We start from the raw sequence: 72,089 nt of genomic DNA, 5'->3' as shown, positions 1-72,089 counted from the left end.
CATGGCCTGGGAGAGCTGGTGGGGTTGCCTGACATATGCTGCTGAGAGGCCACTCGGCATTCCATGCAACCTCCCATTGCTCCCTCAAGTGCTATTCATTAATTTGAAGTGAATTATGAATGGTGGTTTCATGCTACACTTGCACATGTGCTTAGAAGTGCACCTCATAACCTTTAACACCCACTCAGCGTCTGTGACTGCTTGGGATCCTAGAGCGCTGGCTCCAAGAAAATTTGTAGTTTCCCATCAGGCCCCCGTCTCACTAGTATTGAATACTTCTGGGGTGGGCTCTCTGTTCATTTGAGTGACAAGTTTATTTGGGTCTAGCACCACTGAGGAAGAACCAGGATCACTTGTGGGCTTTACCTCAACTGCTCTGCAAAGTAGAGATGCATCTGAAGTGAGGTGGTGGTGACAGTAACCAACAGCTGCCCTCCATGGATAAAGACACCAGCACAGCGACCCCGGTGTAACGTTCCTGCTGGGGTTCACAGAGACACTGGATCAGCATATGTGAACAAATCCAATATTGCTATCAGAGCACTGAAGGTACAATAGTAGGTGCCCACAACTTGTGGACTGACTACTGGGTCAACATTCTAGATAGAAAGCAAATCACTTGATTACACTGAGCATTGTCTACTTCCCCATAGCTGATTAAGATATTCCTTTATCATTGTCCCCCTAAGTCGTGTAGTATTGGGTATAGATCACAGTACTTTTTTTTATCTGAGGAAAGATATCTGAGAAAAAGCAAAGTCTTGATAATCAATTAATTAAGAGCTATATTGTGTGCTCCTGATATCTGAGTCCCTAAACCCACACCCCCTCCCTGAGTAAACTTTGGACTACATGACCTGCTACCTTAAGATTCAAGTGCTAAAGGGTTGTACTTGGTGCTAGGTTTTCATGGCTTATATAATATGATGGCCCATGACACCAGTGGTAAATTCACTCAACCACCATGACTGGGTCCAGTAACCCATGTGTGCCCTAAGGCCCTGAAATAATTCTCATTTGAATGTATCTTTACCATGTTAAAATCAGATTTAACTTTGCACACTAAATATTTTCACATTTTTTATTAAAAGAAATTTGAGCACGAGAAGTAAATAGATGCACATAAATACTGAGCTCCACAACAAATGTTCTGAACCTTGCCTCCTGAGTTGAGGATATATTTTTTCTACACAAGGTTTACAAAGAAAATACTATGCCTCTATCCCCAGGGTCATCAAGAGGACTTTCATTGACCCCTGTAACCAGCTAAAAAGTGGGACATGATTCTCTATTCAACTGTTGAACACCACAGGTACTGCTGCGTCTAGAAAGAAATGTAGATTTTCCTAGTTTATGACGGAAAGTCTTAATTTTATTAAAGACACGGAGGTGAGTATTATGCGTTTCTTCTCTTGCTTTATTTAAACAGCAGCAGTCAAGAAGAAGAACTACAAATCCCATGAAGCTAGAACAGACAGCCAATGGGATTAAAAAAGTAGTATACTAATATGACATCCAATAGGAACGACCCCATACCATTATGACGTCACTTGACTGCAAGCAGCCCTCTTTTCTTGCGAATAGTCAGTCATTGAAAAATAATGGTAATATAGAACAAAGGATAAACAATGCCATGAGAAAAGCAAAAACGTCGGAACAAAAGTCAAGTATCCTGTAAAGGTAGGGATGTGTCCCGAAATCCGAGGAATACGATTCCAGACTTGAATTGAGTGGTAGATGAACGTGATGCCAGGAAGTCCAATCAGGATGCTGGTTGCGAAGCTGCAGCAGGCGCTGGAAAGAAGGGAGGGAGAGAAACCAAGTTAATCCAGAGGCGGGATAATACTCGCCTCCGTGTCTTTAATAAAATTAAGACTTTCCGTCATAAACTAGGAAAATCTACATTTTATGACAAGACCGGAGGCTCCTATTATGCGAGTTTAAAGCATATTAATTACATTGAACGACACATTATCAACAGGCTTACAATAAAAAACTCGAAAGGTATTATCATTGGACCAGTCTGCAGACTTGAGAATATCCTCCAAACGAGAACCTGCCCAGAAGGCTTTGGAAGCCATAGCCCCTCTGGCAGAGTGAGCTCCAAATCTGGAAATATCTGTGCCTGCTAAAGACATGATCCATCTAACCCACCGTGCTAGGGTGGCTGATGAAACCGGGTTATGAGGTTTCCTGAAAGAAATAAGAAGTTGGGAAGAGGATGTTCTCAACTCTGCAGTTCTTTGTTCATAAACTTTAAGACATTGGCCTACACATAACTTTGGATGTTGAGGGAAATAAGGATAGAAAACTGATGATAAGTTGGTCTTGGTACGTCGAACAACCGAGAACAACACCCCCGAAGGAGTAAATTGACGGTTGGAGACGTCCAATGCTTTGACATCCAATAGGCGTTTGATAGAGACTAAACATAATAACATTGTAAGTTTGGCAGATAACATTTTTAGTGATAAAATCGAGTTGTCTGGTAAAGAGTTCAAGTACTTTAGAACAACATTAACATCCCATAAGTTATTGTATTTTGGTAGAGGAGGTTTGGAAAATTTTACTCCCTTTAGTAATCTGCATACCAACGGGTGTTCGCCGACCGGTTTTCCATTGACGTGTGTATGGTTAGAGGAAATTGCTGATCTGTAAAGGTTGATAGTACGGAAAGCTTTGCCTTTGCTGGCTTCTGCGGCCAGAAAATTGACTATAAATATTATATCTGTTGAAAAGGGATTAATGTGCCTTCCCAAACACCAGCTGTTCCATAGAGACCAGGCTGCCTTGTATGCTTTCTTGGTACCAGGGGCCCAGGAATTTGCAATGTATTGAGAAGCTTCTGACGAAATGAGAGGGAAAGTTTGGGAATTGCTGAGATCTTCCAAGCGGATAGAATAAGGAGATTGTCCGAAATGAGGGGTTGGGGACGATGAAGGGGGTCCAGGAGTAAATCTGGGAAGGGCTGGATTAGCAGGGGAAAATCCACTGAAAGTTCCAGTAAAATAGGGTACCATACCTGGGATTGCCAAAACGGAACTATGAGGACAAGAGAGGCCTGTTGACGTCTGGCTTGTGCTAAGACTCTGTTGATCATGATAAAAGGGGGAAAGGCGTAATTGAGCGCATGAGACCAATCTTGCAAAAAAGCATCTGAAGCTAAGGCTAATGGATCTGGGTGCCAGCTGTAAAATCGAGGAAGCTGTGTGTTGAGACGGGATGCAAAAAGGTCTATGGAGAGCGGACCCCATAAGGATTGAATCCTGTGGAAAACTGAAGGATGAAGTTTCCAATCGCTGGAATCTCGAAGATGACGAGAATGCCAGTCTGCCACTGAATTGAGGGCTCCTGGAAGATATTCTGCATGAACCGAAAGATGGTTTGTAAGGCAATACTCCCAAAAACTCTTGGCTAAATCCGCCAGAGGTTTGGACCTTGTACCTCCGAGATGATTTATGGACCTGACCGCGGATATATTGTCCATTCTGAGAAGGATTGCACAATGTACTTTGTTTTTTGCCAGACTTCTGATTGCAAAGGAGCCGGCAAGCATCTCTAAACAATTGATGTGCAATTTGGACTCCTCGATAGACCATGTACCTCCAGTCAAGAAGGGACCACAACGGGCCCCCCAGCCTAGATGGCTTGCATCGGATTCTAAAACAAGATCTGGGGCTGACGGAAAAATACTTTTCCCGTTCCAAGCATCTAAATGGTCTATCCACCACTGAAGCTCTGTGCGAGATTCGAGATCTAAGGGCACGAGGTCGGAATAAGAGAGCCCTTTCCTTAAGTGTTGGATCTTTAGTCTCTGGAGAGATCGGTAATGGAGTGGACCTGGAAATATCGCCTGGATGGAAGAGGAAAGCAGACCTACTATACGAGCTACAGTTCTGAGGGAGATGAGAGAAGTACGAAGAACCTGAAGAATTTCCGACTTTATGGATTTTATTTTCGTTGTAGGAAGAAGAAGAGTAGCGGAAATGGAATTGATCTGGAAGCCCAGAAATTCTAGGACTTGGGAGGGAGTTAAAAGAGATTTTTCTCTGTTTATTATGAAACCGAGGTCCTCTAAGAGAGAGCAAGTGATCTGCAAGTGGAGTAGCAGAGTTTGGGGAGACTGATTCATGATGAGGATATCGTCTAGGTAGATTAGGAGTCTTATACCCTGAGCCCTTAGATGAGCAACTACGGGCTTGAGAAGCTTGGTGAAACACCAAGGGGCAGACGATAGACCGAAGGGTAGAGAGGTAAAGTGATACATTTGATCTAACCATAGGAATTGCAGACATTTCCTGGAATCTGGATGAACCGGAAACACTAGGTAAGCATCCTGAAGGTCCAATCTGACCATCCAATCGTTTTGGAGAAGAATATCTCTGAGATGAAGAATTGTCTCCATTTTGAAATGTCGGTATACCACAAAGCGATTGAAATGTTTTAAGTTGATGACCGGACGCATCTTTTTGTTTTTCTTTTGAACTAGAAAAATTGGGCTGGTAAATCCCAAGGGATGAGGGTGTGTTACTGAAATCGCTTGTTTTTGTAAGAGAGAGCCGACCTCGGCAGATATCAGTTCGTTCATTTCTGCTGAGAAATGGGGAAGCGGGGGAAATTTTTTTTGCACCGGAGTAGAGTAAAGTTATATGCTGTAACCCTGTACAGTGTTTAGAACCCACACATCTGCTGTAATTGTTAACCAATTTGAAAGAAAATGGAAAATACGACCTCCTGTTGGAAGGAGAGTAACCTGGGGGCTTACCTGTAGGGTTGGAGGCTCTAGTATGTCTGAAGGACCTGGTTCGATAACCTCTGCCACGTTGGGGGTAGAATTGAGGTCTGAAGTCTTGTTGGTAGGAATTATAGTACGCTCTGGAGCCTTGATTGGTGAAACCACGGCCGGTAAAGCGGCCCCTGCCTCTACCGGCCCTGGCAAAAACCCGTTGATTAAACATCTTCCTCATGGATTGTTGGGCTTTGTCCAGTGAGGTAAAAGTGGCCACATATTTGCCGAGGTCCTTTATGAAGGAATCCCCGAACAGTTGTCCCTCAGTATGGATCTGAGGATGTACAGTCGCTAAATTAATTAATTTAGGGTCCAATTTGATCAGGAGGCCTTTGCGTCTTTCATGAATGAAAGCGGCATTAGCATTTCCGAAAAGACAAAGACAACGTTGAACCCACAGGGAAAGCTCTTCTGGGTCTAAAAAGGTACCCTCCAGTCTGGCCGTTTCCACCATGTCAAAGATTCTTGTTAAAGGGCCAATTATATCGAGGAGTTTGTCCTGGCAGGACGACCACGCTTTGTCTACCCCTTTTCGAGGGTCCTTGCCTTGCTTAGTAAAAAAGGTTAACATCTGCTGGTCAATGGCCGGGGTAGCAGTTGCCTTGTGTGGAAGCACAGGACGTGGACATTCTGATTTCAACTTGGCTCTAGTTTGTTGATCAAGGGGAGTGAATAACTTTTGAGCCACATAATCCCCCACATGTTCAGCTGGAAACCATTCTTTAGAGTTGGGACGTAAAATGTGGGAAGGATCAAACATAGGTAAGCCTTCTGCATCCAAGAGGGGGGGAACCGATGAAACTTTTGATTTCTTTGGAGGGGGGGGGGGGTAAAAAGAATCATCATGGTCTTTGTCAGAAGGGTAGTAGTCTGAATCCGCGTCTGGCATGTCCTCATCGGTATCTGGAGCAGAGGCCGTGGGGATAGAAGGGGGTATATTATGTTGTTTGGATTTCCTCTTAAAAGAGGGTCTGGAAGCCATATTATTATTCTCCTTGGCAGGAGCCATGGGAGGAACCGCGTCCTCTGACATGTGTGAGACAAGCTCACTCTCCTTTTGAGTCAAACCCGAGAGGTTGACAGGCAGGCGTTGACTGCATTCCCCCGCAGTCTGGGCCGAAGATTTAGACAATAAGTTAGCAAAATTTGATTCCAAATCTTTTGATAATTTTTGAATGGATGACTGCATTGCCTGCTTAACAGAAGTTTTAATAAAATTACGCAGATCATTCCTTATTTCCTCAACACTGGCAACACTGTGTTCCATTGGTGAGGAATTGGGTTCCATTATAAAGGAAAAATAGTGTAAAACTGAAAAGAAAAATCCTCTATGAAAACCCAGACAGGAAAATGTAAATAGTCAGGAAAGGGTTAAAACCCAGTCAACCGGGGGTTAATAAAACAAGCAAACCGGCTTGGAATAGCAAAAAACTTGTCCTCTTGAGGGCGGGGCCGAGGAAAGAATTGCACGGAGTCACTCGAAGCTGAGAGAGAAGCTGTGTGCGTCGGAAGAGTAGTCGGGTAAGAGCGGCAACAATAGGAGTATTCCTCGCGTCTGGGACAAAACCCGAGTAACGGTTATTTCCTCAGACGCGAGGAAGGCTCCCTTAGAATGTGGCGCGCGAGGCGCGCAGCGAAACGGTTATGCTTCGCGGCCCGGGAGCAACCGAAGTTGCACCCGGAGCCGGGAAGGAGACGCCAGCGCTTTAATAACGCGCTGTCATCAGTGCGGCAACATGCCGTCAACAAAGTATAATAACAGAACAGTAAAGCATCAAGAAATGTAAATAAACATGTAAACGATAAAGAAAGGTTATGAGAGAAAAATGGTTTCGAACTTATCTTGACTGCAGCAGCAAGAAAAGAGGGCTGCTTGCAGTCAAGTGACGTCATAATGGTATGGGGTCGTTCCTATTGGATGTCATATTAGTATACTACTTTTTTAATCCCATTGGCTGTCTGTTCTAGCTTCATGGGATTTGTAGTTCTTCTTCTTGACTGCTGCTGTTTAAAAAAAGCAAGAGAAGAAACGCATAATAGGAGCCTCCGGTCTTGTCATAAAATCAAGGATGTCTTCTTGTTGGTTTCCTTGTAGGTAAACACCAGCCCGTGTGCAATGCTTAACAAATGAATAAAACAAAATAGCCACAGAGTCCAGTGACTGAAAGGAAATGTAGTCTAAATTATCAACATTAGATGAGGCAGGCTGAATAACACAATAAGACAACAAGAGCACCTAAGATCAAGGCAGACAATTCAGGACTAAACGAGTGAAACAGTATCTATCCTATATCTGTGATGAGTGTGATAACCAGCAAAGTTGAGTAGCACCTTATGATAGTGAAAGAAAACTGAAGTAGTTAGAGACATATTTAAACTATGTGGACAAGGCAACCAGACCGACTAGAGAAAACAGAATATGAGCCGGTGTGCATGATGCCCACAGTGGTCCTGGAATGCCCGCTATTATCCTACCTAAATTTGTCGGGTTTAATCTAGTAGATTTCATAAGCCCCAATGGAAAACTGTAACCTTTGCAGAGAAAATGAAAACCGGCAGGTGTCCCTCACCCTCCGATGGAGTTATGCTTATCTGAAGAAAAATGCTGGAAGTCAGGCAAATCTGGAAATGCGTAACAGCACCCTAAAAGTTTGCAGGAGTTTGAATAAATTGAAACTTTTAACCATCAATGAGGTGAGCATGGTCTCAAACATTATGCTTGCCTTTGTGTGCACGTGCACACGCATTTTATAGCAAAATAATATTTACAATGAGTTATTCTCCTACACATAATTTAAGAATTATTGCCATGATTATTAACTCAGCAAGCAAAATGAATTAAAGGGTAAAGCCTAAATACACACCGTCATATTCCATCACACCCCCTAATCAATTAGTATAAACACCCTACATTTGTTCTAACTAGCTGATATACAGATCATTTTATTTTAGAATGTGTATTCTGAATCATGCACGGACCTGATTACCTTTACGCTATATGGAGATTTGTCTTTCAGCATCCCTTTAGCCACCAGTTCATCTGCTTCACCGCAATTACCAGTATCTTTTATACATGTTTTTGTTTACAAGGTAGTTTGGAGTGAGGAAGGGCCTGCTCGTTCTTGACTCCTGTTTGAGTTATATTGAATGATGAACAGTACTTTTAAATTTCGGGAAGCATGTGAAAGATGCAGTTATTGTATCTTTTAGTTCCTCTGATACAGGACTGAGCAAGACCATTTTATAGCGGCAAGCAGTAAAGCAGGCTGCTGCTGGGGGTGGAAAAATCCCTTCCCTGGCTTATCAACATGAGCTGCAGAAGAATATGTGACAATTGAGCACACAATTCTAAAAACTGAGAGGCCCACACTAGCGTTGAACAGGCCTGTCTTCGTACACTTCACCACCATCTGTGTTAATACCCATGTTGACATGCAGCAAGGCATGTGCCAAATGTACCAATAAATAAACATTGAATAAACGCTCCGCCACACTTGTGATCCACCGCAGTCCTGAAAGGCACATGAACTCTTGGCTGGAGTTCTGTACACCTCTTACCCACAACAAACTTGAAACCCTGGGGGTTCAGCACGAATACAGCTGGCTCCCTAAAACAAAAATACTTTTCTCTGAAGGTTCTCGATGTTCCTGACATTGGTGGAGGGGTAAGAAAGGATATGGTGACTATGAGGCCATCCCTGGCATATGCAAACGTGTCATAGGCTCAGCTAGTGAACATAGGGCAGTGGGTACCTGGGCATATGACATCTGTACCTGGGTATATGAGGATGCCTTTGAAATAGTCATACAATAATGTACTTGTGCCAGTAAGAATGTAACCTGGCATGTGAGGCTGTACCTGGGCATATGAGACATTAGGTGTTGAGAATGTCTTTGGGTCTGTGAGGCTGTCATAGGAGATTGCACCTGTGTACTTGAATCTCAGCATTGGCATTTAAAACTGCACTGGTGTGTGAGATTCTATGTGGGCATTTTATGCTGTGAGGTGGTATATGGGGCTGTCTCATGTCTGTGAGTCTACACTTGTCACACAATGGCGGTATTTGTGTAAATGAGTCTTTCCTGAGCATGTAAGGGAGTGTTTGGCCTGCATTCCCAGTACCACTTTACTGTGTGTCTTAGGCTGTGTCCCAGCATCGGAAGCCATGTCCTGGGGATATTATGGCTGTGCCTAAGCATGCTGGTGTATGGCGCTGCCCAGGACCTTGGTAATGTTTGCCGGGTTTGTAAAACAAGATTGAAGGTTGGAGCTTGTATGGTGCAAGTAATATAACCCGACATGCAGCAGCAAATATAGGCCCATATTTATACTTTTTTGAGCCGCATTTGCATCATTTTTTGATGCAAAAGCAGCACAAACCTACAAAATATAATTGTATTTTGTAGGTTTGCGCTGCTTTTGCTTAAAAAAATGACGCAAATGCGGCGCAAAAAAGTATGAATATGGGCCATAGTATTTATAGGCTGGATACACACAGTTGTCCTCTATGCTACAAGCCTGTATGTAGCGTATCTAGGCTGTACATTGATATGTGAAACTGCACTCAGCATATAGTAGCAGTCACTGCCTACAAATATTGTACCTGACATATGACATCTCTGCCCCGGCCGCTGTTGGAAACACCATTACCTATCTTTTTCTATTTTTACAAACAAACGTTATTGATTTTCAAAGGAATAAAGACAGTTACAATCTTTATTAATCACAGCCCCGCTGTCTTGCCCATTCCAATATACAGTAATGTAATCTGTTATCCATGGGTATATCCGGGGTGAGGCCGGGAGGGGGGGATTGGGGAAGCAGGGAGTTTCGGTCCAAAAACTACGCGTAATCCATGAAGTAATGGTGGCATTCTCGTAGCAGCACAGTGTAATGGGGGCTGTTACAATGGTGTCTTTGGTTGGCAGTCAGGTTATCCCCTGTCCAAGGAAGGACCCTCACTCTAGTCAGGATAAGTCACACACAATCCATATTATCCTGTGCCCACCCTCTGGTAGCTTGGCACTGAGCAGTCAGGCTTAACTTAGAAGGCAATGCATAACGTATTTGTGCAATAAATCATACAATAACACAGTATAAACACCATAAAAATACACCACACAGGTTTATAAAAATATAGAATGTTTATCTGAGTAGAGTAAGGTCAAAACAATTAAGATTTGATAAGTACAAGTTTAAATATCACTTTTGTAACGACAAATAGAGTCTTTAGTTCTTAAAAAGCAATGTGTCTCTTGAAAGCAAAAAGTACCTGGTTTGTGTCTAAATTATCCGCAAGGGACCGCAGAGGAGGAGATGCGTGGAAAACGGGGAGGTGTGCGTCAGTTTCTCTGGGCGCACACAAACGATGCGTCAATGCTTTTTCACGCAATAAGGGCTTTGCGTCGATTTCTGTCGCACAGACTTGGATACTCTTCGGGTTGCGGGGTTTTGGACACCCTGGGGACGTCCTAGGCATGCAAGGCGAAGTCACAGGAGCTGCGTCGATCTGGTGCGCGATGCAGGGAAATTTCTGTTGCACAGCAGGCGCTACGTCGATTCCACTCGGAGGAAGTCGGGCTGCGTCGTTCCGGCTTGGCTATGCGTTGACCCAGTGGGCCGTGTGTTCCGGCTTGGCGCTGCATTGATCTCCACCCGGGGAGCCTGGCTGCGCAGGGCAGGCTGTGCATCGATTTTCACCACACAAGTAGTTCTTTGCTGAGATTAAGTCTTTTTGGCCCTGAGAATTCAGAAAACAGGAGGCAAGCTCAATCCAAGCCCTTGGAGAGCACTTCTCAGCAGACCTAAAGGGCAACAAGGCAGAAGGGCAACAGCAAGGCAGCAGTCCTTTTCAGCAAAGCACTCAGGTGAGTCCTTTGGGCAGCCAGGCAGCTTCTCTTAGCAGGTTGCAGGTTCTGGTTCAGAGTTCCTTTCCCAGTAGGTATCTCGTCAAGAAGTGTTTGAGTTGGTAGGGTCAGAGGCCCTGTTTAAATATCTAAATGTGCCTTTGAAGTGGGACAGACTTCAAAGAGTGGCTTAGAAGTGCACAAGATCTCCTTGCAGTTCCATCCTGTCTGCCAGGGTCCAAGTATGGGGATTGGCAGTCCATTGTGTAAGGGCAGGCCACTGTCCTTTGACATGTAAGAACAGGCCCTCCACCCTCCCAGCCAGGAAGAACCATTTAGTATGCAGATGTGTGCAAGTGTGACTGAGCATCCTGTGTTTGGGGTTGTCTGAGTGAAATGCAAAAGGGAGCTGTCAACTAACCCAGCCAGACGTGGATTGTAAGGCACAGAAGGATTTTAGTGCAGAGAAATGCTCACTTTCTAAAAGTGGCATTTCTAAAATTGTAATATTAAATCCAACTTCACCAGTCAGCAGGATTTTGTATTACCATTCTGGCCATACTAAATGTGACCTTGTTACTCCTTTCAGATCAGAATCTACCACTCATACAGTATATGAGGGTAGCCCTAATGTTAGCCTATGAAAGGAACAGGCCTCACAGCAGTGTAAAACGATTTTAAGAGTTTTACACTACCAGGACATATAAACTACACAGGCTCATGTCCTGCCTTTTCCCTAGATAGCACCCTGTCCTATGGGTTGCTTAGTGGTGTCTTATATGTAGAAAAAAGGGAGTTTAAGGCTCAGCCAGTACTTTTAAATGCCAAGTCGAATTCGCAGGGAAACTGCACACACAGACCTTGCAGTGGCAGGCCTGAGACATGGTTAGGGGGCTACTTATGTGGGTGTCACAATCAGTGGTGCAGGCCCACTAATAGCATTTAATCTACAGTCCCTGGGCACATGTAGTGCACTTTTACTAGGGACTTATAAGTAGATTAAATAAGCCAATTGGGTATGCCAATTGGATATGAGACAATGTCACCATGTTTTAAGGGAGAGAACATCTGCACTATAGCACTGGTTAGCAGTGGTAAAGTGCACAGAGTCCTAAAACCAGCAAAAGAAGTGTCAAAAAGTGGAGGGAGGCAGGCAAAAAGTTGACATTGACCACCCTAAGGCTGTCAGGTCTTACAGGGGCACAGTTGGCGCCAGTAGCTATCATGATGGTGCCCTTGATAGGAGTGTGCAAAATTAATTTTGTATGTTTCACAAGTGATATTTGTTTTTTACAAAATGTAATAAAAGTAATATTATGGGTCTGTAAGTATGTCCAATACATTTGCCCACATGCCCTCTTCAGTCATCCTGAGTTCATCTGAAGCAGCAAGGTGGGGACTGCCACACAATCCAGCTCCTTCTTCCAGGCAGCAGGACATGTACAAGCAGACTTTGGACTCCATGAGACTCACAAGGAGCTTAAAGATATTGACCCAGGAGGTGAGCTATACTGTTGCACTCTAGTGCTTGTCTCAAATGGGGTCATATTTGACGGGTGTTGAGCTTGTGACGCCCAGGCCTCCATGCTGCCCGTGGAGCTGAGATCCAGCAACATACTCGAGGCATCCCTCTGTTCCATTAGCCTGGTGAGGACTCCAATGCTTCTCCAGGGGATCAATGTCTAACAGGACGCCAGATAGAGCTCTAGCAAGCCTACATGCATGACCGATGCAAGATGCTCAGGCCCTTACACCAGCCCTCCATAACCAGGGCTCCATAAGCTCACATGGACTCCCTTACGTTTTTGGTGCATTATACGTGGATGACTCCAAATAGCATTCTGCAAGTCCATATGAGTGTCTGGTGCACGGATCCACCCTCAGCTCATGGTCTCCCCTCCATACCCAGGACAAAGTTCCACAAGTTTGGACTCACACTATCATCCAAGATGCCAAGCTCAGAGGCGACAGACGTTAGCGCTCCAGGATGCTAGTGTCAAGACCAGCACAGGACCTTCAAGCTTGTTCTCTAGGGGCTGACCCAATAACAATCCTCTGAACCCAGGACAAAGTTTAACAAAGGTGGTGAGGACTTAAGTGCTTCTCCAGACTTCTCCGGGATATCAAGCTCTAACATGAACCCATTTAGAGCTCTGACAGTCCTGCATTCGTGACCAGAGCATGATCATGCATGTTCTTCAGGCATTAACCTCAAGTGTCCTTCCAGAACTGAATGTTGCTCCATACCCAGCTTCATGCTGAGGGCGGATTTCTACAACCCTGTCAATGGCTCCCATACTCCACCTCTCTATCAGACTTGTACAAGGCCGCAGTAAGAGCTCTATGAGGCCTGTGTGCATGACCTTGCAAGGTACACTGGCCGTGGCTTAAGGCATCCCACCGGGCAGAGTTCCACAAGCATGTTGAGTGTTTTCATGCACCTCCTGGGCGTCTAACCCGGACAATACCCAATTAGAGCTGGCATGTATGACTTGGGCAATGCTCTTGGGCCTATTCTAAAGGGACTGACAGGAGGCATTCCTTTATACTGAATACCAAATTCAGTAAGCCTTAAACAAGATGCGATGGACACAAACCAGGTCAGTACTCCCTATTAAAATTAGGCCAGACCCCTGGGCAGCTTTGAACTCACACCTGCCCTGGTGACAATGCATTAGTGAAAGGTGTAGCTTCTGTTTGAAGCAGCCACTCTGCCTTTCATAATGCAGGCATCACCCAACCTTTCCTTACGAGGGTGGACAGAGAGCCCCCTGCAGGCAAGTGCAGGGAGTGACTGCACCAGCCTGCAGAGGGATGTCTGGGCTGGTCAATGGGACTCCTGCATCTCATTTCAGAGATACCCTCTGGGGGGTCCTAAGACTGAGTACAGCCGTTTGTGGCGCACAGGCATTGCACCTCCTAAAAGCTTTTTTTCCTCTGCACCCACGTCTATCATTCAGCACAAATGCAAAGGGTTTCCTTCATTTGCATGAAGCCGCATCGCTATGCAAATGAACAAACTCCTCCTTAGTGTAAAGCTAGTACTATGTGTGCACTTGTGCTATATATATTACAGGCGGGGGTGCAAGCATCTGTGCTCCCTTCTGTAATACCAAAGTGCACGGCGGCACAGAGAGAGTGGGCACACACACTTGTTACAAAACAAGGGCACTTTGTGTAATACAGTCCAACTTTGAGCATGCCCGAGGATATAGGCTCCAGGCATCATTCTGAGATGTCCTTCTGTACTCGGGACAGAGGTAAGCAGCTGAGATGGTGACTCCTCTCCTCTTCCAATGTGTCAAGCTTGTACAAGAGCCCAGTTCTAGTTCTGTGCTTAGGAAGGGCAGCCTGATTTCTAGAGACCATTTTGTGGAAGGTCTCCATTCCCAGAACAGAGGTCAGAGTTTCTCAAACCCAGTGAGAATGTTCATGCTTCTCGTAGGTATCTACCTCTGACAAGGACCTAACTAGGACTCTATAAGTGCTCCTTGCATTACCAGTAAAATGTCCTCTTGACTTTTCAGGGGAGAGTTTTCCCTGGAATCTGTCCAGTCTCCGCCTTCTTGTGTGGAGATTGAGCGGTGGCAACGTACGATCTCCCTTCTGAAGTCTGTGATGCATATCAAGACAACTTATGCCTGCCATTGGAAAGAAATTGTGGCATGGTGTTCAGAAAACAATGTTGATCCCTTTTCTGTCCCTCCTTTTCAATATCTGCTTTTTGTGCACTGTTTTGCCCAGCAGGGCTCTGCTCTGGACACTCTCATGGGCTACCTTTCTGCTATCTCTGCAAGTTTTGCGGTTGCCTAATCAGCCCTCCCTCTTCATGTCCCCTATTGTACATAGGTTTCTAAAAGGTCTTGTCCATCTTTTTCCTCCTTCCCCATTTATCATGCCTCAGTGGGACTTTAATCTTGTTTTGACATGTTTTTATATTGGGTTGTATTGATTTTCATCATTACTTCAAACATACATACCGTTGTTAGATCTCCCCCTCCCTCTCTCCGCTCCCTCAGTACATTCCTTATTACGTCAGTGATGCATAAGCGATTTCCACTGGGTTAGTTTCCTGTTACACTCATTATTGTTGCTGGTGGTTATTGTGTGTGTTCCAGGGTTGTTTTCAACCCCTACATATCTCTCCCCGTCGCATCTATAGGTTCCTTATGAATAGCTTACGTGACCAGTGCTGCTTTCCATCCAGCCCATATTTTTGCATACTTCTCTCATTGCCTCTGCTGTGATATACCTCTTTTTCCAGTATTCGGCAATTGTCCATGCCCTACCAACATTTTTGTCTTCCTAGAGGTGTCCCCGATATCCCTCTAGGTTACCATATACCCTAGATTGATCAATAATTTGTGGTATTGTGTGTGGTCAGTGTGTCCCCGTATTTCCAATAGTGCAGTCTCTGGACGCAGGTCCAGGGGAACCCCTGTGGCCTCCTCTAATGTCTGTCCCACCTTCTTCCAAAAGGATTCAATCTTGGGCCAAGTCCATATTGTATGAAAGAATGTGCATTCTAACCCACACCCTCACAAGCAGTCCGCGCTAGTCACCTTTCGCAGCTTACTAAGTAGTGTGCGGATATAGTAGACCCAGTGTAACATTTTAAACTGTATTAATCTGAACATTGCAGGTACGGCAACGTCAGCTGGGAACATAAGTGCTTCCCCCAGTCCTCCTCTACCATATCTTCACAGTCCCTCTTCCATTTCTCATTTAAGACATTGGGGGGGGGGGGTTGTGTATTCCTCATTAAAGTGCCATATGTAAGAGAGATTAGTTTCCCTGGGACTTCCTCATCTAGCAGCCTTAGTTCCAGGGGGGTACCTTCCTGTATCTCCTCCTCGACTGACATACTAAGTCACAGGTCCGTTCGTCACTGTGCATATGTCACCCACTGTGTACTGGGCATGCTATATTCCTTTTGCAGATGTTCAAAAGGTACTACTCCATTGGCATCCCATAACTCTGGCAGAGTGGAGATCCTTATGGCATCCCACTGTCAGGATCCCTGCAGAGCCTGTACTTTAGAAAGTTGTGAGCCTTCCCATAGGGGTGTTCTCAGGGTCAGACGGTTGGCCCATCCCATTTCCCTTGTCAATTTTCTCCATATTCAGATCACTGAGACCGTGACTGGGCTTTTATTGGGTTCGATCCTTCCCCCAATGAGCCAGTGTAGGTAGCTGTGGTGGCACATATCTTCCCTATCTGCCCTGAATACCAGGTCTTTCCAGGGGGCAAACACTCAATAGTTAATGACACTCACCTGTGCTGCTTCGTAATATTTGGGGATATTGGGGAGGGCTATTCCCCCTTCATACTTAGATATCTGAATTGTGCATAGGGCCACCCTCAGTTGTCCTCCCTCCCACAGCAATGTTTGGACCGGAGCCTCCACCTTAGTGAAAAAAACATCCGAAATGTGATATGGGTAGATTTGAAGAATAGAAAGGAAGCTGGGGTAGACAATAATTTTGTATAGTGCTGCTCTTCCCAGCAGGAAAAATGGTAGGGACTGCCAATGTTTGATGTCCTTCTCGAAACATTGCACCAAGGGGAACAAATTAGCATCATAGTAATCTGTAGACTTTTTTGTGACCCAGATACCCATGCATATAAATCTGTCTGTCTTCACTCCAAGTGGCAATGTCAGTACTTGATTTGGTTCCCAATTGCCAAGGGGGAGTAATAAGGACGTGTCCCAGTTTACTGTGAATCTGGAGACTTCCCAGAAACCCCCAAAAATATCTCCCAGTCATCCAATCGATGAGGGGACCTGACTTAAGTAGAGCAAGATATTGTCAGCGTATAGAGAGATGCGCTATTCGCTATTGCTGCTGATCAGCTAGCCCCCTAATCGGTGGATCTACCCGTATCGAGTTTGCTAGTCTCTTGATCACCAGCATAAAAAGCATTGGTGATAGCTGACATCCCTGCCGTGTGCCCCTGTACACTTTAAGTTCTCAGGAGGTGTGTCTGTTGGCTCTTACTTTCGTACATGGTCTGTCATATAGGAAGCTGGCCCATCTCCTAAATTTGGGCCCAGTGCCCATCTTTTCTAGGACCCCAAACAAATAGGGTCACTTTGCCCGGCTTGGGGACTAGGACAATTGTCACTAATTGCATGTCTTTGGGAAGCCTGCCAGTCTCAAATACTCCTTTTATGGCTGCACATAGATCGTGAATTGCCCATTTGTTGAGTTTCCAGAAGATCTCCGGCAGGAAGCCATTAGGACCCAGAACATTTGTTTTGACATTTGTGATGTGTGCTTCCTTCGAGCCTCTCCATAATTGTCCACTCAGGATTCTTACCATCAAAACAGCCTTCCTTGGGGCAATTACATCTGCCCAAAGAGTGAGTGAGCTTCAGGCCTTGTCATCCAAGCCTCCTTACCTCACCATCTAGCCTGACAAACTGCTGCATTGCACAAGAGCCTCCTTTCTTCTGTAAGTGGTCACTATTTCACATAGGCCAATCCATCACCCTTCCTACTTTTTATGTTCCTCCACATCCTTCTAAAGAAGAGGAGTGACTCCACTGTCTGGACTCAAAAAGAGCATTTTTGTCCTACCTTGAGCACACAAAAGAGTTTGGGGTAGACGGCCAGCTCTTCATGGGCTATGTCAGAGTGAAGAAAGGGAAGGCTGTGCAGAAATGACCATATCCCGATGGATTGTGCTCAACATTAAGATTTACTATGCATTCGCCAAGAAGCAACCTCCTGATGGTTTGTGTGCTCATTCCACCTTAACTAAGGCTGTGACCACTGCATCAGCACATGGAGCTCCAGTCCTGGACATCTGTCAGGCAGGAACGTAGGCCTCGCTGTACATGTTCACAAGACACTACTGCCTGGACAGTCAGGTCCATTGGGATGGGCACTTTATTGTTCGGTCCTGCCCGGCTTTTTAGTGTGAAACAGTTTCGCAGATCCACCTCCGAGGAGACATTGCTTGGGTATCTATTCTAAGGTAAGAAATCTGCGGCTAGAAGTCTCTATGAGACGAGCAAATTACTTACCTTCAGTAACGTCTTATTTGGCAAAGACTCTATCTAGCTGCAGATTCCTAACAAACCTACCCCATCATCCCAGCTCTGCAAATAGATTTCTAGGGACATGGCTGTTCTCCGTTCAGGGCCCTAGTTTTCCACACCAGTGCTCAGTGTTCTTCGTGGCTCTGTGCTACTGGCATGGAAAGTCACGAAAAAAACCTGACTTCAGTATGCTTGAGTGGCGCTTCTATAGGTGCCCCGCATGTCACTTCCAGCAAGCACAATACCAAGCGGAGCCGAACACCACCACCTACTGGTGCGCAGGGGTACTGCTCATGAAAAATTGCAGGATCCACTCTGACTCCTGAGGATATTTCTATGGTAAGGTATCTGCAACTAGATAGAGTATCAGATAAGGCATTACTGAAGGTAAGTAACTTGTTCTTTGGTGTGGCTGAAGACTTTGCCTATCTTGGATGTGTCATGACACTTTGCATTTTTGGTCTTGTTTGTAGTAGAAATGTCAACATTTTACTTCAAGAAAGTGATAAAATCTCTTTCTAAAGTAGAACTTTTTCCAAATTTATGACATCCAGACTTCCACTGAGAACAATCCATCTGATTTATTCGACTCTGGCTACATCGCAATCAGCCTGAAATTGCACCCTGGGCTAGTCTAACTCAACTATTGACTTATATTGGGTGCTTTTTCACTTTAATTCTTTAAAAATGACTATCTCCAGTTTCTCTTATTATATTTCTGCCATTTTTATGTTATTTTAATCATAAAATTGTTCTCTTCCTTCTAAAATTGATTGTGGAGTTGTATTGTACTTGTGTGGCCTTTTTTACTGTTTATGCACTGCTTAAATACTTTATATCAAGCCTTTGATTTACGCCTGTCTTCTCTGGGTCATGTTAGCAGGGATTGAGCACTCATTTATTTTATTTAAATTGTGTGACATCTAGTGAGAGGTAGCCTTGTCTTTTGAGGTGGACACTTGTACACCGCAAACAATAATACACTTTCCTAAAAGAGGTAAGTGTCCAAAGGGAGAAGAGGAGGAATTTGAGGCAGTGGAGTACTCAGCAAACTTCTGCGTCACCTTTGTGAGTTCCTGGAGTCGCAAGTGGGCCTACAAGCACTATTTTCTGGGACCAAGACTTATTTTGCATCATCAGACTTTGACCCAGGAGAAGAGAGGATAGGCAGTAAAAGGGGACAGGAGTAAAAAACATAAAAACAGTGACAAAGCGTAGATGAAAGGAACTTATAAGAGGTACAGGGGCAGGCAGAGTACATTTGTGGATGAAAAAGGCAATCAAGACTACACAGCAATGGCATTCACTAACTCCCACATTCTGTAGCAGTTCTGATGGGTGTACAAAAAAAAACTTTGGTTCCCAGAACTTCTCCGTTTACAAATTTTGCACGGACCCATGGTCTTACTGCAGTCCTCTACCTCAGTGTTTGCCTGAGTTATGACTTTCACTGCCTGAGTGCATGGACTAACACAATCTTGTCTGAGATCAACCATGGAGGCAGCCCCACTTCACTTTATATCACCAGTGCAAGGAAATTCCACATCATCTCCAGTACTGCACACCTGGGCCCGTGTTATAGATAGGGCGTACTGTGCCTGTTTGCACTGAGTCACTGTAGGAAGTATGCACTATTTCAAAGTAAGAAATAGCATGCACAGAGTCCAAGGGTTCCCCTTAGAGGTCAGATAGTGGCAAAAAGAGATAATTCTAATGCTCTTTTTTGTGGTAGTGTGGTCGAGCAGAAGGCTTTTCAGAGGGTAGTGTTAAGCATTTGTTGTACATACACACAGGAAATAAATGAGGAACACACACTCAAAGACAATTCCCGGCCAATAGGTTTTTCTATAGAAAAACATATTTTCTTTGTTTATTTTAAGAACCACAGGTTCAAGATTTACAATCAATACTTTAAATGAAAGGTACTTCACTCAGGTATCATAGGAACTTTGAATCAGCAAAATAGCATGTACAGTTTTGGCAAAAATGGCAATAAGCTAATTTAAAATTAGACAGTGCAAATTTCAACAGTTCCTGGGGGAGGTAAGTATTTGTTAGTTTTGCAGGTAAGTAAACCACCTACAGGGTTCAAAGTTGGGTCCAAGGTAGCCCACCATTGGGGGTTCAGGGCAATCCCAAAGTTACCACACCAGCAGCTCAGGGCAGGTCAGGTGCAGAGGTCAAAGTGGTGCCCAAAACGCATAGGCTTCAATGGAGGAGGGGGTGCCCCGGTTCCAGTCTGCCAGCAGGTAAGTACCCGTGACTTCGGAGGGCAGACCAGGGGGGTTTTGTAGGGCACCGGGGGGGACACAAGTCAGCACAAAAAGTACACCCTCAGCAGCACAGGGGCGGCCGGGTGCAGAGTGCAAACAGGTGTCGGGTTTGCAATTGGATTCAATGGGAGACCTAGGGGTCTCTTCAGCAAAGCAGGCAGGCAAGGGGGGGGGTCCTCGGGGCAGCCACCACCCGGGCAAGGGAGAGGGCCACCTGGGGGTCACTTCTGCACTGGAGGTCGGATCCTTCAGGTCCTGGGGGTTGCGGGTGCAGTGTCTTTACCAGGAGTCAGGTTCTTTGAAGCAGGCAGTCGCGGTCGGGGGAGCCTCTGGATTCCCTCTGCAGGCGTCGCTGTGGGGGTTCAGGGGGGTCAACTCTGGCTACTCACGGGCTCGCAGTCGCCAGGGAGTCCTCCCTGTAGTGTTGTTTCTCTGCAGGTTGAGCCGGGGGCGTCGGGTGCAGAGTGGAAAGTCTCACGCTTCGGGCGGGAAACGTGGAGTCCTTTTAAAGTTGTTTCTTTGTTGCAAGTTGTAGCTTCTTTGGAACAGGGCCGCTGTCCTCGGGAGTTCTTGGTCCTTTTAGATGCAGGGTAGTCCTCTGAGGCTTCAGAGGTCCTTGGGGAACGCGTCGCTGTTGCAGTTTTTCTCGAAGTGGGGAGACAGGCCGGTAGGGCTGGGGCCAAAGCAGTTGGTGTCTCCGTCTTCTCTGCCGGGCTTCAGGTCAGCAGCTTAGGTTGCAGGAATCTGTTTTCCTAGGTTCTGGGGGGCCCTAAATACTCAATTTAGGGGTGTGTTTAGGTCTGGGGGGTTAGTACTAGCCCTGAGGGTGGCTACACCCTCTTTGTGCCTCCTCCCTGAGGGGAGGGGGGCACATCCCTAATCCTATTGGGGGAATCCTCCATCTGCAAGATGGAGGATTTCTAAAAGTCAGAGTCTCCTCAGCTCAGGACACCTTAGGGGTTGTCCTGACTGGCCAGTGACTCCTTGTTTTTCTCATTATCTCCTCGGCCTTGCCGCCAAAAGTGGGGCCGTGGCTGGAGGGGGCGGGCATCTCCACTAGCTGGAATGCCCTGTGGCGCTGTAACAAAGGGGGTGAGCCTTTGAGGCTCACCGCCAGGTGTTACAGCTCCTGCAGGGGGAGGTGAGAAGCACCTCCATCCAGTACAGGCTTTGTTACTAGCCACAGAGTGACAAAGGCACTCTCCCCATGTGGCCAGCAACATGTCTGGTGTGTGGCAGGCTGGCAAAACTAGTCAGCCCACACTGGAAGTCGGGTATGTTTTCAGGGGGCATCTCTAAGATGCCCTCTGGGGTGTATTTCACAATAAAATGTACACTGGCATCAGTGTGCATTTATTGTGCTGAGAAGTTTGATACCAAACTTCCCAGTTTTCCATGTAGCCATTATGGTGCTGTGGAGTTCGTGTATGACAGACTCCCAGACCATATATTCTTATGGCTACCCTGCACTTACAATGTCTAAGGTTTTGCTTAGACACTGTAGGGGCATAGTGCTCATGCACTTATGCCCTCACCTATGGTATAGTGCACCCTGCCTTAGGACTGTAAGGCCTGCTAGAGGGGTGACTTATCTATGCCATTGGCAGTGTGAGGTTGGCATGGCACCCTGAGGGGAGTCCACTTAGTCATTTTCTCCCCACCACCACACACAAGCTGGCAAGCAGTGTGTCTGTGCTGAGTGAGGGGTCCCCAGGGTGGCATAAGACATGCTGCATCCCTTAGAGACCTTCCCTGGCATCAGGGTCCTTGGTACAGGCCAAGGAGGCATTTCCTTACACCCCCCCCCCCCCAAACTAAAGAGGATGAGACTAACCTTTCCCAAGAGAGTCTTCAGTTTCTAAGTGGAAGAACCTGGAAAGGCCATCTGCATTGGCATGGGCAGTCCCAGGTCTGTGTTCCACTATAAAGTCCATTCCTTGTAGGGGGATGGACCACCTCAACAGTTTTGGATTTTCACCTTTCATTTGCATTAGCCATCTGAGAGGTCTGTGGTCAGTTTGAACTACAAAGTGAGTACCAAAGAGGTATGGTCTCAGCTTCTTCAGGGACCAAACCACAGCAAAGGCCTCCCTTTCAATGGCACTCCAACACTGCTCCCTGGGGAGTAACTTCCTGCTAATAAAAGCAACAGGCTGGTCAAGGCCATCATCATTTGTTTGGGACAAAACTGCCCCTATCCCATGTTCAGAGGCATCAGTCTGCACAATGAACTGCTTGGAGTAATCTGGAGCTTTTAGAACTGGTGATGTGCACATAGCTTGTTTCAGGGTGTCAAAGGCCTGTTGGCATTCTACAGTCCAGTTTACCTTCTTAGGTATTTTCTTGGAGGTAAGTTCTGTGAGGGGTGTCACTACTGATCCATATCCCTTCACAAACCTCTTCTAGTACCCAGTCAAGCCAAGGAATGCCCTGACTTGAGTCTGGGTTTTTGGAGCTACCCAGTCCAGAATAGTCTGGATCTTGGGTTGGAGTGGCTGAACTTGGCCTCCACCTACAAGGTGTCCCAAGTAAACCACAGTTCCCTGCCCTATCTGACATTTGGATGCCTTGATAGAGAGGCCTGCTGCTTGCAGGGCCTTCAAAACCTTCTTCAGGTGGACCAGGTGATCCTGCCAGCTGCAGCTAAAGACAGCAATATTGTCAAGATAAGCTGCACTAAAGGACTCCAAACCAGCAAGGACTTGATTCACCAACCTTTGGAAGGTGGCAGGGGCATTCTTTAAGCCAAAGGGCATAACAGTAAACTGATAATGTCCATCAGGTGTGGAGAATGCTGTCTTTTCTTTTGCTCCTGGTGCCATTTTGATTTGCCAGTACCCTGTTGTCAAGTCAAAGGTACTTAAGTATCTGGCAGCACCTAGTTTGTCAATTAATCCATCTGCCCTTGGAATGGGATGGCCATCTGTCTTGGTGACAGAATTAAGTCCTCTGTAGTCCACACAAAACCTCAGCTCTGTCTTTGCATCCTTGGTGTGAGGTTTGGGGACTAAGACCACCAGGCTAGCCCAGGGGCTGTCAGTGTGCTCAATGACTCCCAATTCCAGCATCTTGTGGACTTCCACTTTATGCTTTCCTTAACTTGGTCAGACTGTCTGAAAATTTTGTTTTTGACAGGCATGCTGTCTCCTGTGTCCACATCATGGGTACACAGGTGTGTCTGACCAGGGGTTAGGGAAAAGAGCTCAGCAACCTGTTGTAAGACTTTCCTACAGTCAGATTGCTGTTGGCCAGAGAGGGTGTCTGAATAGATCACTCCATCTACTGAGCCATCTTTAGGGTCTGTGGAGAGGAGATCAGGGAGAGGTTCACTCTCAGCTTCCTGGTCCTCATCTGTTACCATCAACAGATTCACATCTGCCCTGTCATGAAAGAGTTTGAGGCGGTTCACATGGATCACCCTTTTGGGGGTCCTGCTAGTGCCTAGGTCTAACAGGTAGGTGATCTGACTCTTTCTCTCTAGCACTGGGTAAGGGCCACTCCATCTGTCCTGAAGTGCCCTGGGAGCCACAGGCTCCAGAACCCAGACTTTCTGCCCTGGCTGAAACTCAACCATAGCAGCCTTTTGGTCATACCACATCTTCTGGTGTTGTTGGCTGGCCTCAAGGTTTTTGCTTGCCTTTTCCATGTACTCTGCCATCCTGGAACGTTGGCCTAGTACATAGTCCACTATATCTTGTTTAGGCTCATGAAGAGGTCTCTCCCAGCCTTCTTTTACAAGAGCTAGTGCTCCGCTGACAGGATGGCCAAACAGAAGTTCAAAGGGGGAAAACCCTACTCCCTTCTGAGGCACCTCTCTGTAGGCGAAAAGCAGACATGGCAAGAGGACATCCCATCTCCTTTTGAGCTTTTCAGGGAGCCCCATGATCATGCCTTTCAATGTCTTGTTAAATCTTTCTACAAGACCATTGGTTTGTGGATGGTATGGTGTGGTCAATTTGTAAGTAACCCCACACTCATTCCACATATGCTTCAGGTATGCTGACATGAAGTTAGTACCCCTGTCAGACACCACCTCCTTAGGAAATCCCACTCTGGTAAAGATACCAATGAGTGCTTTAGCTACTGCAGGGGCAGTAGTTGACCTAAGGGGAATAGCTTCAGGGTACCTAGTGGCATGATCCACTACCACTAGGATATACTGGTTCCCTGAGGCAGTGGGAGGTTCAAGTGGACCCACTATGTCCACACCCACTCTTTCAAAGGGGACCCCCACCACTGGAAGTGGAATGAGGGGGGCCTTTGGGTGTCCACCTGTCTTACCACTGGCTTGACAGGTGGCACAGGGGACGCAAAACTCCTTTACTTTCTGTGACATGTTGGGCCAATAGAAATGGTTAACTAACCTTTCCCAAGTCTTGGTTTGTCCCAAATGCCCAGCAAGTGGAATATCATGAGCTAAGGTCAGAATGAACTTCCTAAACTCCTGAGGCACTACCACTCTCCTAGTGGCACCAGGTTTGGGATCTCTTGCCTCAGTGTAGAGGAGTCCATCTTCCCAATAGACTCTATGTGTTCCAGTGATTTTTCCTTTGGTCTCTTCAGCAGCTTGCTGCCTAAGGCCTTCAAGAGAGGGACAGGTTTCTTGCCCTTTACACAACTGTTCCCTTGTGGGTCCCCCTGGGCCTAAGAGTTCAACCTGATAAGGTTCTAACTCCATAGGCTCAGTTCCCTCAGAGGGCAGAACTTCTTCCTGGGAAGAGAGGTTCCCTTTCTTTTGTTGTGTTGAAGCTGGTTCCCCAGTCTTCTTTCCTTTCCTCTTGGAGGGTTGGGTCATTTTTGCAGGCTCCAATGCCGCTTTTTCACCCTGAGCCTTGCACTGTGCCCTTGTCTTGACACACACCAGTTCAGGGATACCCAGCATGGCTGCATGGGTTTTGAGTTCTACCTCAGCCCATGCTGAGGACTCCAGGTCATTTCCAAGCAAACAGTCTACAGGGATATTTGAGGAGACCACCACCTGTTTAAGGCCATTGACCCCTCCCCACTCTAAAGTTACCATAGCCCTGGGATGTACTTTAGTCTGATTGTCAACGCTGGTGACTGGATAAGTTTGTACAGCCAGGTATTGACCAGGGGAAACCAGTTTCTCTGACACCATGGTGACACTGGCACCTGTATCACTCGGGCCTTCTACACTAATCCCATTAATCAAGAGTTGCAGCCTGTATTTTTGCATATTAGGGGGCCAGGCAGCCAGTGTGGCTAAGTCCACCCCACCCTCTGAAACTAATGTAGCTTCAGTGTGAACCCTGATTTGCTCTGGGCACTCTGTTGATGCCACCTGGAGACTGGCTATTCCAGTGCTAACTGGAGTAGAATTTGAAGTGGAACCTTTCTTGGGACAGGCCTTGTCTCCAGTTTGGTGTCCCTGCTGATTACAGCTACGACACCAGGCCTTTTTGGGATCAAAGTTTTTATCCTTGTACTCAAATTGGGGTTGTGAAGAGGCTTTGGACCCTCCCTCCTGAGCAGGTTTTTGGGGCCCTGTAGAAGACTCTTTACTTTTACCCTTGGATGTCTCAACACTCTTCCCCTGGGGAGTCTTTGTGACCCCTTTCTTTTGGTCACCCCCTATGGAAGTCTTGGTCACCCTAGTCTTGACCCAATGTTCCGCCTTCTTTCCCAATTCTTGGGTAGAAATTGGTCCTAGGTCTACCAGATGCTGATGCAGTTTATCATTGAAACAATTACTTAACAGGCGTTCTTTCACAAATAAATTGTACAGCCCACCATAATCATTTACACCACTGCCATGAATCCAACCATCCAGTGTTTTGACTGAAAAGTCAACAAAATCAACCCAGGTATGGCTTGAGGATTTTAGTGCCCCCTGAACCTAATCCTGTACTCCTCAGTTGAGAATCCAAAGCCCTCAATCAGGGTAGCCTTCATGAGGTCATAGGATTCTGAATCTTTTCCAGAGAGTGTGAGGAGTCTATCCCTACACTTTCCAGTGAACATTTCCCAAAGGAGAGCACCCCAGTGAGATTTGTTTACTTTTCTGGTTGCACAAGCCCTTGCAAAAGCTGTGAACCATTTGGTGATGTCATCACCATCTTCATATTTAGTTACAATCCTTTTAGGGTTTTTTAGCATGTCAGGAGACTCTCTGACCCTATTTATGTTGCTGCCACCATTGATGGGACCGAAGCCCATCACTTGTCTTTCCCTTTCTATGGCTAGGATCTATCTTTCCAAAACCAATCTTTTGGCCAACCTGGCTAGCAGGAGGTCATCTTCATTGAGGCTTTCCTCAATGCTTCCAGAGTTGCTGGACTCTCCTGTGAGAGAAGCAGCATCTCTGACTATCACATTTGGAGTCAGGGTTGGAGGAACCCTGGTCTCCCTAGCTAGGGTTGGAGGTGGGAGTTCCTCCAACTCACTAGTGTCCCCCCTCTGTGAAGGCATCATCAGAGGGGTTGTTTTTAGCAAACTCTGCCAAGAGCTCCTGGAGCTGTACTTTGGTAGGGTTTGAACCAGTCTTTATCTTTTTGATTTTACAGAGAGACCTTAACTCTGACATCCTAAGATGCTGGTAAGGGGTGAGGCTGAGTTCCATCACATTCTCTTCTGTAGTAGACATTTTGTTTCTAAAAGTTGCAATACTTTTTAAGAATCTAAAACTATCTCTAGAACTTAATTCAAACTTTTACAAAACTTTTAAACTCTAAAAGAAATGCTAACAGGGACTAACACAAGGCCCTAGCAGGACTTTTAAAAATTTAGAAAAATAGCTCAAATTTAAAAAATCAGTTTCTAACGACAATTTTTTGAATTTAGTCATGTGATCAGGTATTGGCTGAGTAGTCCAGCAAAGGCAAAGTCTTGTACCCCACCGCTGATGCACCAATGTAGGAAGTTGGCTCTGTATGCACTATTTCAAAGTAAGAAATAGCATGCACAGAGTCCAAGGGTTCCCCTTAGAGGTAAGATAGTGGCAAAAAGAGATCATTCTAATGCTCTATTTTGTGGTAGTGTGGTTGAGCAGAAGGCTTATCAGAGGGTAGTGTTAAGCATTTGTTGTACATACACACAGGCAATAAAGGAGGAACACACACTCAAAGACAATTCCAGGCCAATAGGTTTTTCTATAGAAAAATTTCTTGTCTTAGTTTATTTTAAGAACCACAGGTTCAAGATTTACATTCAATACTTTAAATGAAAGGTACTTCACTCAGGTATCATAGGAACTTTGAATCAGCAAAATAGCATGTAAAGTTTTGGCAAAAATGGCAATAAGCTATTTTAAAACTAGACAGTGCAAATTTCAACAGTTCCTGGGGGAGGTAAGTATTTGCTAGTTTTGCAGGTAAGTAAACCACCTACAGGGTTCAAAGTTGGGTCCAAGGTAGCCCACCGTTGGGGGTTCAGGGCAACTCCAAAGTTACCAGACCAGCAGCTCAGGGCCGGTCAGGTGCAGAGGTCAAAGTGGTGCCCAAAACGCATAGGCTTCAATGGAGGAGGGGGTGCCCCGGTTCCAGTCTGCCAGCAGGTAAGTACCTGCGACGTCGGAGGGCAGACCAGGGGGGTTTTGTAGGGCACCGGGGGGGACACAAGTTAGCACAAAAAGTACACCCTCAGCGGCACAGGGGCGGCTGGGTGCAGAGTGCACACAGGTGTAGGGTTTGCAATTGGATTCAATGGGAGACATAGGGGTCTCTTCAGTGAAGCAGGCAGGCAAGGGGGGGCTCCTCTGGGTAGCCACCACCTGGGCAAGGGAGAGGGCCACCTGGGGGTCGCTTCTGCACTGGAGGTCGGATCCTTCAGGTCCTGGGGGCTGCGGGTGCAGTGTCTTTACCAGGCGTCGGGTTCTTTGAAGCAGGCAGTCGCGGTCAGGGGGAGCCTCTGGATTCCCTCTGCAGGCGTCGCTGTGGGGGCTCAGTGGGATCAACTCTGGCTACTCACGGGCTCGCAGTCGCCGGGGAGTCCTCCCTGTAGTGTTGTTTCTCCGCAGGTCGAGCCGGGGGCGTCGGGTGCAGAGTGGAAAGTCTCACGCTTCGGGCGGGAAACGTGGAGTCCTTTTAAAGTTGTTTCTTTGTTGCAAGTTGTAGTTTCTTTGGAACAGGGCCGCTGTCCTCGGGAGTTCTTGGTCCTTTTTTAGATGCAGGGTAGTCCTCTGAGGCTTCAGAGGTCACTGGACCCTGGGGAACGCGTCGCTGTTGCAGTTTTTCTCGAAGTGGGGAGACAGGCCGGTAGGGCTGGGGCCAAAGCAGTTGGTGTCTCCGTCTTCTCTGCAGGGCTTCAGGTCAGCAGTCCTTCTTCGTCTTAGGTTGCAGGAATCTGTTTTCCTAGGTTCTGGGGGGCCCTAAATACTCCATTTAGTGATGTGTTTAGGTCTGGGGGGTTAGTAGCTAATGGCTACTAGCCCTGAGGGTGGCTACACCCTCTTTGTGCCTCCTCCCTGAAACAGACGCGTTTCTTCGGACGGACCGGTGTGCCTCGTTGCTCTAACCAGGACCAATTTTGGAGGCTTATCAGGGCCTTCCCATCTCTACCTTTGACCACTGGACCATTAATTACTGTCCTTGCCAAACTCAGTACACAACTACTACTTACCTGCATACCGGTTACTGTTACATTTTCCTTGGCCGGACGGGCCCAGCCTTGATAAAGTCACTTGTGTGACGAAACACGTGTTGGCTGTTTTTTAAGACGAATCTTACCTACGACAAACTCTGTCTGTGAATAAACGACACTGTTCAACACCAACTTGGAATCAGCGCTTATTTCTCCGGTTCCGGATTCACACTACCAGGGATACCCTTTCCTACAAACTTTGCTGGACTTTGCACCTTTGTGTGCCTTGGTCATCTTGCACTACATCCCTAATACTATTGGGGGAATCCTCCATCTGCAAGATGGAGGATTTCTAAAAGTCAGAGTCACCTCAGCTCAGGACACCTTAGGGGTTGTCCTGACTGGCTAGTGACTCATCCTTGTTTTTCTCATTATCTCCTCCGGCCTTGCCGCCAAAAGTGGGGCCGTGGCCGGAGGGAGCGGGCATCTCCACTAGCTGGAATGCCCTGTGGCGCTGTAACAAAGGGGGTGAGCCTTTGAGGCTCACCGCCAGGTGTTACAGCTCCTGCAGGGGGAGGTGAGAAGCACCTCCACCCAGTACAGGCTTTGTTACTAGCCACAGAGTGACAAAGGCACTCTCCCCATGTGGCCAGCAACATGTCTGGTGTCAGTGTGCATTTATTGTGCTGAGAAGTTTGATACCAAACTTCCCAGTTTTCAGTGCAGCCATTATGGTGCTGTGGAGTTTGTGTATGACAGACTCCCAGACCATATACTCTTATGGCTACCCTGCACTTACAATGTCTAAGGTTTTGCTTAGACACTGTAGGGGCATAGTGCTCATGCACTTATGCCCTCACCTATGGTATAGTACACCTTGCCTTAGGGCTGTAAGGCCTGCTAGAGGGGTGACTTACCTATGCCACAGGCAGTGTGAGGTTGGCATGGCACCCTGAGGGGAGTGCCATGTCGACTTAGTCATTTTCTCCCCACCAGCACACACAAGCTGGCAAGCAGTGTGTCTGTGCTGAGTGAGGGGTCCCCAGGGTGGCATAAGACATGCTGCAGCCCTTAGAGACCTTCCCTGGCATCAGGGCCCTTGGTACCAGTTACAAGGGACTTACCTGGATGCCAGGGTGTGCCAATTGTGGAGACAAAGGTACAAATAGGGAAAGAACACTGGTGCTGGGGCCTGGTTAGCAGGCCTCAGCACACTTTCAAATCATAACTTGGCATCAGCAAAGGCAAAACGTCAGGGGGTAACCATGCCAAGGAGGCATTTCCTTACAGTCACACTTTAAACAGATAAAGGCAGGAAGCTGCACAAATAGAGACCGTCAGGACTTTAAATGGGGTGCTCTGTCAGGGTGTCAGACCTGATAGTAATTAAAGCGCCCATTGAGACGGGTCTGTATGGGTCTCTATAGCCATGTATTTTCCCTACTACCAGCAAAACACTGCTGCATTTCTGAACAATGAACTTTAAAAATGTTAATGGTAATCCATGTCAGCGATTTAGTTCCTGTTTTTCTTGTATTCTCTTAGATGTGTTGATGGGCTTTTTCATATAGCATGTTGTTCTTGAATAGTGCAGGTGTTGAACCGAGTCACCTCCAGGGGTTTCTAACAGCCCACAACCAGTGCTTAATTTGTGCTTGTTGTTTTCGGTGCTGAGCACCGGCACTTATTTTTGTGGGCCGGCGCTTATTCTTATGCCTCAAGCATTTGCTGCGAGCAAAAGACACATATGGGAAAGACGGAGGAAGAGAAAAACAAAAAAGCGTCACAATGAAAGAAAGCTGCAAGAGTGAGCTGAAGGGCCAGGAGTGTGTTGAAGAGGCTCAAGATGGCTACAGGATTACGCTGCCTCAGTACTCAGTGTTTTCGCATTTTATTGCAGCAACCGCGTGCTCTAGAGGAGGGCTTTGGGCACCGGCTCCTTTTTATTTACAAATTAATCACTGTCCACAACTGAGGATGAAGGCAGTGAGGGGTTCTTACTGTGTTTGTTAGTGGATGAAAAAAGGTGGTCAGAATAAATGATCATCCAATCCTTGGCCTCTCAGCAGAGCACACAAAACAACAGTCTTGTATTCCAGTTGCGATAATGATTCAGTGCAATCTGCGTGAGAGAGACACAAAAAAAGTGCATTGCTTACAAGTGCGTTGTATGTTTATGAGGCGGTGAGAATTGAAGGAGATTCGAGAAAGGCTATGCCCCTTTAAGAGACCCTCCCCCCAACTTTTTTCATCCCGATTAAAGCCCTCATGTAACACAGTCTCTACTCTGTTTTACAGTTTATGCCAACCCGGCCCCAAATGCACGACAATGGCTGTGACCAATGGCAGAGCTGAAAAGTCACACACACTGTCACACCCCCGATATTTCACGTTGTAAGAACTCATGGGAGCACGTGTGCAACACGATAGTCCTTTTTCCATTGTTGACACAAATTATTTCTACTGCTGCCGTTAATAGCCATCTTGTGATAATAGTTTGCACTATCGTTGGTCCAGCTGTCCTAAATGTGTTTCTGGCGAAAGTTCGCTGATGAGAATGAGCTACGCATTCATTTGAGGATCACATCGAATCCTGTTAACATTTTTTCTAAAATGACACATTCTTGATATCCCATTGATTGGATACAGTATATATCTGATCAGTATCTCTGATCAGGTAAATTAGGTTCTATCTCCAGGTCCTGATGAACTGCCATTGATTCCTTCATGAGCAGATTAGGCAGAGGCGCTCCTTCCTTATGGCGGAGGAACATCGCCCACCCGCCAGCAGCAGCAGCTGCAAAACTTGGAAAATAAAACAATAATAAACAACGTTTATTATTGTATTTTTCAAGGGGGTAGGCACATGGCAGGGGGGAGGGGACAGGCAGCAGGGGGAGTGGTGTGCACTCCCCTCAGTGCACATATGGGTTTGGCCGGCCATCTCAGCTCTTTCCAACCCGAGGTGTGTTGCCAGGTTGGAGACATCAGGCACAGGCTCCCACTCTGACTGTAGTGCAAAGCCAGGGCGCTCAGGCCAATCCTGACACTGCTCTCATGCTGCTAGCGTCAGGATTGGCTGCGGGGCAGGATAGGAGCCGGTGCTGTGCCTGCAATGAGTGGAGCCAGACGAGCGGTGATGTGGCGGGTGTCAGGTACGTTTTTTTATTTTTATTTCTAATTTCTGTTTTTGTTTTGCGCCCCCCCAATTTGCCCCGACAGCAGCCACCCCTGAGATTAGGGCAAGAACCATGTAGACAAAATTGTGAACCTAGGATTCATTGGCATCCTTCTGGGTTCCAAATTTGGTTTTAAACTTGACATGAGTTTTCAGCTAAAATAATAAAAGATTTCCTCATTTTTTTTAACGCATAGTCAATTTTAGCCACAGAAATTCCCAAATTACCATTCCTTCATCCCTCCTTCTAACGAAGCGCAGGGCGCTACCGGGGTTTTAGGGTTAGAAAAAGGCCTCCGGCAAGGAGCCCTCTTGTTGAGGCCGGCTGGCACTCGGCGCCCACCCAGCAAGGAGCACAGCCCAGTGATGAATTATGCCACTTCCGCTGGTGAGGGCTTGTGTGTCCATAAGGGATGCTTGCCACAGTTGACCTGTAAAATATTCCCTAACTAAATATTTTCGGTCAAAAAAAATTCGCTAAGGAAGCTTTCCTCTGAACAGCACACCTTTTTGGGATCTGTTCAGTTTAGTGGAATCATGTCACAACGGACAGCGCCGTTCATCCTTATCCTTTTGAGGTCGGTAAACTGAGCGCGAGTCAGTTAGGCAGCGCCTGATTTTGGGAACAATTTGTAGAGGTAGTTGTACGAAGACTGATAAGTATTATTAATACCATTGCATTTCATTTACAGGTTATCTTTATTCCGAGTGTCACTTTACTTCTAAAAAACATGAAACATATTTCTAAAATTGGGCACCATTAACCAGCGTGGAACAGAACATAGATGTCCTTGCTGTGTCATGGACTCTTCGGCTGGCGTCATGGCCGCGGGCGGACGCCGTGGAAGTTCCTTGTCCCTGGCACAGTGACCAGCATGCTGCGTGCAAACACTGCCTATTTACTCTAGTGAAACGTCAAGTACATTACACGTAATCCCGCTTTGTCTCGACGCGCAGCTGACATCGCAATAATTGTTCTCGTTTAATAACACGAGTAATTGGACCGTTGGCATCAGCTTGCTTTGTGGGGAAGCGAAGGACTGGGAACATATTGCAATGATATCAAACACCGTACCAGGACAAACACAGCTCTGCAAAGTGTAAATGATATAGACGCGTGCTTTCGTGACCCGCTGGAAATGTTATGCAATAAGAACCTCACTTGCATGCATTTAAAAGAGTTATTATTGCGATCTTGGCTAGAACATTTGGATTCAATGGGAATAGGACGGTTTAGCTCCCCTTTAGATGTAGCCTGGTCTGTGCGTTGCGCATGCGCAGATTCAGTCGGCTCCACAGATTCACCTCAGTGCTGCTTGACTCAGAGGTGGTTTCAGCTGCCATAGTTTTGCCAGTCTGAGCTTGGTTTGTCTACTGTGGTTTCGACCCTTGAGACACTCTGAAGGGACAAAAGCTCCTGACAAGCTGCGTAACTATGCTATCACTGCAGTTTTTCCTTTGTCACAGCGAGATCCCCATACTTTGTGTCAACAGTCTGAGGGACACCTATTCCCGAAGGACTCGTCAAACCGCAATGGAGGGTCTCGCGGAGAGCAGACACGGTCTAGTCTCTCCACTGGATCATTCGGGAAGGGGAAGTGACGGGATTGGCTAGAGGTAAGTGGGGGTGGGACAAAGGAAGGGGGTTTATAGGGCTGAGGGGGAGGGACCGGCTTCTTCTGCCCTAGGTCATCTCGCGGTGCCGAAGGCGGCTGGTCCCGGGGGATGCATAGTTGCGCATTACAGTAGGAAGCCCTGGCGCCATGGCAGCAGGCCACGACGCAGAGGCTGTCAGGGCCACGCTTTGCGTTTTGGGCGAAGCCGGCCTAGCCGACCACCTCAGGCCTGATGTTTTAGACCAGGCCTGGGTTGGCATGACACGGGTCGCATCAGGAGGAGTTGCGGCGGCAATTGCCGCATGTGAGTAGCCTGAACGGCCCAAAAAGAGAAAATCAGCAGGGGGGAGGGCGCGCAGCGTGTTCACCCCCCCCCCCCTTTTCAAAAACTGGTAACCAGGAGGAACAGGATGGGTTAGGCGAAGCTGAGAAGGGAGGGCCTACACAGGGGAGCTGTAACAAGGCCCAGAGGGGCAGGCAGTTGTAGTGGATGACATGGGGGACAGTGGTACAGGGGTGCAGTAGGAAGCGGGGCCCAGTACTGCTCTTTGCCACTGGACCTTTCAGTGCTAAAGGGTGGGAGCAGCATGGGCAAGGCAGGTGGGGCCCCTGGCAAGAAGAAAAGCAAAAGTGCAGGGAGGGCAGCAGGTGCGGTGGCAAAGATTAAGGTGCAGGAGGTGGGGGAGACAGTACAAAACAGAGACTTGAGTGGGCAGGCTGGGCATGCTGGGGGCCTGCCAGGAGCAGCACAGGAGGGCCCCTTGGGCAGCAGGGTAGGCCAGCACATGATTGTGGATGGGAATGCTTGGGACTTGGAGGCCAGGATACAGAAACAGAGGCGCATAGTGGCAGAAACAGAAGAGAGGTGGGCTCAGTTGTGCAGAGACAGGGAAGGGTCATGGGGAAGAGGAAGGCAACTGAAGAGGCCATCGGAGGTAAGGGACATGGCGGGACCATCGGGCCATGCAGTAGGGCGTTGGTGCCCCACGTAGAGGCAGGGAGGGGTCAGGAGGCTTCTGCACCCGGGGGGTCTGGCGGTGCGATGAGGATGAGTGGCGCACAAGGCCATGAGAGGCATGGAGAGTCAATGCCAGTAACGGAGAATGGCAGAAAGAAGGTGAAGCCAACAATGCGCTATACGGCCTCAGGACGTTGGCCTGAAGCATTAGAGGGGTCTTCGGCGGCCTTCTCTAAGACGTGGGAACGGGGTTTTCGCAGAGTTGGCTTACGCCATGGGGGACAGGCACCGGAAACGTTATCCTATGTGCTGGTGGTCGGTGGAGAGGACAGCAAGTGGTAGAAGGATGAGGATGATGTGGTGGAGCTTGATTATGAGGAATAGATGGATGAGGTGATTCTGAGGTGAGCGGGGCTGAAGAGAGATGGAAAGGGCGCAAGAGTGGCACAACCCCCTCTTCTTTTTCTGTATTATAGTAGAACAAGGCCGGTGGGAGGACACAGGAGGTGGCTCGTGGACTGGTGTGTGGTCACGGGGCAAGGAGAGGAACGTGGCCCCTGGTTTCATGTGGCAAAGGTAAGGGCGAATGGTGGTTAGTGTGGGGGGAAGGAGCAGGAGCTGTCGGGGCTAGCACACACAAGATTGTTCTGTACATGAGACACCTGCGGTAGGGGCGACTCAGGAGGGTGACAGCACACAGACGAAGGACTCAGGTGCAACCGCGACGCCCGAGATGCGGGACAAGGCACTTGGGGATGGTACGGGGACGGAGGACAAGGAAGTGGGGGCATAAGAAGCGCCTCCCCTACATGGGCTTAGCAATGCCCTTGGGCTCTCTTGTGGTGGGGAAGACGAAGACAAGGATATGGCAGCACGAGTATGTAGATGTTTTTAAGCTTTTACATAGAGATATACAGGCGAAGGAGGGTTCCAAAGAAGAGGAGTGGGAGTTAGCTTGCCGACCACGGGTACCAATAACAATGGATAGTTGGACTCCGGCATTCCTGATAATCACAAGTATTTATTGCGAGAAATTCCCAGACAGGGCCATAGCATTCTTTAAATATATGGACATTATACATAAGGCCCAGATGCGTTTTGGGGGTTTTGCACGGTTGAGCTATGATGAGTTCAGGGCGAGGGTGAGTGTCAATCCGGATAAGCCATGGGGGGATGTAGATCCAGAATTATGAATGCAGTGGATGGCGTCTTAAAAGTCCACGGCATCTACGCACACCGCGAGTGGCTTGCCAGTAGTATACAAGTTGTTTCAGGCCCGTCCCGCCCAAGGAGGGGTGGATGTTGGCCCCGGTACCAACGGCAGGAGCATGCTGGAACTTCAACAAGGGTTTCTGTTCTAGACACCCCTGTAAATTCAAATATGACTTCTCCAAATTCGGGGGTCGTCATTCAGTCACTCAGTGTTTCTCACTCTCTAGTCCAGCTGAGCAGTGGAGAACGACCAAGTGTAGGGACATTCAGGGCGCTCCTGCGCGAAAGGGCTTCTACGGCAATTAGGCTGGAGGCTCTGTTGCCCTGGCTGCATGGGTATCCAGATAAGGACATGGCGTGCAAATTGGAAAGGGGTTTCAAAGAAGGTTTTCATATAAGTTACTAGGGCCCGAGAATGAGGAGATGGGCAGACAATTTGCGGTCTGCAAGAGACATGCCACAGGTTGTGAGGTACAAAATAGACAAAGAAGTGTCTTTGGGCAGAATTGTGGGCCCCTTTTATGAATGGCCAAATGAAGAACTCATGATTTCCCTGCTAGGCGTGGCCCAAAAAAACACTAAAGCTGAGTTTCGCCTCAAACATCATTTGTCATGGCCGGAAGGGGCATCGGTAAATGATTTAATCATGCCGGAGGATACTAGGGTGGTATACGCATCGGTGGACAACGCCATTAGGCTCGTTCGCAGGTGCGGCAGGGGATCAGAGTTGGCAAAATGCGACATACAATCAGCTTTCAGGCTGCTGCCCATATACCCGGATGACTTTGCATTACTAGGAATGCAGCTTGATGGGGCCATCTATGTTGACAGAGAACTCCTGATGGGCTGCGCCATCTCATGTGCGCTTTTTGAAGCCTTTAGTTACTTCTTACAGAGGGTTTTTGTCAAAGCAAATGGGCATCAGGAGGTGACTCATTATTTGGACGATTTCCTTTTTGTGGGTGCGGCAGGATCTAAGTCTTGTGGGCAGGCCCTGAATTCCTTTCAAAGCCTGGCATGACTGGTCGGGGTCCCCTTGGCTCCTGAAAAGACGGAAGGACAGAATTGTGTGTTGACATTCTTGGGTACTGAACTGGACGCAGAATCATTAGTGGCAAGTCTACCAGCTGGTACGGTGGATAAGATCTTGGAGTTTCTGGGACGGATACGGTCCTTACACAAGATAGATTTGCGGACAGCACAGAAGCTTTTGGGTTATCTCAGTTTTGCTTGCAGGGTTGTTGGTGGGGGCAGGACTTTTTGTAGGTGGCTCGGTTTAGCCATGTCTGGGTTTGCCCTTCCGCACCACAGAATTCGCGTGTCGGTGGGGATGAGAGAGGACATCAAGGTGTGGGAAACCTTTCTGACACAGTTCAGTGGTGTCTCCATGTGCTTCCAGGAGGAAGACACAGTGTGGCAGGTTAAAATTTTCGCAGACGCAGCTGGGGCCGCAGGTTTAGGCTCTTTTGGGATGGAAGATGGTGTGTGGAGACATGGCTGGAAAAATGGTTCCAGCAGGGTAGGAGTATTGCCTTTTTGGAATTTTTTCCACTATTAGTGGCGCTGGCAGTGTGGGGGGATAAACTTGCGAACAGGACTGTGGTTTTCCATGTTGACAACATGACATTTGTAGAACTTGTGAACAGGCAGAGAGCAAAGAACCTAAGGGTGCTGTGTTTGTTGTGGCATTTCAAGCTTAGATGCCTTTCCTTGAATGTTATTTTCAAAGCTGCGCACATACCTGGGGTGTACAAAGAGATTGCAGATTCCCTGTCTCGTTCACAGTGGCAACGGTTTCGCAGCCTGGCACCAGGAGCAGAGCAGAACAAGACAGCAGTCCCGGCAGACATTTGGGAGTGAGGGGTGTGATGATCACTCGGCTGGTGGAGATGTCCTTAGCAGAATCCACTCAGAGGAGGACATTCAGAGGTATGAAAGTTTTGTGGGGAATTTCTGGTTACAGAGCAACAGAGAGCTCGCGTTACGCGTGTTACGTTTTGTACTTTTCTTGATACAGAAGGGTTTGTCGCCTGTCACGATTGGGGGCAAGTTGGCAGGGGTTTCCTTTTATGGGAAGTTGTTTTTTGGTTGCGATCCATCTAGTGGCAACCTGTTGGGAAAGATACTGAAAGGTTGCGGACGAGTCATATCAGGGTCAGTTAAGGTGGTCAGGGAACCGATTAAGTTTGAGCTATTATTGGAGATATTACATGTTTTGCCAGTATGTTGTGCATTTGCATATGAGCTGGCTCTGTTTAGTTTATGCATGGTGTGGATGTTTTTTGGGGCCTTTCGAGTGTCTGAACTTTTGGGCGTAGGTAAATCAGTGGGCGTGAAAGTTGGAGAAGTTTGTATGCATGGGGAGCGTTTGGGCATATGGCTTAGACGATCAAAAAACGATCAGCTAGGGAAAGGGGAATGGGAGTGGTTGGAAAAAGGGGGTGATGAAGCGGCGTGCCTGGTTTTAGAATGGATGGGTTTTCAGGAGGACTGTTGGGGGGGTGGTTTAGCCATACTAATGGAACAAAGCTTACAGCTTTCCAGTTGTTACAGGTACTACGGATGACTTTGCCATAGACAGGAAGGCAGGCACAAGGTCATGGCACACATTCTTTCAGAATAGGGGCGGCTGTGGCGCATCTAGGATGGGACTGGGCACAGATTAAGAGAATTGGGAGGTGGAAATCTAGGTGCTGTCGGCGATACGTTAGGCCTTGAGTTTCGGGCGTCAGGGTTCAGGTGTAGTCTTGCTGGGGTGTGTGTTTGAAGGGTAGACTTAGAAGGCTGGTAAAGGAGATATTACAGTTTGTTTTCTTTGCAGATTGTGTGTCCGGTCCCAGGAGAGAGAAAATGGTCACATGGATGGTCGGGCACTCGTTTATCCATTGGGGTGCGAAATTTGCGGAGAAGCAGATTTATGGACGTGCCTTAGGACTGCCTAGTAATCAGCATGAAGTATTTTGGTGGGGAAAGAGTGGCATGAGGTGCAGAAATTAGCTTCCTTTTATAACATCTATCATGCCAAATTGGGGTTGTCCTGATCTGCTATTAATGCACCTTGGGGAGAATGATCTGGTGAGGCTGCCAGGGCTCACCCAACTGCAACATATGCAATGGGACTTGGAATTGCTCAAGCACAAATTGCACGGCACATGCTTGGTCTGGATGGAGTTTGTGCCCAGATGAACATGGAGAGGGGCTATAAAGCAGGGAGCCATGGAAAGGGCTTGGAGAAAGCTCAATTGGGCAATGCGGGTTTTCTGTTGGGCTCATGTTATTAAGGTTTTAAGACATAAGGACATTAAGGAGCAAGATGAATGGCTTTTCATGGCAGATGGTGTGCACCTGTCCGAGTTGGGCAATCCTTATTACCTTACGGACCTTAGGTTAGTTGTGAGTGACTTGCGGGGTGAGAAGATGTGGCTCAGAGAAAAGGCTTAAGGATGCTATGTTGCAATGGGTCTCGCTCGTGGGTCAGCAAAACGGCAACAGGGTTTGTGCTGGGTGGCAGTAGATGAGGGAGGGTGGAGAGTCAGATGCGGGCCTGGCCACACTTCCAGGGGGAAAAAAGAAACAGGTGAAGGATGAGAGTATTGGGGATGCCCGAAGCAGTTAGGGCATGAAAGGAAAAAGGGGATGTGTGGGGAAATGGAAGTGAAAAGTGAAGGAATGCGTGAAAAGGATGATCGAGGAGAAGTTAAAAGGGTGGGGGTTTTGTAAAGTTGGAATTTGTTAGAAAAGTTCAAAGTTATGTACAAGTTGCAAACCTGTCCTAAATAAATGGCCTTTTACACTAAACAGACTGTGTCACTGAATGTTTCCCGATGAAGGGTCCCGTGGAGAGCAGACATAGTCTAGTCTCTCTGCTGGATCATTCTGGAAGGGGAAGTGACAGGAGGTGATCGGGATTGGCTAGAGGTATGGGGGTGTGACAAAGGGAGGGCGTTTATAGGGCTGAGGGGGAGGGACCGGCCTCTTCCGCGCTAGCTCATCGTGCGGTGCAGAAGTTGGCTGCCCACCCACCCTGCCGGAGGAAGAAAGATTGGTAAGGGTGTGATGTGGGGTTTAGGTTATTGGAGGAGTGTGTGTGGGGGGGAGAATGCCAGTTAGGGTAGGTTGCGAACAAAGATTTGCGAGGCAGTAGGTGGGGGAGGGTGGAGAGTCATATGCGGGCCTGGCCACCCTTCCAGAGGGAAAAAAAAAAGCAGGTGAAGGATGAGAGTGTGGGGGATGCCCGAAGCAGGTAGGGCATGAAAGGAAAAGGTGGATGTGTAGGGGAATGGAAGTGAAAAGTGAAGGAATGAGTGAAAAGTATGATCGAGGAGAAGTTAAAAGGGTCGGGGTTTCTAAAGTTGGAATTTGTTAGAAAAGTTAAAAGTTTTGTACAAGTTGCAATCCTGTCCTAAATAAATGGCCTTTTACACTAAACATACTGTGTCACTGAATGTGTCCCGAATTGCTTTGATTTTCAAAGACTCCCTCTGCTGTGCTCTTGGATGGGAAGCCCTCTTTGTGTCCACACCCTGTTGCTTCACGGGGCAATGCTTCTCTTCCTCTTTGCATACGCCAACGGCCGACCTCCTGGGGGTGTTTGGGGTATCAACCTCCTAATAAATGCATTTTCTATTCGGTGCATGGGCGCAGGGGCTCTCAGTCGGGTATGTTGGTGCCACTGCTGGATTTCACCTTGGATCAGGCGCATCGCAGACACAGAAGCTTGTGTCCTAGGAGCATTCATTTAATCTGACTTCTCCTCTCTCTAGATGTTCTCTCTCTCACACACATGTAAAAATAAAAGGTTACTTGTTACGGGTGTGTAAGGAAATGCCTCCTTGGCATGGTTACCCCCTAACGTTTTGCCTTTGCTGATGCTAAGTTTAGGAAGTTGGCTCTGTATTAACTATTTCAAAGTAAGAAATAGTGTGCACAGAGTCCAAGGGTTCCCCTTAGAGGTAAGATAGTGGCAAAATAGATAATTCTAATGCTCTATTTTGTGGTAGTGTGGTCGAGCAGTAGGCTTATCAGAGGGTAGTGTTAAGCATTTATTGTACGCACAGGCAATAAATGAGGAACACACACTCAAAGACTTACTCCAGGCCAATAGGTTTTTATATTGAAAAATATATTTTGTTAGTTTATTTTAAGAACCACAGGTTTCAGATTTACAGTAAACACTTTAAATGTAAGGTACTGCACTTAGATACTTTAGGAACTTTGAATAAAAGCAATATCTTATACAGTCTTTGTAAAAATGGCAATAAGCTATTTTCAAAGTGGACACTGCAAAAATCAACAGTTCCTGGGGGAGGTAAGTAAAGGTTAGATTAGGAGGTAAGTAAAAAACTTACAAGTCTCAGTTCTGGGGAATAGGCAGCCCACCGTTGGGGGTTCAAGGCAACCCCAAAGTTACCACACCAGCAGCTCATGGCCGGTCAGGTGCAGAGGTCAAAGAGGTGCCCAAAACACATAGGCTTCTATGGAGAACAGGTGTGCCCCGGTTCCAGTCTGCCAGCAGGTAAGTACCCTCGTCCTCGGGGGGCAGACCAGGGGGGTTTTGTAGGGCACCGGGGGACACACAAGAAGGCACTGAAAGTACACCCTCAACGGCACAGGGGCGGCTGGGTGCAGTGTGCAAACAGTCGTCGGGTTTTGTATAGGAAGTAATGGAGGGACCCGGGGGTCACTTCAATGATGCAGGCAGGCACAGGGGGGGCTCCTTGGGGCAGCCACCACCTGGGCTAGGCAGAGGGTCGCCTGGGGGTCGCTCTTGCACTGGAGTTTGGTTCCTTCAGGTCCTGGGGGCTGCGGGTGCAGTGTTGGTTCCAGGCGTCGGGTCCCTTGTTACAGGCATTCGCAGTCAGGGGGAGCCTCTGGATTCTCTATGCAGGCGTTGCTGTGGGGGGTCTGGGGGGTTGTCTCTGGTTACTCGCGGGCTCGCAGTCACCGGGGAGTCTTCCCTGAGGTGTTGGTTTTCTGCAGGTCGAGCCGGGGGCGTTGGGTGCAGAGGGTGAAGTCTCACGCTTCCGGCGGGAAACGTGAAGTCTTTGGAAGTTGCTTCTTTGTTGCCAAGAAGTAGCTGGTTTTGAACAGAGCCGCTGTTCACAGGAGTTTCTTGGTCCTTGGGTGCAGGGCAGTCCTCTGAGGCTTCAGGGTGAGAAGCACATCCACCCAGTACAGGCTTTGTTCCTGGCCACAGAGTGACAAAGGCACTCTTCCCATGTGGCCAGCAACATGTCTGGTGTGTGGCAGGCTGGCAGAAACTGGTCAGCACCACACTAGAAGTCGGATTGGTATTCAGGGGGCATCTCTAAGATGCCCTCTGGGTGCATGTTACAATAAATTGCACACTGGCATCAGTGTGCATTTATTGTGCTGAGAAGTTTGATACCAAAATTCCCAGATTTCAGTGTAGCCATTATGGAACTGTGGAGTTTGTGTTTGACAAACTCCCAGACCATATACTCTTATGGCCACCCTGCACTTACAATGTCTAAGGTTTTGCTTAGACACTGTAGGGGCATAGTGCTCATGCACATATGCCCTCACCTGTGGTATAGTGTACCCTGCCTTAGGGCTGTAAGGCTTGCTAGATGGTTGACTTACCTATGCCACAGGCAGTGTGAGGTTGGCATGGCACTCTGAGGGGAGTGCCATGTCGACTTAGTCATTTTCTCCCCACCAGCACACACAAGCTGTGAGGCAGTGTGCATGTGCTGAGTGAGGGGTCTCCAGGGTGGCATAAGACATGCTGCAGCCCTTAGAGACCTTCCCTGGCATCAGGGGTACCAGTTACAAGGGACTTATCTAAGTGCCAGGGTTGTGCCAATTGTGAAAACAAAGATACAGTTTAGAAAACAACACTGGTGCTGGGGCCTGGTTAGCAGGGTCCCAGCATACTTTCAATCAAAACTTAGCATCAGTAAAGGCAAAAAGTTAGGGGGTAACCATGCCAAGGAGCATTTCCTTACAAACACCCTCTGCATGCTTCAAAACATCTACAAGTGGATCCCCACCGCAACCAGAAGGACGGTCACCCAAGCCCTCGTAAGCAGCAGACTGGACTACGGCAAAGCCCTCTATGCAGGAACCACTGCCAAGCTCTAGAAAAATGCATACAGAACGCCTCCACAAGCCTCATCCTGGGCATCCACAGCCACATCACAGCCCACCTGAGAGACCTGCGCTGGCTCCCCATCAACAAGAAAATCACATTCAATCTCCTCACCCACACTCACAAAGCACTGCACAACACCGGACCAGAATACCTCATCAGACGACTCTCCTTCTACACCCCGACACGCCATATTCGCTCCGCTGACCTTGCCCTCGCCACCGTTCCACGCATCCACAAAATGACCGCCGGTGGTAGATCGTTCTCCCACCTCGCCAGAAAGACGTGTAACACTCTTCCTATCCACCTGCGACAAGCACAGGACCTGCTAACCTTCAGGAGACACCTCAAGACCTGGCTGTTGAGCGGTAGCAGCATCCCCCCCCCCCCCCCCCCCAGCACCTTGAGACCCTCACGGGTGAGTAGTGTGCTTTACAAATGCTATGATTGATTGATTGATTGATAAAGTACCCTGTACCCAATACTTAATGAAAGTCCGGGTTTTTCCACTGACCTCAATTTGACCTGTTTCAATGCCCCACAGTTTTGTTTTCTGACCCTCACTCCCTGTATTGATGTCATGCTTCATCATCAAGTCTGGTCATTTAAACCAGGATGGATTAAACCATATTTCAAGGAGCTCTTTTAATATTATCTCCGATGGGGGTCTTGGTATTGTAAAATAAAAATACCTAGGGTGCACCGCTGTGTCCTTTAAAGTGCCTCTAGTATGGTTAAAAGTTATACGGATCTTCTAAAAAAATATATATTATCCTCATATGTCTACAAGTTTCAGCCCTCAATGAGTTGGCCACTCAGGCTCCGGTGCTTTTGCCAGGCCTAATGCTAGTACCGCCTCTGTCTGTTCATCACTATGTCCTGATTGCCTAGCCCCCCCTGTCAGGGCTTACTAAAACAGTACAAGACAAACAACATTTATCAAAACAAGTTAGCACCGGCTTACTTGCCTGCAGTGGGAGCATAGATTATTGCCTATTTATCAAGAGGACAAGAGATCAGTGAATGGTTGGTGCATTTGCACATATAACATCAAACACAAAACACACACTTTTTTATAATAGATGGTTGACAGATAAAACGCTGCATATCAATCTGCAAGCATGTCATATGATGTCAGTGGCAGTCCTATCATATGCAATCTGACATGCATCAGTGAATCACTGCAAATCTCTACAAAGATTTCGATCATGTAGCATGCTGTGATAAAAACATTGAGGCATGCTTACCCCAAAGTATACAATGGCATCCCTTAAAAAGAAAGGCACGAAGGAATGCCCTTGTATTCGCAGTGTATGATAAATTTGATAGGTAAATGAAAGTGAGGGCCAGTCCTTGTCATATGACCCAGGTCTCTTACTTTGTTTCTGCTACTCTGTCTCGTAGTTCACTTACCACTTCAAGGGTGCTATACCTTAGTTGCACCTTCTCCTGTTCTGCTCTGTCCTGGTCCGCTTGCACTGGCGTGTTGGTGAGCGGCCAGTCATTTTTAAGGTTTAAGAGCCATTGTGGTTCACCGCTTCCTGAGGCGTCATTGCGTACATGCGCATCTTCCCATACGCATACGTGTATCGTAGACTCCTTGTGAATGCTAGGAAGTGTAGATCTCCCATTCACTGTCCTACTCATGTCAACATTGGGTGCATGTTTGACACCTTGTTCTTCAATATAGTTTACAGTCATCTGTGCTTTTCAGTTCATTTTGAGGTCTCCCAATATGTGTGTTGCTGTTTTCAATTAGTACTCAGTTCACAAAAAGATATATATATATTTTAAACTAGCCTTTTCTTGTATAATGTAATTCTGCGGACTGTGGGTTTGTGGTTCTGGGAAAGCAACATGGGAGATGTAGTGCTTTCTTCCCATTCTGATTGCAATCACAATATGATGTATAGTGCTTCCTGCGACTGCTCTTCATGTCGCTGCTGTACTTTATTGAAATCACACAGCCATTTGAGGTCACACCCTGAATTGTGTATAAAGTGTCCATTAAACAGGTTGCCCTACACAACAAATTTTATTTCTTTTAAGATTTTGCAACTGCATGGTGTCTGCCCTATAGGAGTTCCTAATATGCTTGTGAGACCCCATGGGGGACTTATCCTGTAGAAGTGAGTAATGTCCCTGGGATGTCATCATTGAGGCCATTTGGATGTGTCCCAAACCTGTAGATCCATCTGTAGCAGTGGGCCAGGTGATAATAAGGACTCAGACGCTTGGGTGGGTGTGAAACAGTGAATTTATTTATACTTCTTTAAAGTCCTTTGCTTTTGTCAACAGTATAGGGGTGGTGTGCTCCTTCCCATAGAATGTCTCTTCTCTCTCTCTTTTCCCAGGTCCCCTCTTGACCGGTGAAGATTTTCTGCCGTACTCCCAGACGCACCGGAAAGAGGAACGAAAATGAAGGTAAGTCGGGGTTGTACAGGGTTAGCAGTTCGTAGTAAGAGTAGAGAAGAGTGGAGAGAGAAAGAGAGAGGGAGAGAGAGAGAGAGGAAAAAAAAAAAAAGGTCCCGGGTGTATAAAGAGTTATGAAATAAGCGAGTGTGTGAACAGTCACCTCGTTGTGCTCTTTGCCGAAATAGGTCTTTTGTCTCAAGTACTCTTTAGGGTTTCTAAGTGAAGGAAGTCTTTAGTTTAACTCCCCTTTCCTTATTCTTGCTCGTCTCCTCTCTGCCTCCTCCAAGTTCCAAGTTCCACGTATTGTCCCTCCCCTCCCGCCTCCTGCCGTCACTCTCCCCTTTTGTAAATATACTGTCCTTTAAAAAGGACCGTACCTTCGTCAGCCACGTCCCTCCTGGGGCGTGGCGGAATGCGCGTGCGTCACCGTTCTTCTCCTTCCCCAGCTGGCCGATTGTTTCCGAGGGAACAACGTTGTTCCCGTTCCTTCTGCTGTCATCCGTCTCCCTCCTTTCCCCATTCTCGGCGTTCTGCTCGTCCTCCTCCCCCCGCAAGCGGAGTCCGTCCTCCTTTTCAGTCTTGTCGGGAACCCGGATATCCGGGTTCCCGAGGAAGGTTCCGGCGTCTCCGTTGCCCTGGGAACAGGGCAAGCCGTCGATCTCGCCCCGGACGCCGAGTGGCATACGCCACTCTGGGGCGTCAGGAGCCGGGTTCTCCGATAACCGGCTACACACCCCATCCCAAGATCGGGACTGATACAGTGCCGAAGGATCCGGAAAACAAGATAGAAAGACCGCGGGTCCTTGGAGAGCACCCGGAATATGCCGGATCTGAAAGGAAAAGGGCTGAAGTTCCATAAAGTATTCGGGAGTTGGAATCCTTATTAGAAGCTAACCAAGTCAAAGGAGCATGGTCTGTAAACAGCACGAAAGGGCGGCCCAGTAAATAATATCTCAGGTTGTCTACAGCCCATTTGATAGCCAAGCACTCTCGTTCAATAATCGGATAATTACATTCCGTGTGAAGCAATTTTCTACTAATGTAAACAATAGGGTGGTCCTGTCCCTCCTCGTCGGGTTGTGAGAGTACAGCCCCTAACCCCACATCCGAAGCATCCGTGTGGAGATGAAAAATCTTGGAAAAGTCGGGACATTGTAAGACCGGCTCTGTAGTGAGGCATGCTTTCAAGTGGAGGAAACTAGATAATTGTTTATCTGATAGGGATGGTAATTTTGACGGGAAGGTTTTCTTGAGGAGATCAGTGAGGGGGGCGGCTAAGGTAGAATATTGTGGTATAAAGCGGCGATAATACCCAACTAACCCCAGGAAGGAGCGAAGCCCCCTTTTGGTAGTGGGTATGGGAACCTGCTGGATGGCCTCGACCTTGCTTTTCTGTGGGCGTAGCTGGCCTTTCCCTATGAAATATCCCACGTATGCAATGTGATCGTATCCTAGATTGCATTTCTTTGGATTGGCTGTGAGACCAGCCTTATGCAATGTGCAGAATATTTCATGGAGGTGCTTAATATGGTCCTTCCATGTGTTGCTGAATACTACAATATCATCTAAATACGCGGCGGCAAAAGTTTAAAATGGTCTCAACAGGTGGTCCATTAGTCTTTGGAACGTAGCTGGGGCCCCGTGTAGACCGAAAGGGAGTACTGTAAAGTGGTACAGCCCTGACTGTGTGGAAAAAGCTGTTTTTTCCTTATCAGCTGGCGCGAGTGGTATTTGCCAGTATCCCTTTGTTAAGTCTAGGGTTGACATATAACGGGCTTTTCCCAATTTTTCGAGTAAGTCATCAACTCTGGGTATGGGATATGTGTCAAATAGTGATATTTCATTCAGTCGGCGGAAGTCAATACAAAAACGTATTGACCCGTCAGGTTTTGGCACTATAACAACTGGGGAGCACCAAGGGCTCGTTAATGGTTCTATTACTTTCAGTTTTAGCATATTTTGTACTTCTTCTTCAATTAAGTGTCTGCGGGCTTCGGGAATACGCTAGGGTCGTAATCTTATTACTTTTCCCTCAGGGGTTCTTATATGATGTTGGATTAAATTGGTTTTTCCAGGACTTCCCGAGAAGAACTGTTGATGATTTTTTAACAAGTCCTCTAGTTGGGTCTTCTGACCCTCTGTAAGATCGGTATTGATATGGGGAGTCTTAACTGTTTCCTCTGTGTTTGCAGGATATAACTCTATGTCTAGTGGTTCTTCAGGGGTTACTAAGAAACCTGTAGCCGATTGTGTTGGGGTTCCGGTAGGTTCTTCCCATTTTTTTAACAGGTTAACATGGTAAATCTGTGTTCTTTTGGGGTGTTGGGATAGTTCTATTAGGTAAGTAACCGGCGATATGACTTTTAAGATGGTGTACGGACCCTGCCACCTAGCTAATAGTTTATTATCGGAACAGGGTCTTAATATCAGGACTTTGTCATTCGGTTGGAAAGACCGGGTTTTCGTTCCTTGATCATAATACCTCTTTTGGTTATTTTGGGACTTTTCTAGATGTTTACGAACGTCTTCCCATACGGACTGTAGGTGAGTTTTCAATTTATGTATATATTCTAATAGAGGTTTTTCCTCCTCGCCTTCTTCTTCCCATAATTCCGCTGCCATGTCTAATAGGCTGCGGGGTTGTCTCCCGAAGACCAGTTCAAAGGGGCTGTGTCCTGTTGAAGCCTGTTCGTGTGTTCTTATGGCATATAGGACTAAAGGGAGCTTTTGATCCCAATCACGTCCAGATTCAGAGACTGTTTTCCGTATTAGTGTTTTTATAGTACAGTTATAGCGCTCAACCAACCCATCCGTCTGGGGGTGATAAACCGAGGTTTTTAGTTGTTTGATCCCAAGGATCTTACTGATATTATTCATCAGTGAGGACTGTTCCCTGATCAGTTAGGATTTCCTAGGGAAATCCGACCCTAGAAAAGAAAGTGATCATAGCTTGGGCCACTGTTTTAGATGTCATGCTAGAAAGGGGTATAGCCTTGGGATACCTCGTAGCATAATCTACTAACACCAAAATATATGTGTATCCCTTTGTGGAGGGTAAAAGGGGACCTACCAAGTCCATACCGATCCGGGAGAAGGGAACCTCAATGATAGGAAGGGGTTGAAGTGGCGCTTTTCTTTGGGGTCCCGGATCTATTAGTTGACACCGTGGGCACTGGGCACAGAATTGTCTGAGTTGAGCATACACCCCGGGCCAATAAAATCTTCTCAATAGGTATTCTTCGGTCTTTTCTCTACCATAGTGTCCCCCTCCTGGTTGGTTGTGTGCCAAAAAGAGGACCTGTAAGCGATAAGGTTCTGGTACAACTAGTTGTCTTTTTTCGATGTTGTTATATTTTACGACCCTATAAAGGATATTTTTGTGGACAATAAAGTAGGGACCCACCTCATTAGTAGGCTCGGATTTCGCTGTCCTCCAAGCATGACATAATGTCGGGTCTTCTCGCTGACTGACTCGGAATGACGGAGGAGGGACTGTAACGTTGGCCACTACTCTCTCTACGTTCCTTCCCTTTCCCGTGGCCTGATATGTCTGTTTTACTTGCCTCTTTTCTCGTCTAGTAAGTCTTGTACGACCTGGTTTGTTTTCGATGTGACTATCATGAAATGGCGCTTCTGCCCACCAGTCTTCGGACATGGTCCACGATTTTACCCTGTTTAAAAGCTCAGGGAACCGTATATAGTCCGTTCCCAATATACACTCCTCCACTAAGCGGTCCATAACCCCAACAGGCAGTAAATCCTGGTTCTCTTCCCATTCAATGTGTACGAGTGACAGGGGGTAGTTGGTTTTGTCCCATGTATGCAACAGATTGATACCCATTGATTCGTATTTTGTTCTGAAGGGTTCAGCACATCTGCTCGCACCACAGATTGGCTACATCCCGAATCTATAAGAGCCAGGAGTACCTTCCCGTTTACTTTAATTGCTTGTTTGTATTTGGGATTACCTCCACCGGTACACAAGACCCTCCCTCTAGTAACCCTGATTTCCATGAGTTCTGGTTTTTCCCCTTTTCTAGGGCACAATCTCGCTATGTAGCCCCACTCGCCACAGCTATAACACTGTGGTTGCTGCATAGGTGGGTTTTCTCCAATTCTGGGAGGTCCTGCCTCTTCTGGGGGTTTCCGAGAAAAGTTCCTGAAAGGTACAACGGTCGGTTTTGGTGATATCTTCGGGCTTAGGTTCTTGAAGTCGACCGACCGTTGGTAGGCACAAGCTAAGTCCACGGCCATATCGGTATTAACATTTGGGTGCTGCCTTATCCAACTCCGAGTGGATGAGGGAAGAGATTCCAAACATTGTTCCAATATTACTGCCTTTATGATATCCTCCCTCTCAGTCCCTAGAGGTCCCAACCATTTCAAGCCCAGGTCTTTGACTTTAAAATAAAAGGTCAGAGGATCCTCTTCCTGTCCCCTCTTGATCTTCCGGAAGCGTAGACGGTAATATTCAGAATCATGGCCTACTCGCTCCAATATACTTCTTTTAATGTCTTTGTAGGGTGTGGTACCACCCGGGTTAGTGGCCGGATACGCCGTTTGGAGGATACCGGTTAATAGCGGTGCAATATACTGTCCCCAACGGTCTTCTGGCCTTGGGCAGAGGAGGCCACTCTTTCAAAATTAGTGAAGAAAGCGTCAGGATCCTCACCATCTTGGAACTTCTGAAGCACTGAGCTAGGTACATTGGGGTGGACCTTACTAACTGCTATGGTATCCGTGAGCTTTTGGAGGGCCGTCTCATGCACTAATTGGTTATTGGCCATGATGGTGGCTTGGCTCTTTAGCGCACTCTGCAGTGCCTCACGGTCCTCCTTCGCCTCCCACTGATGTGCCTCCCATACTAGCTGAAGGTGTCGTTGTCCTTCAGCTAGCTGTTGTATCATGTCCTCCAGAGTGGGTTTGTCCCCCATGGTTTCCTGGTTGCGTTTATCCTTTTATCACCTGTCAAAATCCCACTTCTGACACCATTGTAGCAGTGGGCCAGGTGATAATAAGGACTCGGACGCTTGGGTGGGTGTGAAACAGTGAATTTATTTATACTTCTTTAAAGTCCTTTCCTTTTGTCAACAGTATAGGGGTGGTGTGCTCCTTCCCATAGAATGTCTCTTCTCTCTTTTCCCAGGTCCCCTCTTGACCGGCGAAGATGTTCTGTCGTACTCCCAGATGCACCGGAAAGAGGAACGAAGATGAGAGAGAGAGAGAGAGCGAGATATATATATATATATATATATATATACATATATATATATATATATATATAGCTAGTTAGTTAGTTCCCGGGTGTATAAAAATAAGCGAGTGTGTGAACAGTCACCTCGTTGTGCTCTTTCCCGAAATAGGTCTTTTGTCTCAAGTACTCTTTAGGGTTTCTAAGTGAAGGAAGTCTTTAGTTTAACTCCCCTTTCCTTATTCTTGCTCGTCTCCTCTCTGCCTCCTCCAAGTTCTTCCCTCCCCTCTCCCCGTATTGTCCCTCCCCTCCTGCCGTCACTCTCCCCTTTTGTAAATATACTGTCCTTTAAAAAGGACCGTACCTTCGTCAGCCACGTCCCTCCTGGGGCGTGGCGGAATGCGCGTGTGTCACCGTTCTTCTCCTTCCCCAGCTGGCCGATTGTTTCCGAGGGAACCACGCTGTTCCCGTTCCTTCTGCTGTCGTCCGTCTCCCTCCTTTCCACGTTCTTGGCGTTCTGCTCATCCTCCACCCCCGCAAGCGGAGTCCGCCCTCCCTTTCAGTCTTGTCGGGAACCCGGATATCCGGGTTCCAGAGGAAGGTTCCGGCGTCTCCGTTGCCCTGGGAACAGGGCAAGCCATCGATCTCGCCACGGACGCCGAGTGGCATACGCCACTCTGGGGCATCAGGAGCCGGGTTCTCCGATAACCAGCTACACCATCTTTGTTCACTTTCGAGGAGGACCTTGGTAATGTTACTGCTATTTGCTAATCTCTCTACTATTGTCCATTGTAGGTTGTTTTCACTGTGGCCTGCTAGCATGAAGTGGGATGCCATTTTGTTGTTATCCCTTGGCACCTAATAGTGCTGCTATGTTCAATAATCATTAGTTTAACCCTAAAAGTAGCCCTTCCTACATAGTTGTGACTGCAGGGTACACAATAAAGTAAATTACGTTATTAGAACTGCAATTCTTGTAGCACCTCTGTTCCCAGGGGTGCTCTAATCCTAAATCGATGCCAGTAGTAAGTGTACTAAGCGCACATACTAAGCATTGGTCACATGGAACATGGTCCTTTATCAGTGGTAAATCCCATAATGTATTCTGATTGTGTCTGTCCTTTCTTTTTGGTCTTGTATGGACTAACCCAGCGCCCTCACCACGCACTGCTAATTACCTCATATTACATAACTCATGACGTGTTCTATGACATCATTGATAACTGCAACATCTGAAATGACAGCATTCATGATAACTCTGTGCATGGCGGGGGTGTGAGTTATAGTTACATTAGGGCATGAGTTATAGATGCTTGAAATAAGTGGTGAATTTCAGTGATTTTATTCGTTTAAAATGGTGTGGTTTTACTGACATGTTCACCTAACTATAACATGCCTTTGAACTTTGTTTTTTTCACTGAATTTCTAAGGATTTGTTTTCAATTATAAATTAAGATATTATTACAATTTCTAATTAGAACAACACTTAAACCTTTGTTTTTTTCAGTGAATATATATATTATCAAATCAATACCTTAATTACATTAACACAATCATTTATTTGCAAGCTTTTCTGGCAACTTGAACTTCTCAAAAATAAGTTTTTCTGGAGCTAGCACCACTACTTACATGGGTGATTCACTTATCTTAACATAAGGCCCAATTCAAAAAGGAATTTATGAGAATAAGTAGAAGTACTCTGTTCTCCGGTGGTACTTTACGTGATTCAGTGTTCAGTGGCCAATTTTGCCACTGACGAAGCAGAGTTGATTGGGGAGAGAGTCATCTAGTGCCTCTTTCAGCTGTATGGAGAGGTAGATGGCCAGCTGGCAAAAAACACATGCATGCCTTTCCATACGGGAGGACTGTGATTGCACCACAAAAGGTGTTACCAGCTGCATATGCTGGGTGGTCTACAAGCGCTAGATGGACCACAGGCACTTGCCCATTACAAGGTCCACATATCCAAGCCAACACCAAGCACTGCTGACTGAGCCTAATGCAGCAGAGGGTAATAGGGTAGTTCATCACCGCGGAAGACTGTCAAAATCAGTATGACAGTACTCATTACCCATACCATTTGACTTCCTGTGTCTGTAGACATCAAGAATAGTTTTTTAGATGCAGTCCAGTTAAATTTATCATGTCTGTCTTGCCATGATGCCAGAGTGTAATACATGAAGTACATATCATATGACATGTGATCCATCCTTAAATTTGTTTAAAATGTTCACCTGACATGATAACCCATACATGATGGGCTACAGAAGACTAGTTTTAGCAGCGCATCTGTTGACTGGAACTGCATGAACATGTCATGATTACCAGTAACTGTTATGACAGTCCTTCACCCGTATGTTATGTAAAGATCACGAGTAACATGCTTATGCTTTCAGAAGTCAGGTTAAGCACTGATCATTTGCAGTTTGCACGACACACAATTCACCAACATAACATAAATAACATACGTGTGCCATGGAATTGGGCCTACACAAATTATACACACCTCTACCTAGCAACTGTTACATGTCAAGCAAACAGTTAGGTTTCCTACATTTATTTGTTGTATCATCTAAACTGCAGAGTGAGCCCTACATTTCTGAGTGCCTTCAGTGTGCTATGGCTTAGGTAAAATGATCTCTGTTGCTATCACTATTAGTGTAACCTGTGATGGCTTGTAAATAGGTATATGGGGTGTGGCTGTCTCAATGCTACTGCTGCTCATTTGCTGGTCAAAATCACTCACTCGATAGTGGGTGTTGAGGAATCCATGGTGGTATGGGAATCTTCCTAACAATACCATGTGTAACAATGACAATGTAAACACTGACCAGATGAAGTAGTGAACAAATGCTTTCGAGTCTTCCTTTTGCTTTCTCTTCCTATTCCTTTGCAGTGGGCAATAGGACACTGGGCCTGGGACAGAGGATGCACAGGACCTCAGTTGCATGATGGACACAAACCTCAAAGATACAAGAGGGGGTGGATGGGAGAGTGTGCCTACCCAGAGACATACAAGATCACAGAAAAAAAGAGTGGAGGCTGCATCCATGATGTGTTGGTTATCATTTACACCACACACCAGGGGGGAGTCTTAAAAGGGGCTTCTCCTGGCCTGGAAGAAAATGTGGAAAAACAGGTCCTGTTGTGTTGTTCAACGCAAAGAGAGCAGAGAGAGGAAAATAACCCTCCACACGTCCTCCCAAAAGTTAATCAATACACACCAAAGGCGTGGAGGGGGAACTAAGTAATGGTGGGTGTCCTCACCTGAGGTGCAACCCAGCGAAAATCAAACAATTTGTTTCACTAGTGGGTGTGCTTACTTGAAGCTCTACCCCAGAGGAAGCATGCTAGCGGTTCCCCAAGTATACATCCATTGATAAGGATAGCAGGAATTACTCAGTTATGAAGAGGTAGTCTCACACACTTCATAGTGTCATGAGTCATCATAGACCACCTCTCCTCACCTTGGTAGGATAATGCAACCAGGGAGGACTCAACTTCCTGGTTTGGACCTACTGGAAGGAGTTCTTATATAAAACTCACTGGATAATACCGATCACAGACACAAGGCCGTTACCTCATAAAATTTGGGTTTTTGAAGGCTCATATACACTCAGGTAGGCCCTGGGTATGTGTGTTTTTGTTCCTTGGTAATAGTTTCTACTACAGAAATAGTTTGATATTATTCCATCTTTACGTAGATATGGATCCACAGCCCGATGAATGCCCTAGACCACTAAAGGCGTGTTATAGTGGGCAGAAACATGTTGGCTTCTTTGAAGATGAGCTGAGTCATTATATTTAAGCTTATTGTTTCTTCTCCGTTTTTAACCATATCAGTGGACACCATATTAAAGTTAAATCACTGGTAGTCCACTAGGTATTTTTAGATATCTGGATCCCGGTATTATCCAGCAAGCTTTATAAAAGAACTCCTTCTGGTAGGTCCAAACCAGGAGGTTGAGTCCGCCCTGTCTATGATGGAGCATGACACTATTAAGTGTGTGAGACCACCTCTTCCATAAAGGAAGAATTCCTGCTTTCCTCATCAATAGATGTATACTTGGGGAACCGTTAGCATGTTTCCCCTGGGGTAGAGCTTGAAGTAAGCACACCCACTAGTGCAACTAATCGTTTTTTTTTTTCTGGGTTGTACCTCATGTAAGGACAACCACCATTACTTAGTTCCCCCTCCACACCAATGGAAAAACAGGTCCCTCCAACATTCGGGTCTACAGCCATCCCCGCAACCTGATGGGGTGCCACTGGCTCTGGAGTCTGAGGCTGCCTCTCCCGTCAACCCTGCACCTACAAATCTTACTTGCCCAGCAGAGGCTGGAGGGTTTCTTTTTCCTGGATACCCCGAAGCCCTAATGCTTGCATAGTTCTCCGCTCATAACAGCCCATTCTTTTCTTTGAAATGTACAAATGCATTTCTTTTAGTATTAGATGTGTTTTTATGCACAGTTCAGATGTTAAAATGTTTCTTTTCCAGCATAACACTCATCTCCATAAACAATTAAAATGATAAAATTTATTTTTATCAGAATTCTTTAAGCTGTCCACCAAAGTAACTGAATCCTGTGGTAGTAGAGCCTAAATGGGGGCGGTGGGTGAAGGATAGCTCTCCGGGAATGGCATTGTGGTGTATATCACCAGCCGTAGGCCTACTTGCTCAAAACAGGCATTGATTTTTTAGGCATGCAGAATAAAGCCTACGTGGGTTAGGGCTCACAGATAACGTGGGGGGTGGCATGTGTGGGTCAGAGAAGCAGAGATTTAGACTGTGGCCCAGCTGAGAAAAATAAGAATGAAGGCCGATTAGACACAAATAGTGGGTGGAAAATATTGACACAGAATGTAGGCAGGAAGTCTGGCAGAAATTTGTCTGGGCTCCTTTGATTATTAATTGACCAAAGTTGCAGGTCAATTTATTTTTCAGACAGGCATACCATATTACTATTTTTATTCTGATGATCATATTGTCTTTATTGGCACACCTCCATCACACAATTATTGTCATGGGTGTGTTTTTCCTCTACCCTGAACTACTTAACCATGTATAACACTCACTTTTGGCTGTACGGTTTATGTCCAGAGTAATAGACTTGCTAGAGAGGGACGTGTGGTCAATGTCGTTAGCGCTCAGCCTCTGCTCTCAGAGAAATCATGGCTACGTGGGCATGGGGAACAAACCCCACTAGAGGTAGGGCCAGTAGATTACATGGAGGGGGATGGGTGGGCCAGAAGAGCAGAGGTGTACACAGTGGCCCTTTAAGAATAACACAGTCCTCTGTGCATAAATGGAGAAGGCCTTTTGATTTGTTTTTTTCTCTTTTGCAATTCTTCAACTCCAGTTTGATGGTATCCTTGCTGTGGGTGTGTTAAGAGCTAGCAGTAGCGGTGAGCTTGTCAGCCACATATGCGGGGGTGCTGTTCATGATGGCTTTGTAAATGATGTAACTGGTTTTGACGATGGTGTAGGCTGGCAAGAGGAGCCGGTTGTGTTTCTTCATGGTGGGAGTGATGTGGCCATATTTTGTTGACAAGCCCTTGACGATGTGCGGTGTGTAGGGAGTCAATGTGGAGACCGGAAGGCCTTGAGGCTGCCTTCTTTATCTGGAGGGTGCAGCATACTTGAACAGCAGTTCTAAAACCATAGTTTAGGAAAAAATGATTGTCTTCTGTAGTATAGTGAATTGGTATCAGACAACTACGATTTTCTTGGTGATGTGTTTCTTGAGTGTATGTGAGTTTATAAGTTTGGTCTGAGGTTTAGACTAGATGTGGCTTATTATTCTTGGCAAATTGCAGGAATTAAGTTTTAGTTTGATTTAACTTCATGTAGGTGCTGAATATCCAGGCCTGGATGAGGTTTAGGCTATGTTTGAGATGTCTGCAGTGGAGTCAAGGTGAATTGTGTTGTTAGAGTACAAGTACATTTTGATGCTATTATGGGTAGCTAGAGCCACAAGGTGCTCCAATGCAAGGTTGAAAATGGGCAAATTAGAACCCTCGGCAACTGTGTAGATGATAAGGACCTTCTTGGACTTGAATGTGTCCATGTAAATGAACTGGTGTCAGATGGATAGGTTGTAGGACAGGAACTAATGAAGGACATTGCCACTGTATCCCATTCAAGGCTTCCGGGCGGAAATGAGGGTAGAATAGTCAACACTGTGGAAGACACGGAGAGTTACTGCAGTAAGAAGCGACAGGGATTCACTTTATCTATGGTCTGGAAGGCATCATCTATGATTTGTAAGGTAGTTATCTACTTTCTTCAGTGTGACCTAAATTTGCATTGATAATTATGCAAGAGATAGGTTAGCCCTGATTTAAGGTTGGAGTTGTGCTTAGACTGCTGTTTTGGTGATCTTGCTGATAAAGGGTAGGTAAGTGATGGGGCGATAGTATACCCATCATACACTTTTTATCTTCTGATTTGATGAGCACTCTAAAAACTGCATAGGGCACATGAATGACTGTCTAGAGGTTGTATGGGTTAATTTTAATTGCTTGTCAAAAAGAAGGACGATCTGGTCACTGGAGTATTGCTGGATTCCTAGTCTCTGGATGACGACAATGAGCTTTCTGCCCAGTCTCATTCTTATAGTGAATGATCAAGGTTTCCTCCGTTAACAGGATTTCTCTATGGAGGCACAACCTCAAGCAGTATCACCTTAATGAGCCTACCGGTTGTGCCTTTGCTCAAAATCCTCCCTTTCATTCCCACAGTCTTGCATGCAATGATTAGGAGAGTGTCATAATCTGGGGCTAGCTGCAGGAGTTGGATTTTTAACACCCTGGTACATACATTAATATGAATTAGAAATCTAGTTGGCAATGATCCTTTGAGCAATACATTTACAGCCCACTGAGCAATACTGTGCAGGCAGTGTTTCTGGTCACGATTAGCCCCACTAGAGGAGTTCAGGGACACAGTAGAACACCAAACCCTCTTTCGTCAAAGAATAATACACTCAAATAGTACTAGAATAAACTTTCAAATGTTTATTTCTAAAATCCAAGCCTAGTGCAAAAAATATGAACAATAACCACATAGAATGGGAAAATAAATTCAGCAATGGCCAGTGAAACCAATATGAACATTCCCAACATGGTTAGCAAATGCCTCGTATCCTAACACCTTATCGCTATTGCTAAGGGATATGCACATTGTTTGCAGAAGCAGACAATGGCAAGCCTATAAGTCAAGTTTCTTGAGATGGATCACACAACGTACATTTTCCCAGCCCGTTTAGTTATTCTTTATCACAGCCCTTGCCTGGGAATGCTAATCAGTTCAGTGCTGAAGGCCATTCTCTGCAGTATTCTCAATGCAGCCCCGAGCAAGGCTGGTTGTTGCTGAACACTGGCTTGACCTCTGGGTTGATAGTCAAAGACCCTTCAAATTATGGTCATATACGTGTGTTTTTATAGTATCTTATCACCTATTTTTATATTTCTGTTTATATGTTTGGAGACACTAAAGTTCCAACGAGACTAAACAAGTATGGCGATATATGTGTCACCTCTACTTACATGTAAATAATTTGCCACTATACCTAAAACAATAGAAACATGTCCGTTTTCACTGTAATTGTCAATAATGGTATGGCAGCGACCATAATATAAACAACACAACTAAATCCGCCGAGATAGGAGGCAGACATGATGCTAAAACTTGTATGCATGTCTAAAACTTCAAACTTTCTAATAATAAGGGAGAAAAGAATCTGCAAGCAAGCACATGGTAAAAATAGAAGAGGTCTAAGTGGGCCCTGTCTAGGTGCTCACGACAAGAGCTTGCATATTATTTCACCTTCACTTCACCTTATATTTAGTCTTTCTGATTCAAAGCTCAAGAAGCTGTAACACTGGCAGAATCTGGTCATTAGGCTAATGTGAAATTTGGAGAAGTAGCACTACTTCTCAAAGGTTCGCGCTCATTACATTGGCTGCCTATCCAGCAGCGACTGCATTGTAAGGCCGTGTGCATTATTAATTGGATCTTGGTTGTTTTTTTAGGTAAAATATCCAGATGTCCTATGCGCCTCTCACACCTGTTGAATAAACAACGAGACACCTCCTTCAGCCCCCTACACCCACTTCACACGTGTTTTCCAGTGGAGGCCGGCAGCTTTAGGAGGGAGAGGGGCAGGCGGGAAGCACACACACACACACGCATGCACATCCATTAACAACACTCATAACATTCAAACTTGCACGCATGCACCAAACATTAATTTTAGAAGATAACACACACACACACTCACACTTACCTTCAGCATTGGAGGTCCCAGGAGGTTTGACTGCTACCTTCCCTCATTGGCTGACCTAGGTGCCCCACTCTGTGACGAAGTGTCACTGATTGACACTCGCCCTGGGCGCTTCAGGACTTAAAACCGAAGTGCCCAGGTCGAAGTCAATGGGTGACGCTTTCCTCGCCACCCAGGGGAGGGCCTCGAGGCACCTTTGCTGAGCCGAGGAGGTCACACCCATAGGAGCTGTGACCTCCTCAGCCCAGTAAAGGTCAGCTCAGGCAGCCATGAGTCTGCTCAAATCGCGCATGTCTGCTCCTAGCTGCCTGACCTGAACATGAAGAGTGTCTGTCAGGCTGACCTTTGTTCAGCCTGCCAGACACTATTCATGAGGGGCAAAAGGTTGGGGGGGGGAGCGTGGCCCATCCGCCCTAAAGGATGGGCCGTGCCAGGTGTTTTCTGAGTGTTTGTGCGTAAATCCATTGCTTAATTTGTGCTTGTTTTTTTCCGGTGCGGAGCACTGGCACCTATTTGTGAGGGTGGCACTTATTTTTCAGCCTCAAGAATGTACTGTGAGCAAAAGACACATATGGGAAAGACGGAGGAAGATTAAAACAAAAAAGCTTCACAATGGTAGAAAGCAGAAAGCTGCAAGAGGGAGCTGAAGGGGCCGGGAGTGGCTTTAAATGGATTGAAGAGGCCCGAGATGGCTTCAGGATTACGCTGCCTCAGTATTCCATGTTCGCACATTTAATTGCAGCAGTCGCGGGTTTAAGAGAAGGACTTTGGGCACCAGCACATTTTTATTTACAAACTAAGCACTGGCTAAATCACGGAATAGCCGTCAGCTACCTGCAGCAAACATAGAGTCACCTCAGAGTCTTTGTCTATAGAAACATACTTTTTATGACTACTACAAGAGGTTGTAACACCAGCCAATGCATGGGTCTTATGTCTAAGGTACGTAGCACCAGGAAACTTTAGGTATACATGTGAAGAAAAATATCCCATCAATCAATCAGTAAATTTTAGGTGCTAATCAGATTCAAGTTCAATACTCTTTTGCACTTGGTGCCTATTATATTACCTATTATTTCATTTACTTCTTACTTAAAATTGCAAAGTAAGTGCTGATTGGTGTCAACTGACAATTATTCTGTGAAAGGACATAGCCTCTGTTTTCAAATAGATATTTACTACTCCAGGCATATACAGACACTGTGGGATGTTGAATTTACCAGGTGCCGTGAATACCTTCAAATCTGAGGCCCTCATTACGACCCTGGCGGTCGGTGATAAAGTGGCGGTCATACCGCTAACAGGCTGGTGGTACCTACCGCCAAATTATGACCATGGCGGAAAGATCTCTGAAAGATAGCCAATGTACCACACTGACCGCAAGGGTGGAAACAACAGGCACCACGACAGTAGCCGCCTACAGCCAGGCAGAAGTCAATGTACCGCCCAGCATATTACAAGAACACAAACTGCCACCTTTTCTGCCAGTACCAATGACATCAAAAGCCTGGCGGAAACTGAGCTCAGAAGTCAAAAGACTCACCATTGGAGACACAGGGAAGAACCACGCCGCCATGGAGCCTGAACTGCATGTTTTTCCTATGATATTCTACGTTCTGCTCCACCACGAACACCAGCACCGACGAAGACGACGATGGTGAGTACAGCCGCCTAGCACACAAGGGAGGGGGAGGAAAAAGAGAGTGACACACACACGCACAGCACACACCCCACACACTCAGACAATACACACAACCAGATGTATTACAAAAACAAGTTGACCACGTAATTCGGCTGAATATTGCAAGGACAAAACGATTTTGCAAAAGAGTTTGTAATAAGATGAACACAGTAGAAATAATAAGTTAGGCAAGATAATAGATATATACATATTTACAGAAAAAGGGACACAACCCAGTCCTCAATTTTCGTGGACCACATGGCCACAAGTCAAAGTCCAAGGCCACACATGTCACCTGCTTAAACACCGAGAGAACACTGCAGGGACATCAGTTGGTAAATAGGCAGGCACCTCAGGGGGGTGGAGGGCGGGAGGTCACCTCAGCCAGGAGATGTAACAAGACCACTGGTTATGGAGTGGGCAATGTGCCCTGTGCTTGATCCTGGGGAGTGATGGGCCACAGTCTCACAGGTGGGTGTCATACCCACTGGTTCTGGAGGGGAGAACATGCTTTGTGCTTGATCCTAGGGAGTGATGAGCCACAGTCTCACAGGTGGGTGTCATACCCACTGGTTCTGGAGTGGACAGGCCACACAGCAGCACATGGAGGCAGGATTACATACCGTCCGCCAGCGGTGACGGCTGTAAAGTGTGGGTGCCACTGGTGGAGGGAGGCTCCTGCCCATCCCCTGCAACCTCCAACAGCTGCACAGTGGTGGTGCTGCTGGTGGGGGGAGGCTCCTGCACAACCGTGATTGGGGCTCTGACACAGTTCCTGGTGCAGGCACTTTGCCCTTCCTGCCTGCCAATGCAGGCTCCTTGCCCTTCCTGCTTGCTGGTGCTGGCTCCTTGCTCTTACTGCCTGCTGGTGCAGGCTCCTTGCCCTTCCTGCCTGCTGGTGCAGGCTCCTTGGTCTTCCTGCCTGCTGGTGCAGGCCCCTTGCTCTTCCTGCCTACTGGGGAAGACTCCTTGGCTTTTCGTGTGGCAGGTGCAGGCTCCTTGCCAGCTGGGGCAGTCTTCCTCCCCTTTAGGCTGGCTAGTGCAGGCTCCTTCCCCTTCAGTCATGTGGCCTGGATCCCTTTCCACCAAGAGGGGTTGCAGTTAGGACTGGGTCCGTCAACTGTGTGGCTGAGGTGCTTGGCTGGGTTCGTGATACCCTGCCCAAAAGTGCAGGACGGGGGAGAGAGGTAGAGAAGAGGTCAATGGTGGATAGGAACAGTTTTTTAGGGACATTGGGGTGGGAAGAGGGAGAAGGAATGGGAGTGGAGGATGAGGGTGTGGTTGTTGAAGGTGTCTGCTGCTTTTGGGTGCAGGTGCATGGCCTGTATGCTGTTGTGAGGTGGATGGCTGTTGGGTGTCTGAGTGCTTGCTTGCGTTTGTGTACTTTAGGAGGGGGGGGACAGACACAGTGGAAGAGGACACAGGGGACATGTGCATGGCTCTTGTGGAGGTGTCTGCCAGCAAGGTGTGTGTTCTGCTTGGTGTGGTGATGATGCTGGTAGTGGATGATGATGTAGTGCATGTGTAGTGTGGTGGTTAGTTTTACGTATTCCTTTGCGCATTAGCTTCAGGCTTTAGGCCTTTGTGCACTTTGCCCTGGATGTATTTTATTCATTTACTTGCAGCTTAGAGCCTCTGTGCACTTTGCTCTAAATGCTTTTTATTAGGCTTCGTACTGTTATTTTTCAAATAGCCAGTTCTACGCTCTTGTTTTTTATTCATATCACACTGTTTGGCCTACTTGAGCACTGATGTTCTTCATAACACATTCCTGTTTACTCTGTGCTTCAGTCAAGGATACAGTCTGGTACATTGCCGATAGACGTGGTAGGAGTTTAGTCTTTGGCATTTCTGCGTAGGGACATTTTGTGATCACGCTGACATGTTAGTTATAAAAACACTTCCTTGTCCCAATACACGCAAGAGGGAGATTCCGACCAGGGAACCACAACTAGATGCTGACTGCCTTGTTGCAGATGCTGAACCAAGATCCCAGGCCTTTGCTCAGGTATGAGGGCTGATGCCTCCCCAGGGATTCAGAAAATCAAGTTAGAAGCTTAACATGCTGTGCTCGAAATAGACCAAGCAGAGGGAGAGTAGAAACTATTAGACACCATGATAGCTTTGTTCTTATGTTTTACTCTCCTGGTGACTATTTCAATCCTACTGTGTTGTATGGTTCTGGTTATTGTGTCTCACACCTTATTATCTAAAATGCAGTAGTTTTATTAAAACATTATATAAAACTTATACTGCCTTTGTCATTTGTATATGAGATCATACTGTAAATGAGAGAGTTGGTTTGGATCTGAGTGACCACGACTTACCTGAGAAGTTCCAAAGATGTCATGCGCTCGGCTGCCCAATCATCTCTTCCCCTTGGGAGAAATGAGGCACTGCTAGTTAGCCAGAGCAAAAACCGGATTTAGGGTGACAGAGTTCCTTACACGTGGGTCCGACTCAGTCCCCCACACCGTGATCGATCCTGCTGCCTAGAAATCCAGTAGTCTCATTTAGGATAATGAGAGCCCACGCGACATGGCGCCCAACGTGGGGCTGAGGGTTTCCGCCACCACGGGATAGGTACATCCTATTACTTAGTGGTTGGTTGTTCAAGCTTGAACTTTAAAAGGAAAACCCCGATATTGGTGTGCCTTCTCTGACCTAGTGCTATTTCTTACAAATGGCGAATCCTAATGTAGTGAATATAGCAATCAATATGCGACAACCGCTCACAGGACATCTGGTGGCACATGGCCTGATGGTCCAGGGGGGTCCGGTCACTTTTGTGGTGGACGCCCATGCAGCCTATAGAACAGAACTTTTTTATTCTTGGGTCGTATTTCCAGCAGTTGATGGGGGTACAAACACTTTTCACGAATACACTGTTGCGAATGTCCCTGGACAGTACAGGGCATATGCATACTTAGAGATACCTTTATCTTATCAAGAACACCATAATTGGCTTGATGGCGCCCTCCCACACACAGTAGCACAGGTAAGGTTAGGTCCACTGAGTAATGATGGTCCGACCTGGCCTTTATTGGCTACTTACACACCATATCCTGCGGTTGCTAACTTGGCAGTGGCTGATGTTTGTCGTTTATATATAGACTTAGCAACTACATACAGAAGACTGGTTCAGTTTGTAATGCAGGCATTAAATACTAATGCAGCGCGTGCTGCTCCGGCGCACCCACAGGCAGTGGTTCCGGGTATCAATCCGGCCACTGTACACTCAGTTATGGGTAAGGTACCAGCTAAACGTGAGGAAACTCCATTTTGGCTGGCGCAAAAAATGTATACGCTGGAAGCAGTGTTTCCCCATACGGGACCTCAGGATAAACATAGAATATTGACAATGTGTTTGCCGTATGGGATGGTTCCTCCAGTGGACCTTTGTAATACCTGGGGCACGGTGTTTGCCGCGCTCTACACTACGGCACACGGTACACCGACATTAGCTAATTTACCGGAAGTGCTTAAACAAATTCAAGATGAATATGGGGCTGCCCCTGCCTTAGATTTGGGCATGCAGTTAATGGGCAATTTTGCCGCAGTTTCTTCTATTATTTTGAGTAATCTTAAGGGATAGGCAGTAGCGCTAGCAGTGCGAATGCGTCTTCGGGACGTTCCGCAGATTAATCAGGAGCGGGAACTCCCGAGAACAATTGCAGAAACATATTCTAGTATTGGTCGTGATAGCCTAGGGGCTAGACCGCAAAAACCCCAATTACAGGGTAAAAATAATAAAGACAATGCTAAACAACAGCAACCTGAGGGTACTAAAAAGCGCTGGGAAAAGAAACAGCAAACACCTAAGAAAGATGGGGGACAGTCTCCGCAACCGGAGACCCCGCAGAATAGGTATAATCTCAGGAATAGGGATAATTTGAAGACGCCTGATAGATATCAATATACTGATACACGCCAATCTCGTTCCTTTCAGGACTCCTCGGACAAGAGAAGTGAGAGGGGTGGGCGGTCAGAGCGGAGAACGGAGTACGTGAAACAAAGACAGGATTCACAACGCTCAACGGAGGTTTTTATTAAACAAGAAGAGAAACCGCTGCAACAAAAACAGCAATTTAAAAAGAAGAAGGTGGCAGCAGTCTCAGTTAGACATGCCGCTCAAGAAGAGAGTTCTCTTGACGAACAAGACATGGGCGTTGGCACTGTTAGACAGCGCGGCAGAGGTCACAATAGTTCGCCGGAGTCTTCTAGAGCATCTGGAGGTGAAAGCAACTGATGACTTCATACAAGTCGAAACAGCGGATATGCGAGTCTCTGATCCTGATAGAGTATATCAAGTGACTCTGCAATTAGAAGGGGACATTGACCGCATTATACACGCCATCTTTTGGGACCATGTGGTAAAATCATATGATGTTCTGCTGGCCGAACAAGATTGGCCGTCTGACTTTGTTCGCGACTGTCCAGTGGGGGAAGAGGTTATTGCACCTTCCTTCTCACCACTTGTTCCGAGAGAACTAGCGGAGTCCTATAGTAAATTATGGGCTCTTGCACAGGCCCCCGTTCTATATAGAAATAATGTGGGGTGGGATAGACAATCACCTTATCATGTAATTCCAATAAAGGGCGAACCTCAGCCGCAGCCGCAGTATCCTATCAAATTTGAAGCAAGGGCATCGGTTAGGAATATTCTTACACAATTGGAGTACCAGGGTGTAATTGAGCCCTGTGTCTCGCCGATGAATAATCCCTTATTTCCGGTTGCTAAACCGGACCATTCATATAGGATAGTGGTGGATTACAGACATTTAAATGGTCATACACGCACATATGCAATACAGAATTCACATAGCGCAGCGCTTATGAATAATATAGTGCGTAAAAAATACAAAACAACGTTAGATATCTCAAATGGATTTTTCTGCCAAAATATAGCGCCCGAAAGTCGGGACTATACCAGTTTCAGTGCGTTTGGCTCTCAGAAAAAGTTTTGTCGTTTGCCTCAGGGGTGTAAGAATAGCCCAGGACTGTTTTCGGCTCGTGTGACTGAAATTCTGCACGAGTTGGACCCTGAAGCGTTATCATATGTTGATGACATATATCTGACAGACGATGAGATTCTGCAACATCTAAGGCGTGTATTGCGCATTGTTGTGGGGTTTGCTGAAATTGGCTATAAGTTTAATTTTAAGAAATCGAAGATTGCCTTCCTCAGCGTCATTTTCCTGGGATATGAGTTGTCGAGTGAGGGCAAGAGCTTGGCGCCACATTTTTTGGAGAAATGTGCTCAATTGCAGCCTCCTAATACGGTTCGGAAGCTCCAGTCATTGTTGGGGTTTCTGAATTTTTGCAGAACTTGCATTCCTGTTTATGCTACGCGTATAAAACCCTTATACGAGTTGATTCGACTGAATTTTTCGAGTAGATTTTGGACGATTGAGCATACACATATCCTACGAGATTTGCAGACTGATTTCTTAGCAGTTAAACACTTACACACACGGGACAATAAGACACATTTAGTCATCAGGGTGATACCTGGGGCTGTTGGGTTTACATATGTCACCTTTAATGAGGGTGAGACAGTCCCGATTGCATACAAGTCACACTTGTATTCTGCTGCAGAACAACGATTTGCGCAAACTGAGAAAATACTCACTGCCGTGCAGATGGCTGTGATTAAAGAAAGACCTCTTGCCCAGGGCCAACGCATTATTGTCGTTTCCCTGATTCCGGCCTTAGAGGCTGTTACAAAAGCGAGTGTCCCTAATTCGAAAGCTTTACACCCACGATGGATACAATGGGCTACGTCTTTGACGGCCACTGATGTAGATTACATTTTTGACCCTAAACTGCAGACTCAAGAATTTCTTCAATATGAAATGGAGTACCCAGTTCCTGCTGGCACATTGCCTATTGACCAATATCAGGTGGTCATGTATACCGATGGCTCTGCGCAACCAGCGGTTGGGACTAAACATCTGCTGCATGTGCGGTGGTGACCGGCACTATGGAGGGGGAAGTGTTCTGCCCCCGACATACTTATACTAAAACCTTGGGAGATTGCACGGCACAGCTGGCTGAGCTCAAAGCTCTATTGTTAGCGTTGGAGAATGCGGATCCGGCAATTTTAACCTTGCTGGTCTGTGACTCCTACTACTGTGTTCAGTCTTTCAATGAATATCTACACTATTGGAAGTTGAATGGGTTCAGAGATTCTAAGGGCAACACCATTAAACACAAATTGTTGTGGGGTAAGGTTGCGGATCTGAAAGAGACGCTTCCTAAGGTCCATGTTGTGCATACACTTGGACACCAGCGCGTTGGAATACACATTGCTGGAAATACTTTGGCTGATGAAGCCGCGAAGTCGGCAGTGGCTGTTGCCACTGTGGCCGCAGTGACTCGTTCGAGTTCCAAACCAGACACAGAGATTTCGGCTGCCATAAAAGCTACGGCTGATGGCACGCCATTTCCTAAAGGATTTCCTTCTAAGTATCGTTACTGCTTGAGTAGTGCGTTCAATGCTGTTGTTAATATTCCAGGCATTGGTGTACGTGATTTACCAAATAAAATTGAGAGACCTCGATTAATTTCTGCGGCACATGAGGGGGCGGCATCTGCACATGCTGGTGTGGCTGCCACTATTTCGCTTTTACAGGCTCGTTACTGGTGGCCTGGTCTCTATAAAGAGACAAAGCAATATGTCCTTTGTTGTGATGTTTGTCAACAAATTAAAGCTTCATCGGTTAGACGCCCCTTCTAATTTCAAACAAACCTTTACAGTGTGTGTACTTGGATCATTGTGGTCCGTTGACCCCAGACAGTGCACACAAATATATCTTGGTTGCTGTAGATTCGTGTGGGTCTGGCCACAACGCTCGGCTGATGCTTGGACTGTTATCAAAGATTTGCGTGTCTTTGTCGATACATTTGCAGTTGCGGCTTTTCATTCGGACCAGGGCCCTGCTTTTGCCTCTAAGGCATTCAGGGACACCATGGCTTCATTGGGGGTCCAACTCCAATTCTTGTCTCCATTTCATCCCGAGGGAAATTCTGTTGTGGAGCGTTTAAATCGTTATTTAAAGCAATCCTTAACGGCCAGGGTTATAGGTACAGGTCGTAGTTGGCTAGCCCACCTGTATGGAGTACAAAGAGCACTTAATAACTTGCTTAGAAGGTCACTGGGGGGTCGTACTTCATATGAGTGCCTGTTTGGAACACAAATGTATGTTCCTGATCTAGATGGTCCTGGTGTGGAGGCAGCAGATACGCCCTTTGACATAAATGATTGTGTCACTGTTTTGCAGGATTTACAACAATTCAGTGAAGATAACTCTTCTGCAAGTGCTGCCTCCTCAGGAATTAAGGATGGGCCAGTAACTCCTACTGGTTGGATACCCAGGATTGGGGATCTAGTGCGTGGAAAGGTCGCAGTAAAGAAAGAATTTGGTCCTTCTTTTCGAGCACCTGTCCCTGTGTTAGGGGTTAGCGGCACGAGAACTGTGATTTTACCGCCGCTGCAAGGGGCCAAAGGAAATCGCTTTGTTTCCATTGATAATGTCAAGTTACAACATGTGGCCGATTCTGCACAGCAGACCAAGAGGGACACCCAGTAGTTCCGGAATCCCTCTCACTACTGGGGAAGAAGTCCTGCTGCAGGTGATTTACACCGACGCTGTTTCCTCTCCGAGCTTGGGGAGGGTGGAAGATGATCTTGCGATTGTTCCACAGACAACGATTAATTTGGAATCTTTTGATCAAGTTGCTGTACGTTCTACTGATGTTTCTGAACATGTGGTTTATAGTGTGCCAAGGCGAGAGCCTCCATCTACTTCTTTGTTCACAGTTGCACCTTTTGCAAGAACTGCCTCTGGCTGCTTCAACGACACTGATGATGCAGTGTCCGGCTCCTCGTCCTCGATGTCCTCAGTCCGAGGTCCACGTAAGCTGCTGTGTTGGCTTAAACGCACATATTTTGTTTTTCCTTGGAACTATTTGTGGCTTTTTATGGCTGTTATGATTTTTTTTTTTGTGGTTGGGATTTGTGGTTACTTTTTTTCTAGTAATACATGGTCATTTTCTTCCTGAACGATCTGACATTGAGCACGTGGAGAGTGTGTTAAAACCACATTTTTCGTCTCATATGGTTCGAAGAGACTTGTCCAATGTAAACATTTCTGCAATACCGATTCCAGGTGGGATTGTGTGGGATAAAGTAATGTTTGATATATATGGTCCCACTGAATTGATTCAAATACCGTATGTCCTCAAGTTATCAATGAATGATATTGTTATACCAGACATTGTTTCTGATGATTGGGATGTGAAGACAGTAGATTCTATGCTGACAGACTTGCAATATTATACTGTCTATAACGATGAAGATGCTTACCTATTTAGAGATAATCATGGTGACATGTTTTGCTACAACTATTATGGACACCACTTTATTCATAAAGCAAGTAGCCCTAAGTCCATATTTGATTATGTGCAATGGGAACATTGCCCAACTCCTCCACAGGGGAGTTCAAAAACGTATTATGATAAATTTGCATACTTTTCTGGGAATAATTAACAAAATGCTAAGTCTTACTATTTTAAAGTTACTCCGTATGCTAATAAGCAAATGTTATTGACCAATACTAAATTACTATATTCAAATTTGTTTGTGTCTAAACTTTCGGTTGAGGGGTATGAATATTGGTTTAAGACTGTTGATTTGAAAAGTGTCTGGGGAATGAAAAATTGGCAAATGCAGGGCAGGGACACATTATTTAGAGCATGTATTATCCCTGTGCAGATGATTTTCCTCAATGACACGGTACAACAGACTAGCTGTTTGGGCTTGGCAACGATTAGAGAGTTAAATTTGCCTAGTATACCTGTCCCTTCCAAATTGAACAATTGGCAGCGATATGTTAATGCTACGTTTAGTGAGTTTACACACTGGGTCCAGAATGGTACGCTTAACACTTCATTGGTACATCTGAGCGGGTGGTTATTATGGCCTGTAGACACTAATAAGTGTCATCAACGTTTTGTCACCTCTTCATGGGGGTTCAGGACTAGTAGGGCAGACCCTCGTTACATTTCACCAGACCATGCTGATATCATAACTACATACAGCGTGGGAAAGCTTTGTCAGCAATGGTTGAAGTCGTCCACGCTGGATGCAGTTAAATCACATCTCACGTTACTGTCTAATGATACTGACTTACAAGATTTTTTGTCAGGGCCCAGGGTACCACGGAAGAAACGATTTTTATACGAAGTATATAATGAGATTTGGAAGCTTTCACAGCAGGAGGCAGCGGCCAGGTTGAGGCAAATTGATCAGGAAAACCTGATGCAGGCTTTGTCTGTTGTGGATAATGGCATGCATACCCTTTCTGACCGTGTTTACACAATTGACAGCATCGTTTCCTCTGCTATAGACATTATTAAATCAGACATGTCTTCTTTATATCATGGGCAGAGTCAGACGCGGTCCATCATGAAGCTGGGTTGGACTCTTCAGACCTTGAAGGCAGGTCGCGTTCCGTGGCAGCACATTCGTGCCAGAGAGATCTTTGTCTCCTTTAATTTAACTCGTCAACAACAGCTGATGGCTAAAAAGGAAGCGACATATGTCATGTTGAATATTGAAAAATTGGAAAAACTGCCTTTCACGGTTGCTGAGATTCCGTCAGCTGAGTGGTTGATTCATGGGGTAATTAATCTGCCTATCTCCACTCTGCAATTTACTTCTTGTTTGAAGCACATTCCGGTGGGTAGATATGAACGGTTGGGAGACGGTTACATACACGAGGTGTGGGAGCTTCCCTTTCTATACAGATGTATTAATGGTTTGAGGGAGGTTTTTCTTAGCGGTAGTGAATGCGAAACTTCTGTCAGCCATTCCATGGTTTGTAAACAGCTGTCCTTGCACGGAGCGTGTAATGCTTTGATTGCTAACTTAGCTTGTTATCTGAAGGGAGTTCCAGTCCCGGTTATTAAAAACACTTTCCAGGTGCTTTCTAACGGCAGTTACATTGTTCTTAACAGCGAACGCTGCTGTGGCTTGCATGCCGGAATAGTTTACGTTGTCGTTGTCCCCAAGGCCGTTACGTGCTGCGGGAATATGTTGTTTCGCCCTACTCAAATTGGGGAGGTAGCGGACATCTGGCCTCATATTGCTACTTCCAAGGTTAATTTCGACAAGTTGAGTCGACTGAAGGCTTTATTGTTTCAAAAGCATGTGGCCCTTACATCCGCTAGCGAGACCTACGCACTACAGGTGGCAAGGTCATCAGCGGAAATACAGTCCCTTTTGAATACTAACTTTCCGAGTCACTTTGGTGAACTTGTGGGACGTATATTTAATGCGTCCAGCACTGCTGGAATTGCACATTTTTTCAAAGCCGTTGGTGTTGGTTTTGCTCACACCTTCTCTTCCATATTCGGTTTGATACCTTCGGCTATACACTCTATTTTCGGAAGCATTTTTGGGGGTTTCCCGATTACTTTGGCTTTGTTGGCTGGAGTCTTGCTATTGTTGCTATTTTTTCGCAATGGCTGTCCCGCCACGACGAGATCCTATATTGCTGCTCCCATCAGCGCAGCTGTGTCGTGAACGCATGATGCAGCATTTTGGAGCAACACTCCTGGGACGTTTGGAGTGTGACTGGTCTCTGTCATTCCGACCGGTTTTGGATTGTGTGCAACCCGTGTTTCGGTGCCTTTGGTGCTCGTTTGAACATGCACTGGCTTTCTGTCTCTCACTGCAGCGCCCTCCAGTGGTCAAAACTGATCTGTTGATGTTCCCGATTAGGGCTCATTCCCAGACTTGTGCACTACGGTTGCGTTTGCTTCGTGAGGCAGTTTATGAGATTCCCTTCCTGGAGGAAGATGGTATTGTCTCATTCATAGGCCCTGCACGGGGTGCCGCCCTGAATGGTTTTGGGGCTTTGGAACACACCTGCTCCATGGTACTTTGTGGCGTGGATCTTCCGATATTAACATATATCGAAGTGGAGGAGCTCCTGCTTTCTATTGCTTCTGTCTGACAATTGGATTTTTTTTTTCCCCTCGAAAATTGACATTATATTGTATTTGGCTTTATCGTCACATGCTTCCCAAATTTATGACTTTGTTGTCCTCTGACCTTGTCGAAGTATATGTATTTTTAAGTGTTGTTTATATCTGGGGCATACTTTTATGTTATTGGAACCACTTGCTACCGACAAGGGGAGGGTGTAGTGTGGTGGTTAGTTTTACGTATCCTTTGCGCATTAGCTTCAGGCTTTAGGCCTTTGTGCACTTTGCCCTGGATGTATTTTATTCATTTGCTTGCAGCTTAGAGCCTCTGTGCACTTTGCTCTAAATGCTTTTTATTAGGCTTCGTACTGTTATTTTTCAAATAGCCAGTTCTACGGTCTTGTTTTTTATTCATATCACACTGTTTGGCCTACTTCAGCACTGGTGTTCTTCATAACACATTCCTGTTCACTCTGTGCTTCAGTCAAGGATACAGTCTGGTACATTGCCGATAGACGTGGTAGGAGTTTAGTCTTTGGCATTTCTGCGTAGGGACATTTTGTGATCACGCTGACATGTTAGTTATAAAAACACTTCCTTGTCCCAATACACGCAAGAGGGAGATTCCGACCAGGGAACCACAACTAGATGCTGACTGCCTCGTTGCAGATGCTGAACCAAGATCCCAGGCCTTTGCTCAGGTATGAGGGCTGATGCCTCCCCAGGGATTCAGAAAGGCAAGTTAGAAGCTTAACATGCTGTGCTCGAAATAGACCAAGCAGAGGGAGAGTAGAAACTATTAGACACCATGATAGCTTTGTTCTTATGTTTTACTCTCCTGGTGACTATTTCAATCCTACTGTGTTGTATGGTTCTGGTTATTGCGGCTCACACCTTATTATCTAAAATGCAGTCGTTTTATTAAAACATTATATAAAACTTATACTGCCTTTGTCAT

Source organism: Pleurodeles waltl, chromosome 2_2 (genome assembly GCF_031143425.1).
Source record: "Pleurodeles waltl isolate 20211129_DDA chromosome 2_2, aPleWal1.hap1.20221129, whole genome shotgun sequence".
Taxonomy (NCBI): domain Eukaryota; kingdom Metazoa; phylum Chordata; class Amphibia; order Caudata; family Salamandridae; genus Pleurodeles; species Pleurodeles waltl.
Note: the sequence above shows the minus strand (reverse complement) of the source record.